This window comes from Musa acuminata, chromosome BXJ2-2 (assembly GCF_036884655.1).
Source record: "Musa acuminata AAA Group cultivar baxijiao chromosome BXJ2-2, Cavendish_Baxijiao_AAA, whole genome shotgun sequence".
Taxonomy (NCBI): Eukaryota; Viridiplantae; Streptophyta; class Magnoliopsida; order Zingiberales; family Musaceae; genus Musa; species Musa acuminata.
Window position 1 is genome coordinate 21388595 of NC_088339.1, and position 71923 is coordinate 21460517.

A 71923-nucleotide genomic window follows, 5' to 3' on the forward strand; every position below is an offset into this window, starting at 1 on the left:
TGTATACATATAAACTATCGATTAAATTGGATACATGTTTATCTAATGAGTTACGTTATGAATTTATTTATTCAAATATTTCGAGTGAAGATTCCTTTTTGTTGCCCCAATTGCTGAGGAGTCATGTAAAAGATGGTTGCCTCGCACTTGGATGGTTGGTAGCATTCCTTTTGTCCTTCTTCAACTTTCAGTTATCTAATTCTTTGCAAAAGTTTAGATTGTGTACTCAAGATTCAGTCGAATATGATGTTTCTCTTGAGATTCAAAATTGTTTGTGTTATTCCATTAATATAACTGTGCTTGATTGGATGTTATCTGATACTGGAATTTAATTGAAGTTTTTATTCGTATGTTCTCTGATTATCCTGAGAATCAGTGTAAGATGTGCATTTACTTTTACAGCCAAAGAAAGCTGAAGAACAGAAGCAGTGACAAGGACACTGGATCCAGCTTTTTCTAGAGATCTTCATTTTCTTTAGATCTTTCATGTCAGACTAGACGTTTTATGTCTGTTTGAGTTTCTGACTTGATAGCATTTGTACGTGTGTGTGGTCCTAACTGGTGATTTCAACATTTGGGCTCAGTTTTTATGTGGTGTCCTTTATGTATGGTAAGACAGATGACTGGTCTGTGAATCTAATCAATAATCCACATAGGTGATAATTTCTTGGGCCATTTTTTTGGCTAATTATCAATAAACATGTCCATGGTTGTGAGTTTATAGTATTATGCTATATCATCTTCGTCCATATCATCTTGAATTCTAAGCTTCATTCATGTGATTCATTGGTCTAGTATAAGGATTTTGTTTACTCCATCTTATTTGATGTCAAATCATGTTTAAATTTAAGGTAGAAATCAATAGAAAGGGTATTCTATTCTAGCGAATACTCTTAGCCATCTGTGTCCTAAAGTGAATTAGAATTTTTATTGTCGTTTTGTGAAAGCGTGGCTATCATCTGTAACATATATATATATATATATATATATATATATATATATATATATATATATATATATATATATATATATATAGTGTTCTTGGGAATGAAAGCAAAATGGTGTGACACCCTCGCCGTTGCTTGAAACTAATAGCTTAACCTGATCTTATAATTTGTTTCTTCTCCATTGTATATGTTCATCATTTCTGTTGTTGTGCATTTTAAAATGGTTATAATAGCTGCTATAGTGGGAATAGTATATATATGTGGAGCTATCAGTCGAACGGGAACTAAATCGTTACATATACTAGTCTTCCGCCAGAAATATGTGCAGAAAAGGTGGAACGTTTCCAGCCTTGGATCAAGTCCTGCTGCAGGCTCAGTTAAGAGTGATCGGATGAACACAGTATAGGATAAGCCACTGGCATTGAGATTACACTGCATGTAGGAAACGGATAGTGTTGGGTCTGGCAATCGAACATCTGAATGCAGAGGGAGAGAAACCAAGGGAAGGTGGCAAACAAAGAGTTTTGTATAATGTTTGCGGAATTATTAGAACAGAAAGATCCGGAATACATTATAGGCCAACAAATATCATCGAGAGACAGACAACAAAACTCTGGAGATTTTAGGCATTTCATCAAACACTCCATCTGGGTGAGTTAAACCGAGCAGAGAGGAGAGGGAACATTTTAGGATTCCCAGCGACCAAGCTCTATTCGATTCTATTTTATGGCTGCTGCTGGGCATCGATGTATCCGGCATCCACGAGCACTTTCTCCCTCTTGGCAGTCTCGATGTCATGATCCACCATCATCTTCACCAGATCCTGGAACCCCACCTTAGGCTTCCATCCGAGCGCCTTTCTCGCCTTCGTGGAGTCTCCCTTGAGGCTGTCGACCTCAGCGGGCCGGAAGTACCGGGGATCGATGACCACATGGTCCTTCCAGTCTAGTCCGACGTAGCTGAATGCGGCCTGGAGGAACTCCTCCACCGTGTGGGACTCCTCGGTGGCGACCACGAAGTCTCCGGGCTCCTCCTGCTGCAGCATCATCCACATGGCCTCGACATAGTCCCCGGCGAAGCCCCAGTCGCGAGCGGCGGACAGGTTGCCCAGGAAGACCTTGGTTTGAAGGCCGAGGCGGATGCGGCCGACGGCGCGGGTGATCTTGCGGGTGACGAAGTTCTCGCCACGGCGGGGGCTCTCGTGGTTGAACAGGATGCCGTTGCAGGCGAACAGGCCGTAGGCCTCACGGTAGTTGACGGTGTACCAGTGCGCGGCGACCTTGGCGGCAGCGTATGGAGAACGGGGATGGAACGGGGACGCCTCCGACTGGGGCGGCGGCGTGGAGCCGAACATCTCGGAGGAGCCGGCCTGGTAGTAGCGGGCGGGTTTGGTGGCGCAGCGGACAGCCTCGAGGAGGCGGAGAGCGCCGGTGGCGACGACGTCGGCGGTGTAGTCGGGGATCTCGAAGGAGACGGCGACGTGGGATTGGGCGGCGAGGTTGTAGACCTCATCGGGGAGGAGAGCGTCGACCCAGCGGCGGAGGGAGGATGCATCGGAGAGGTCGGCATAGTGGAGCTTCATGCGGGCCTTGACGGCGTTGTGGGGGTCGACGTAGAGGTGGTCTAGGCGGGCGGTGTTGAAATTGGAGGAGCGCCGGATGAGGCCGTGCACCTCGTAACCCTTCTCCAGCAGTAACTCCGTCAGGTACGATCCATCCTGCCCCGTGATGCCCGTGATCAGGGCCACCTTGCGCCGCTCCCCCGGCATCGGCCGCGGCACCTCCCCGCCACCGCTCCCCATCTGGATCTGGGACGACGCCGGCTGCGCCTCCCCGTCACCGGCTAAGGATCCGGCGGTGTCGACTTTGGCCTCGATCTTGCCGATGCCGTTGTTGGATTCATGAGTCGCCATCTTCAGATCTGGCAATGAAGCGGCGGAAGAGGGGAGGAAATAAAGCATTTGGTTTGGCCCCGTGATGGAGTCTAAAACTTGGACCCGTAACGGAATCGTGGTTTCGTGGGATGGGTGGAAGATTACTGATTACTTGTTTGAACCAAAACGGAATGATAGTGGTAAGATAAAAATAAATAGAAAAAAAACGAAGAGGTGTTCGAAACTTGAGCTCAGCTTAAGTACTAATAATTTGGGTCCGAAATATCTTAAACGGTCAGTCCGGATCGCCAAACAGATAAATTTGGGGGTATAGTCTGTAGTTCCTGATAAGATATATTTTAGGTCCAAGATACATCACAGTCGATGCTATACTGTCGTGGGCAAACTTCTAAACAGGATGTTTAATGTAATGCTTATATATACCCGTGTCTTTTGGTATGTTCATTCTTTGTCTAGTATGTAGAGGGACAACCGAATGCTTAATAGTCCCATTTTAGTTGGGTTTGGTGGCCGCTTTAGCGTTGCAAATAAAGGTTGTGTCATATGGACACTTGTGAGAGATTTTCGATCTATAATAGACCATTTTACCCTTTGTTGTGCAACTGTTCAGAGCTCGTAAAGTCTGTTTGTAATTTGTATTGTCTATGAAGTGTTTTCGGAAATGTTTGCTTGTAGATCCCGAATAAGGCGTTTTCTCTAACCCGTTCTCTCTTTTGTGGATCCTAAGGGACATGGGAGGCTTCGGGGAGACTGACCTTTGTGGACGGACACGCAAGGGTACCGCACGACTTAGGCAAAACCAGCTAAGTCCATGACAGATGGTATCAGAGCGGGACAAGCACTCATAGAAACACTTAGCATGCAAACGTGGTGAACCTAACGAGGTTGCGTTGAGGGCAGTCAGCACACGCACGACCGTTTGGGGGAAAACGGGCATGGAGATGTAGGGAAAAGGAGTCGCTCAGAGGAGTGAGCATCTGAGATTGGCATTCAGATGAATGGTCAACCCTTCGCGCAAGAGGCACCATGAGAACAAGCAAGCTTGGAAGAATGTGTAGCGCACAAAGGGTGGGATGACTGAGTTTGAGCTACGGCTCAACGTTGACAACTATACTTGATGGTGCTCAAGGCAAGCGAGGTGCTTAGTAAAGGATGAGACCATGCAAGGTGGAATGAGTTGCTCAGCGACCGAAAGAGTTGTGCAAAGCTCATAGAGGTAAGGGAAATTGCTAACTCAAAGAATTTGGTACTCATACATAGGCTTGTATGCGAACGATGGAATGTACGCGGCCATCCCAAGGCGACCGAAACTCGACGCCATGGAGCATTGAAACTTTCTCTTCGGCATGTGAAGGATACGTCCGTAGGAGGCTAAAGTGTGTAACGAGTTCAGCATGTTACTAGGCCTTGAATGGTGCAGCAGGGGCTGTATTGACGTGGAGTCGCAATCTAGCAAGTGCGTTTACAAGAGGCAGAACAATGCACAGTTTGATTAGCAAATCGGAATAGTCCAAGGGGATGGTGGTCTCCGAAACGAAGAGAGATGTTGCTCCAACGGGACAGTTATCCAGGAGGGATAAGTCCCGGCTCTCCAGAGGGAGAATCATGTGGGACAGGTCGCACATGTTGAGGAGGAGTATCTCAATAAACAACAACTCTACGAAGCTCAATGAACCGAGCAAACGACGAGGAGTCATCGTATGATCTCGCTTGAGAGAATGCATTGGTGGATGCATTGCGAGATCAAGTGGGGGAGCGACCCAAAGCAACACAAATGAAGGCACACTTGGAGTCGATATGGAGATCGAACTCAAGGGAGGGCTGACCTGTGGAATGGTGGGCGCGAGGGCCACCATCAACTCAATGCAAAAACGAGGACCGGAGTAACTTGGGTGTAACTTGGCGAAGTACCTAAGCCGCATGAAGGGAGATAGCATAGAAGATGGAACATGGAGCGGAGGCACAGTGCTTTCCTTGGACAGAGGTCAAGGACATGAACTCTTGCAAAGGCAAGAGCAGGATCATGTTGTTCCATGGGTCATTCATTCTGACGGAGCAGACTCATCTTGCATGGTGCCAAAGACGAAGGGAGCTTCTGGGCACATGCACTTTATCTCGGAGAAGCATTTGATGGAGGAACTAAGGCGACTCAATTTGCGGAGGCGAAGTTGGGTTCAGAAGGCCTTAGCACGGGGCAAGAGGACGCAGAGGCAGGTACTCTTGAAGGGGCAGCGAAAATTGTGCTGGTAGGGGCAGAGGCCCAGGATCCAGACAATGGTGCACTAATTGCAGCGAAGTCGGGGGACTTCGGGAGTTACTAGGCGACGGACTGTCCTAGAGCGGTGCTTCATCTAGGTGTGACCCAAGAGTGGGTGGATGAATGTCGATTGCCAAAGAAGCGAACAAAATCGAAGGTGGAAGAAACCCTGTGATGTATTGGCAGAGGCCACACATGAAGGGTTCACAATTCAAGTTCATCTCACAACGATCAGAATGCAATAGAGATGTCACCAGGAGGCGACATGGTGTAGCGGATCGTGGTGGAACAGTTCGTGGCAATGCGATACACACAACATTGTCCCGTGAGGGACTAGATCATATGGAGGTATGATCGGGAGCTACTGGAAGCTCCACTTCGGTGAACAACATGATGGCAAGAAGGGCTATGGATTCAAGGAGTGAAGGCCATGGTACCGCAGAGGCGGGTCTTCCGTGCGTGCATCGAATTTTGCATCGGATGAAAGCCTTGGTCATCAGCATATGAGGGCTGTGTTCCACCAAGGGAAAAGTTCGAATTCAAGTACTAGTGAGTCCCATGGGAGGGACTTGATCATGCAGAGGTATGATCGAAGTAGCTGGAGAGTTGGACTGCTCTATAGCTCATATTCGCTTAAGGGAGCCCGGCAAGTCAGAGGACAAGGTCAAGTAAGCGAAAGTTGCTACCAAGGAAGCTAAGGAGAACAGAATCGGTACAAACCCTATAATATGATGGTAGAGGCCATGCATGGGAGTTGCAATCTGTCTTTCCATCGACCAAAGGGAGCTGCTTGGAGAACACAGAGGTGTTTAAGCAGGGGGTCGAAAGGGGCGAGGAAGCGACGACGAGTCTAGAGGGACTTAGCTACCCAAAATCAAGCATCAGTTAGAATGGAGGTGGACTCAGAGGAGTGCCATGGAGACATATCTATTGATCATGAAGAAAAGGGATGCAGATGCGAGGCGACGGATAGTAGGGCCATGGACATGGCAGCGCCATGGTACCGCAGATGTGGGACTTCCGTGAAAGTCATTGATCCCTTGCTCTCATGGAGGGAGAGTGCTTGGTCATGAAAGGGGCCGAGGAGGTGGAGCATGCAGAGGCAAACTCTAAGTACCAAGACAAGGCTGAAGGGCAGAGGCCAAGGAACTTCGTAATACCAGTGTCAACGAGCTTCTCATCAAGATAGCCGAAAGTGAAGGACTTCGGGTCATGCAAGAGTGCACGACCAAGGAACGAAACAGGCAGTATGCGGTGCTGTACCTTTGCTACTCAGGGGAGTAGGTGGCAGGGTTGATGGAGAAGACGGTACAATCCCAGAGGTGACCAAATCTATTAGAGAATTACTCCAAGTTGGGGTGAAAACTTCCTGCATTCCAGAAGTTCGATGACATTGAAAAGGTGAATCATAGTAACTAACTCAACGCAAGGAGTGCAAACACTTCAAGTGCTTCAGAAGTGTGAGCAAAGAGCAGGTGAAGGCCAGTAACCAGCTCGATGCATAGAGTACAACCTTGAGGAGGTGGGCGAAGTCCAGTAACCTTTGCCTTCTCAACCCTTAAGAGAATGGGCGAAATCGAGTACCCCAATTCTCTTATCTATCCAGCAGAGGAGCTCTGCATAAGTTCAAAGACTCTTTGAAAATAATGGAAGATAATAGTTATCAAATCCTCACCAACGGTGATCAGTGCTATTGAGAGTAGATTGTCCGCTTCATTTCCCAACGAAATGTCAATCGAAAGTGGAAGTGATGCGAACCTACTTGGAAGTAACAACTAAGTGAAAGAAAAGTCAATGAGCAAATTTTGTGGAGGAAGGACCCAAAACTTCAGAAGTTTGTGAGATGATGCTTGTTAAAGCTCCAACAAGCATCCATCCAGTTCAAGCAGCCTGAGCATTTGAGAGACTGGCGCATAGTAAGGATAGTCTTTTCCTTCATTTGGAGGATCCGCAGGAATCAACAAGGATCAACACAACTCAGCCAACCCCACACCAGAGTCAGAGTCATTGGTGAGTTGAAGCAGCATGGCGGATCAAAGGTTAGACTACTCAAAAACAATAGTGGAGAGTAGCTGGGAGCCAGGAGGCTCATTGCAGCTGGAGCAAAAGATTGAAGACTCAGCAAAGCAAGGAGTTGCAGTGTCGGCAAAGGCTTCGACGAGGACATCGAAGGAATAAGTGGGGGAGAATGTCATGGACAAACTTCTAAACATGATGTTTGATGTAATGCTTATGTATGTCTGTGTCTTTTGGTATGTTCATTCTTTGCCTAGTATGTAGAGGGACAGTCGAAGGCTTAATAGTCTCATTTTAGTTGGGTTTGGTGGCCGCTTTAGCCTTGTAAATAAAGGTTGTGTCATGTGGACACTTGGGAGAGATTTTCGGTCTATAATGGACCATTTTACCTTTTGTTGTGCAACTATTCAGAGCTTGTAAAGTCTATAAAGAGGTTTCGGAAATGTTTGCTTGTGGATCCCGAATGAGGCGTTTTCTCTAACTCGTTCTCTCTTTTGTGGGTCCTAAGGGACATGGGAGGCTTCGGGGAGGCTGACCTTTGTGGATGGACACGCAAGGGTGCAGCACGACTTAGGCAAAACCAGCTAAGTCTGTGACAATACGTCAAGTCAGAATCCGTACCAAGATGCTGTTCGACCCACGTACCACCATGCCAACCCAAGAATCAGCAAAGGGAACACCCCCACACGTAAATCAGTATCGAGTCATGCTAACTCACCAGTTACGACACATTTGTTCACCAACAATTCCCTCATGAGCTTGACAGTTTTTAGCCTGCTCCGAATTCAAGAATTACAACCATCTCCAAGTGGGGATTAGAAAATATGAAGGGTTTATAGAGTTCGCTGATAAATCTATTCTAACGCTTAAATTAAAAAGATATTTTTGTGATGGGAGAGTGAATTTTTCGAGTTTGAAATAGAGGAATATATATATATATATATATCTTAGTGAAATAAGAGGGAGAGGTTTTTCCATCTTCATCTCTTGCAAGTTTCTCTTTAGGTGGATAGAACTTTTAGCATATTTAGTTTCGATTTTCTTTCCTTAAGAAATGAGTATGAATTTTAAATACAACGATAAATATTATTAAAAAAAAGAATATATGATATAAAAAAAGAATGACTAACCTATTTTTGGCGTTAAGGATTAGCCAAAATGAGTGTGGTCTTGTTATTGCTCTAAACATGAGTCAGGTGGATTAGGGGGTCAATTGCAAAGTCATAATGTTGGCTCTATCAAAATGACAGTGCGTCTTATGCTTTGTGTGTGAGCACAGCGTCAAACCAGTGGGCATTCTCTCAGTTGTTGGCAGCCCGTTTAAAAGTTCAACGTTGAAAGGGACTCAACGTACTAGAAGAACTTTTGGTTGGATACATTGGCATATACCAATCTCTTCACATCAAGATTTAATGGGAGATGTTACCTAATATGAAATCGCCGGGAAGGCTGAGACAAGTGAGCACGTGCCTGTGTTGGACCAAAAAGATGGTTCGGTATGCGCGTGCCACTACGCCCTCCGTTCATCCTCCATCGTTGCCATCTTCTAGAACGCATTCGTTCCTGTGCACGCAGCGAACCTCTGCGGACTACTGCTGACGGAAGGACAGGAAAGTGATGGTGGTAGCTGACACGAGTGGTAGCTGGGAGCTGCCATTCATCCCCTCTCCCCCTCGTTAAAAGCACATGGAGATGCCTCACCATCCCAATCCAGCTTAAAGTGCAGGCAGCACCAGAGATCGAAGATGGCTCCCGGCACCGCAGTCCTTCCCACCAACGAGCAGACCTTGAGGGCGAGCTTCGTCCGGGACGAGGACGAGCGTCCCAAGGTGGCTTACAACCAGTTCAGCCTTGACATCCCCGTGATCTCGCTCTCCGGGATTGATGACGACGCCGCGGGCGGGAAGAGGGCGGAGATCCGCCGCAAGGTCGTGGAGGCCTGCGAGGACTGGGGTATATTCCAGGTGGTGGACCACGGGGTCGACGCCGGCCTTATCTCCGACATGACTAGGCTGGCCAAAGAGTTCTTCGCGCTGTCCCCGGAGGAGAAGCTCTTGTTCGACATGTCCGGTGGGAAGAAGGGAGGGTTCATCGTCTCCAGCCACCTCCAGGTATACCAGTCACCGCTCTCGGATACTCGATCGCATGCACATGAATGAGGCCGTTTACTTGATGTGTTGCTCAGGGCGAGGCAGTTCAGGACTGGAGAGAGATCGTGACCTACTTCTCATACCCAATTCGGGCTCGGGACTACTCGCGATGGCCGGACAAGCCGGAAGGGTGGAGATCCGTGGTGGAGTCGTACAGCGAGAAGCTGATGGGCTTGGCGTGCAAGCTCTTGGAGGTGTTGTCTGAGGCTATGGGGCTCGACAAGGAGGCCCTCACCGAGGCCTGCATCGACATGGATCAGAAGGTGGTCGTCAACTACTACCCCAAGTGCCCCCAGCCGGACCTCACTCTTGGCCTCAAACGACACACCGATCCCGGCACCATCACCCTTCTCCTCCAAGACCAAGTCGGCGGCCTCCAAGCCACCAAGGATGGCGGCAAGACATGGATCACGGTTCAGCCTGTGGAGGGAGCTTTTGTGGTCAACCTCGGGGACCATGGCCATGTGAGTGCAGCTCCTCATCAAGTCAGCTGACTGTCTCTCTTTATGATCTCTTCAAAGAAGAGCCAGAATCTAAATCCCCTTTTTCTGAGGCAGTTTCTGAGCAATGGGAGGTTCAAGAATGCTGACCACCAGGCTGTGGTGAACTCAAACTACAGCAGGCTCTCCATCGCCACGTTTCAGAACCCCGCGCCGGAGGCAATCGTGTATCCGCTGGCAGTAAGGGAGGGAGAGAAGCCGATTCTGGAGGAGCCCATCACGTTTGCCGAGATGTACCGCAGGAAGATGAGCCGAGACCTCGAGCTCGCCAAGCTCAAGAAACTGGCCAAGACGGAGCAGAAGCAGCAGCCGGAGCTACTGGAGAAGACTAAGGACATCAACTTGGCCAAGGCTAAAGGCCTCGATGAGATCCTGGCTTAATACATATGTGTAGGTCTTTGTCATCTTCCATGTCTGTCCTACTTTAGCTTCCTTGTCTGGTTTGTTGATCGAAGCTGTCATAAGTTTTCCCGTGATATGGACTATGAATCTATCATCCTTTGTTATTTCACTTTGTTTGATAAGATCTGCTGTGCCTTTCTGCATCTTCGTATATAAAGAACATTCAAGCAAAACTGAAGGAATTCTTTCTGAATCAAGGATAGAACTCTTATGGAATTCGAGCATATATCCTCTATGTGAGAAGGTGTTTCAATCTTTTAAGCAAACATTTTTTTGATGTCTTTACTCTGTAATGATTTAGAAATCAAGTGAACAGAAAAATATATATTGAATTTTGATTCCTTTCAATGATGATGCTCATCATGCTCTGTTTTTTAAGGCTTTTGCTAGTTATATTTATTATTATCATATTAATATAGCCTGTACCTGTCCTACTCAGGACTGCATCATGTTTGAAGTTTCTCAAGAGATCAATCATCTTATAATTAAACTGGGGAAAATCCCATCTGTTGGGTAGCATAAGGTCAATTGTGCCTTGTAATTGCCACCATTAAGAAAGGTTTAAGAGCTGCACTGAGGGAATAATTAAAGATAGATGTGGAATTAGATTCAAAGTCATATCTCCTTGGAATGTTATAAATATGCCTTGGAGGATATTTCTTCTTTCTTTTGTTTTGTTTTTGTTTTTTTTCTTTTGGAAGTTAGAATATCTAATATGTTTAGAAAATATAATAGGGTTTCTAATTGACTCAGTGAGATATAGTAAGAGTGATCCTTCCAGCTTTTGTGTTGTTATCCTATCATGTAAAAAAAGAGGATTTTGTAAGTGCTTATCAAGTAATATATTATTAAAAATAAAAAAAAAAAATAAAAAATAAAAACTAAAAATTTAGACCAACCAATTTGAGAAGATATTTTTTTATATTTCAGAAAATTGGTATTGACAATTATGGGGTTAAAAATCTAAAGGACATAAGTTTTATCAAATATATTTATGAAGCTTGATTTTTTTACTATGTTGCCCTTTGGCCTCTTATTATATGATTATGTATTTTTAGAGTTTAAAGTAAAATAAAAAATTATCTGATTTCCCACACACAACCAAGTTTTTTTTTTTTACCAACCTTTTTTTTGTATGGATAAAATAAAGGATAATAAAGTTGAGATCAACTTAGGACTTCATGAGTCCTATTTCCACATCAAACCATCTAATCATACAATTTTGGAGCATAAGATAAATTAATACAACTATTTATTATTTAATTAATTTAGTAACGACTTGATCATCGTATCGAACGAAATTTATTCTGATGGAGAAACCTCCTCTTAATACATTCTCATCGTTATTGCATGATGAAAAACCTAAGGTTATTCAAACATAATATTCTAACTTATATAAGAGTTTTACGAAGGTTGCTTAAATATTATTTGAATTCATAATATGATTACTATGAAGAGTACAAATACAATGAATCTTCACAAGTGGATTGCTAGTCATAGGTGTCCTGCAAGTCAATCATGTGAGTGATGGCACGTGTGACTTGACATGCAATTTATTTATTTATTATTATTATTTGATATTTTATCATTTTATATTACCTATTGCTTGAATATATTGTAATATACATTTATTTCTACAATGGGAATCGGATCGTGATGAAATCATGATAATAAGACTGATTCACTTTTAAACATAGACCCCAAATAATCTCGGTCATGGGTTACTCGAGAGGGACATCGAGATAACCGTATAGACTAGTGTACTGTATACCCGTCCATATGATTGATGCATCTGGTCTCATGGCTGCTCATGTGGGGACACTAAGGATACAGCACAGGTGCTCATTGGAGAATGAGTTCACTGATTGATCCGCTTACGGAATGCTGGATGGTTGATGATATCTTATTGTCAAACAACGATTCTGTAATCCTAGTAGTATATCTGATTTTTAGACTTGAGACACCAATGATGTCATGAGTACTCCACTCTTTGATACTAGACTTATAGGTTTGGATATTCTAGATTTAGCATAACCAATCAACGGGAGTGGTAGCCAACCTTACGAGGACTATTGAGTGTCGATAGAGGATCATCCGCTCTCGGTGTTATGAGAGGAATATCTCATGTATTCTTGCTCAAACAAATCTCTAGTCATGGTCATTCGAATTAAGAGAGAATGAGTTCTCAAGAAGAATCCGATTAGAGCGGGACTTGAGTAGAAATTGTATGGGTCTGACAGCACCATGCTCGGTATATGGTCTCTGGGATATTAGATGGATGAGAGACTATAAGAATACGATAACTGAGGAGAGACAGGTCCCAATGGATTGGATTCTTCTGTATCATATGAGGACTACGACGTAGTGGCCTAGTACATCTGCAATTGATAAGTCGAGTGAATTTTTATGAAGATAATAATTTACTAAGCCAGAAAGAGTTCTTATAGGTACGACTCACTACCAATTCGATATTGGGCCTAGAGGGTCATACATATATGGTAAGCGTTGCGATGAGTAGAGGTTTGGATATGAGATATCCGTCGGAGCCCTTATCTTATTGGATATCCAATAAGCTCCTGAATTATTGGATCCTATAGATGAAATTCAATAAGAGCCAATGAGTGATTATTGGATAAAGATCCATTAATCTAAGAGGCTTGGGTAGTTGGATGGAGATCTAATACCCAATATGGTAGGATCCATTAGGGTTAAGTTGACATGAGACCTCTATAAATAAGAGGGAATCAATGGTTCATATGCTAGAGTCTTGGGTTGTCATCTTATATTCTCCTCCTCAGATAGCAAACTTGAAGTTTTGAGAAGCGTCGTCATAATCTTGTTGTGTGGATCACCACTAGAGAGGAGGAGGATATTTGAACTCCTTCACCATCTCCTATAAATCTACAAGGATTCAGGGATATATGATCTCCTTAGGAAACACAATCTTTAGTTTTAAGTTTTGTAGATTTTATGCACCAATCTTCGTACGACGACGAACACATCGATGGAAAATTTTATGATTTTGTTTTTTATGTTCTTCCGCTACGCATGTGATGTCGCCCCCTAGATTTTCCAACATATATTAACAAAACTAAGATGATATTAAGAGTCTATCTGAGAGAAATTTTTCGTGTTAATAGAGTACCATCTAGTTGTTAGAGAAGATTTATTAGATTCAAAATATTCAACATCTTAATTAAAATAGATTATATTATTTTAATTTAATGATTATGTAGTCAAAATAAAATAAATTATTTATTTTGATGGTGTTTATTAGGCTAATGTGGAATCCATCATGAATTAAAGATTAGGTTAGTTCAAGTTTGATCTTATCGAGGTATCTATGTCTAAGCCAAGTTGACTTGTCAATCTATGTTCTATCGAGTTATATCGATTTATATAAGATATACTGGAATTCAAATAGAAGAGGATGGTGTTATCCATATGTCAACATTTATTTTCTAAGAATGAACAAGTAAAAATGTAAAAAATATACTTGATCGTTAATTTTTCTCACAAATATGTAAAATTATTATTTTTTCTATCTTAGACATTAGTTTAGGGTGCTTTTTTATGATAGTAAAATATTATTAAAATATATTACAAAACCCAATTTTATTTGGATATATTGTGATTAGGTTGGAGTGAGTTTAAATAGGGAAATTTGGAAGTGAGTTATAGGGAAATTTGGAAGTGAGTTTTGATAGGGAAATAGTTGGATTAGAATAGCTCTGCAGGTTTCCAATTTTAGTTGGAAGCGGCCGTTAACCCCAACTTCACCGGCAAGTATGGCTCGATCCTATTAGCAGCCCTCTTCTTAATCGCGTTCGACTCGATTAAAGTCGGTTGTTAGAGTCGGTTGAGTGAGAAGGAAAGGTAGGAGGGGGAAGAGAGGGCGTCGTGATGAGGCAGCGGAGGGCGATCCTGGTGGGCTTCGCCGTCGCCCTCTTTCTTGGTGTCGCCGTGTACTTCCGGCTGTGGGCCATCGACCGCCAAGACGACTCCACCGCCACGGCCGATGACCGCGAAACCCTTCGGTTTGCAATCGTGTCCCTGGCTTTTCCTCTTTTTCTTGTGGCATATGCTCTCCATCTCGATGCATCGATCTACTGACATCATCATGATGATTTAGTTCCTCGATCTGTTAGTTTTTATGTGATTGCTCCCAATCTGATGGCTCGATGTATGTTGTTGTTGTTTCGTGTCGATCTGTCCTCAACTATGCAGTTCTAGTAGGTTAATGAGTTGTGGAGTTATAGACATTATGAAGTCTACTGCATCCGGAGCACATTTGAGCCGCACCATACCTGCTTATAGAGGGCTAGTTGGTGGTGGTGATTGGCATCAGATCTGGATTCAGATAGACTTGATCATTAGCCTTGATCCGGTTGTTTGCTGCTATTTCTCAACTCAACTTGGAAAAGAGTGTTAATATCATTTGCCTCTGCCTCACTATAGGGGATGTTGGTGAAGATCTCTTCTCGCTTCAGTTCCACTTTCACTAGCCTTCCCATTGCTCTCCCACTTCAATCTTATAGGAATGTGTATGAAGTTTTGCTTCTTATCCGCATCACTTCACTTGTTATGCTGCATTTTGGTGTCATGTAATTGTGCATATATTATATTTGTTTTTAAAGATTTTAAAGATACTGGATGAGTTGGAATGATATTGCAGTTGGGAGACAAATCAAGTTTTGTTTTCTATACATGTGCTCTGGATGTACGCAGTTGCATGCTTCGTTGAATATTTGCTGCATTCACATATCAAATGTTTTTTACCAATAGGATCGTGTTATACTTTCCTTCGGAAGTTGTTGGGAACGAGAAATTTTGAAGGTTGTTAATTGCCTTATCTTCTGCACTTGTTAACCAATCTTACTTTAAAGTGGAATGGCAATAGATTTTCCCTGGTATGTGCTTTTTGTTAACACCTTTATTTTACAATACTATTACACGGGAATTCCTTCATCGAGTTCGCTGCTTGGGATTTTATTAACTAGAATTCTTCATCAGGTCGGAGTTGATTGGCATTGTAAAGAAGACCGATGCTTCATTTACTAGTAAAGCTGAAACATTTTTCATATTTGGAAATTAATTAATTCATCTTCTTTACGATATTGTTATTACTGTCTGATTTTATGATGTAATGGATCTTTTCTGATTCCTTAAAGTTCCAAGAATGTTTATTAACTTGTATCTTTAGTACTCGTACATCATTTTTTTTGTTCACCACAGGAGACAATTTGAACGCGCCAATATGGAAGCAATGGATGAATCTGCTGAATGGAGGATGAAATATGATGGGGAGGTGGAGAGGAATAAACAGGTGCAGGATGAGCTCCAAAAGGTGCATCCCTTGTTTGTTTTAACTCTTGTTACTTTGCTGCATTTACTCTTGATTGTCAACTCTGACATTTGAACTATTGCAGCATAATTTTGAGAATGCCCAATGAGTCATCATTAACAAACACTAAATGATATTGGATGAAAATATAGTCTTGAGATAGATGTATAAATTTATTTTGTTATTGAAATATGAACTAGTTTAATTATCATTTTGTTGGTTAAATACTCTATAAACAACTAGATGCATGTAGTTTGATGTTTCGGTAGTAATAATTTTGCATATGTAATTATATAATACTCATGTACTGATTGAATTTAAAATACTTATCTGGGTAATAATTTTGCATATGTAATTATATAATACTCGTGTACTGATTGAACTTAAAATACTTATCTGGGTAATAATTTTGCATATGTAATTATATAATACTCATGTATTGATTGAACTTAAAATACTTATCTTCAACCTTAAATTTTTATATTTTTTCTAAGGTAAACATATGCCTTTGCTCGGATGAGACCTTGGCTCCTTATAGCGCCTAAAACTTTTGACAATATTGTGTGATATGACTTTTTGTGATTGAATTTCAATATCTTCTACTGTTGATAAGACTTTTCCATCATGAGTCTCCACTCCAATGATAAGGATCACAGATCATGCTATTTTTCTTAAAACTGGAAATATTGTATACAACATCCAAGTTTTGATGGGTATTTTGGAAAGAACCCACCTTCATGATTCCCTTAATTGCTCCAAAATATTATTTCTGTCAGGAACGATAATGTTTTAAGCGATTATTAAATGCCCATGGGCCTTTTAGAGATGTTGTTCTTTGTTAACTCAAACAAAAGTTGAGACATACTTTATGCGTTCAACACCAGGAAATCTTCCTATATTAACTGCAAGAAGGATACTTCATCTGGATTTCAGTTTGTGCTATATTGTATGGTCTCTAATTAATAGGTTCAGATGTTGCTGGCATATTAAGACATTTTAAGTTTGATAGTCTTGCTTGTTACGTGTCTTTGTACTTGAAGGTTAAGGATGTTATTTGAAAAGACAATGTGAGCTTGGATATATTTGAACTTTAAGAACTAATAAAGATTGCATTGATGATGCTTCGGTTGATGCATGGATATATTAAATTCACCCAAACAAGAATCAGAACTTGAAGATGAGATGTGAGATATGTTCTCCAATTTTCAGTGTAATCTTGATGGATTGGCTTGCTCATGTATCTTTATACATTTGTTGGTTATGTACTCTACTGCACATCTCATTTGCAGGCCAAGGCATCATTATCAAGTGCCACTAAGAGGTTTGACATACTGCAAAAGGTATCAACTTCAACATGCAACCTCGTCTTCTTTCTCCACCACTTTGTGCATTTTGCTTAAATTTATGTCTCTTTTCCAGGAAACTATGAATCTGCAGAAGCAGATTGAGTCATTGAAACAACAAATCGAAGAGAGGAGACAGCACTGCAATTGCAGTCAATCATCAAGCCAGCTCTGATAAAGATGCATGCTGTTCACCCAATCCTACATGCTGGATATCATACCATAACCTCTGGTGACTCATTTACACCATCCTTCTATGAAATCATCATTTTCATGTCTTTCTTCGATCCTCTTTTGGTTTCTGATAGTGAAGATTTCATTACCCACAAGTTGTTGTCTATAGGGAGGAATCTCCTTTTATGCGTGGGAGAAGAACTCAAACTGATATCTTTTATCTGAAATCCTTGCACGTCTCAAACCAGCATCATTATAAGATACAAATTACAGCAACGGGAAATCAACCATCAACAAGAAGAAAAGAAAAAGAACTTCGAGGCCACACCCAAATAGACAGTAATGAGTAGCCATTTCTTCTCATCTTTCACCTGCATGCCAATGACCACAAATTCAAGAGAAAAGATGGAGAGACTGCAAACCAACCGATGAATGCCATCGCTGCAGCAGTCTCAAAGCTTGTACAGTGGTTCTCTGAACATAAGTTGAGATCATTACTAATCAGTACCGTAATGCCAGCAGATGCACAAGCAGAAGCAAACGTCAATGTGGCTGTGATCTGCATGACAAGTCATATTATAATTTGTCGGAGGTAAAAAAAACAAAAAAAACAAAATAGAACAAATACTTAAATTCTAAATCAAATAAACTGATTAACTTAATTTGACATGTCTTACGGAAAATAAATGGAAATTTCGAACTTGTCAATGCCATGCATGATGTAGCAGACGATAGATTCTCAAGATATAAAGTTTCTTTTGTAAGTTCACTCGGTGTGTGAATTTTATGGCCATATATGTCATTGCGTTCAAGTGGTTATTTCCATACTAAAAGCCACAAACTTATTTGAAATCGAAACATGACAGTGATGTGTTCTTAATTCGTTTGATCAGTTATTTACCCCATCCCCAATAGTAAACCAACAAAGAGCTCGGCGATTCCGCAAGCAGCGCCTCACTAGTAGAGCGTATACATCCAGAAAAGCTAATGAGATACTCCACAAGCTCTGTAAGATGGCTGCTGCAACCAGAGAGCTGCATAATACACAATAAATTAGTTAGAATGTTCAGAATTGCTGTGTTACGAAGTTACGGTTGCTCATTGCTTTGCGGATGGAAAAAAGCATTCATAACCTTCGAGAACGGCAGAGTTGGAATTACGAGAAGCGCCATCACACTATCTACAGAAGCATCAACAAGTCCAGTGGTGTAACAATCTTGTCTTCTCAATGAAGTAAGTATCAAAGCCAAAGGAACTCGAATCCATCAGGTTATTAAATTGAAAATGACTGTTTTTTTTATATAAAAAAGAAATCCCTCCTTGCGCTTATGATCATTTTATAAAGCATATTCGCGTACATGTCATGAGGCAATTGTAATAAAATACTGGGATTTCAAATTATCATCAAGAGAAAACTTTCAAGTTATTAAAACTGATTAGGTAATTTAACGAAGAACAGCCCCCTTTTGTACATTGTGTACAAAGTGCACTTCAAAGCTTTATATCTATCAGACAATGGTTAGTTAGTAGTAACACTGATTATTGTTAGAGGTACTGATGAAGAGACATATCGAACCAAAACAATTTTTCTATTATCCGCAATTATGCATTCTGAGCATTGATGACATAAATCGAAGTGTTTCAGAAAAGCAAACCACTAACCATGAATTGAAGTTTCAAAATCATGGCATCAGCGACGAGGAGGATATGACACAAGTATTTAAACGAGTGCTGATATATATGATAACATGCTGAATATTGCCAATGTCCCCATAAATCATTTTATTGCTAATGCAGATACCCTGAAAGATTTATCTCTGTGAGGCCATAAAGCTACTACTAATGACTGATGAAGGGTTAAATGATTGATGCGTTTAATCACCTAGTTCGGCCATTGACAAGTTCTACAACAACAACAACAACAAAAAAGGCCAAAAGAAAACGACAGGACTGATGAAAACTTATCTAAGATCCTAAACTGAATAAAAATTAGATGTTTGACCAAAGAGAGAATCGAGTTAGTAGGACCTAGCACATAAAAAGAATACCAACTTCAATATTCCTTAGCAGTCTAACGTTACAAAATTACCATCTAGATTTCGGTAGCCACCACCAAAAAAAAAAAAAACACACACACACAAATTGGTGAGTTGATTAAGATACTAGTGTAGGGATATGGTAATATGAAAACACACAAATCAACCTTATAATTTTGTAATATGAAAAACTTTAATATTAAAATCTAAACTTAAATAAAAGTATATCTAAATTTATGATACATATCTTTCAATGTCATTCATAAAACTTTTATCTAATCTATGGGTATATCGTCATCGAATCTGAAAGTTGTAGCAATGTCGATCTGTAAGAAGAACTAGACTCTTCTTCTTTTCTCTTCATATTTTTCACAAGAACGCTATGAGTGATATATTAGGAATAAAAAGGAGATGAAAGAAGACCTATAATCTCTTATTGAGAAATTCATGTGACTAAGGAGAAATAAGAGAAAATTTATAATCTCTCAATAATGTTACATATCCACACATCCGCACATTATATGTTTAGTTTCTAGAAGGTTCTATCTATTTATAAGCGAGAGAAAAGAGTCTACGATAAGTAATTAAGAGAGTCATTTCTATTAAGATCATTTTCTTGGACTTCTTTTTTATTGATCGATGATCGTAATCAGAATCTAATCATATCAATAATATATCTTACCTAATTATATATCGTTATATAATCTAACATTCTTCCACTTGATATATTAATTGGTAATATATAAAAATTTTAAATCAAAATAAATAAAATAAAATTTTATTTAAGAATAATTTTATTTAGTTGGATTCTGAAACTTTGGAAAAATATTTTACACATGCGTACAAATTTTATAAAACAACTAATAAGTCCAATAAATATAATACTATATTAAGTTTGACTATCAATACAAGTCATAGCGATTGTATGTCATCAATGTCATACTTCCTACCAGAACACTATTAGTCATTCCTAATATCATAAACATAATATCATATTAAGTTTGATTATCAATATAAGTCATAGCGGTTAAGTTTGACTATCAATACAAGTTATAACGAGTGTATGTCATCAATGGCATACTTCCTACCACAACACTATTAGTCATTCCTAATATTATAAGCATAATATCATATTTAAGTTTGATTATCAATATAAGTCATAGTGGTTGTATGTCATCAATGTCATACTTCCTACCACAATACTATTAGTCATTCATAATATTATAAACATAATATCATATTAAGTTTGATTATCAATATAAGTCATAGCGGTTATATATCATCAATGTCATTTTTTTTTTTATATACCACAACACTATTAGTCCTTCATAATATAATCCAAAATAACCTCCGTAATATATTTATTAGCCCTTCCTAATGTAATCCAAAATGACATTTGTAATTTATTTTGTCAAAACAATCATGTTAGCACATTCAACCATAATATGTACACATATAAATGTAAACAGTGTAGCAGAAATAAATAACTTTAATTACATAAAATAAGAATATTAATTATAATGTATACTCAAATATATATTATCATACCGTTTATAAGTTGCTCACAAATCCAACTATAAGAATATGTTCTTTCAAACACTTTAGACTATAAGTCCTAAGTGAATGGATCAATAATCAATATAATATAATATAACTTAAGTTTTTAACTAATATTAATTATTTTTGAACTCTTTTTCTCTAGCCATCAAGTATTTTATAACATAATGCATAGAGCTACAATAGTGCGACTTGACAATTAAGGCTAACCACACCAAATCTCGAGATAAAAATTCGTAGTCATAAAACTTAATTAGTAGCCTCAGAGCATGTCACAAAATTAGCTTATATTGTTAATAATATAATAATATATTACTTTATATTTTTTTCTATAAATTATCCCTCTAATCGATATAGATATAAACTATAAAGTAGACTTTAAGGCAATTTACAGAATCAACACTTGAAAAATAATATCATTTCAAATCTAATTTCATATATGTGAGCATGTAATCCTTCGTTTATTTTAGATATCTTATTATTTTCTTTGCAGTATTTTAGTATCTTTATTTCTAGGTAACTCTAATATTTACTCGGTATTTTAATTGCAAAACTTATATCTGATTTAGCATAAACTTGAGCATATAATAGACTTCCAACTATGCATACATAAAGAATTTTTTTTATCTGATTCTTTTTCAAGTCATTTTAAAAATACATGTTTTGATTATAGTTTTTTTACTTTTATTATTTGTTGAATAAAGTTGTATGCTAAATCTCTATGAGTCTTAATCAATATATCTTTTTTAAGATAGTTCGAAGAATCCTTGAGTTCTATTCATGAATATTTTAATACTAATAATATAAAATATCTTATTCATATCAATCATCTTAAATTTTTTAGTGAAAAATTTCTTGATTCTGTACAAAAAAAACCAAGAATACTATTGGCAAGCAAAATATTATTCATATATAACATCGATATAATAAACTTACTCCCATTGATCTTCTGATATAAATAATAATCAACAGTATTTTTCTTAAATTTGAAGGAAATAATGATATCAAGAAATTTTATATACTATTATCTTATTTAAAGTCATAAATAGATTTTCTAAATTTGCATACTAAATTTTGTATTTCTTTCATTTTTTATGCGAATCATTTAGGTTAACCCATATAAAACTAGATTCTCATTCAAAAAACTTATTTTTATATCCATATGATATAACTCAAAATCATAATGAGTTATTAATATTAAAACAATTCTTAATGAGTTCATTTAAAAAACTAAAAAAATATCTCATTATAGTTGATGCATTCTTTATGAGTAAAATCTTTAATCATTTTTATATCGTTCGATATTACCCTTTCAGTCATGTTTATGTACTAGACTGTTTTATAATTATTGGATAATTCAATTAGTTCTCAAACACCATTTTAATCATTGATCTCAACTCTTCTTTTATTGCATCAAAACATATTTCCGAATCGTTACGTTTCATAACTTATAAAAATAATAAAAGATTCTTTTGATTCCTATATTGTAATCTAATTCTTATATATATAATATATAATAATTAGAAATGACATGTTTTCTTTTTATCTAAGATATTCTTATAATTATCAAGTATGATTATTCTACAAGTTCATCAGTAGTAATATCAATATTATGTTAGGGTTCACTAATAATATTTCGTTGTTCGCCTCTATTAAATCATTTAATGATTTGATGAACAATAATCTCTCGAATATAAAATAATAACAATATATGTTTCCTTAATATCAAAATTAAATTTTAAGATCTTTTACCCTCATTGATTTACTATTTTTTTAGAATCTTACATTAGCATATTCAAGTATCCTCATACTATGATTAAAGCAATAAAATTTATATCCCTTTGAATTTTTCTTGGATAACTAATAAAATATCCAAAATAGTCTTTGAACCCAATTTTGTTTCTTATGATTTGAAGATTTTTATCTCTATAGGATAATCTCAAATATATAAATGTCTAAAGTTGGGTTTCTTGTTAATCCATAATTCAAAAGAGTTGATATCATCTATGTACTAAGAATCATGTTCAAGATATACATAATTATCCTTAGAGCTTATCTTCACATTGATTCGGACACAGAATACTCTACTTTTTTTAGGAATTTAACAAAAGAAATATAATTATGATCAGTTCATCATAACTACCATAAAATTTATCACCATTGTCTGATATGATAATTTTTAACTTTTTTATCTAATTATCTCTTGCCTTTATTTATGTACACTTAAAGGTATCAACAGCCAAAAACCTTAGATAGTCATATCTCAATATATAATCTATAAAATTGATAGAAATATATCTCTCCATAAAATAGAGAATATGAAATGGTCTATAGATATAAGCATATATAATCTCAAGAAGTTTATGAAAGTATATTTCATTCTATTATTTAATTATAAGATCATTGTAAACTAAATATTCATATTAATTCTGCAAAGATTATCATACAAAATTCAAAAGTTAACTTTTATTGAATCATAAATATATTGAGTTTACAACCATAAAAATAAAATAAAATCCTAATAATTATAGATAATAAACCCAAATTTCTATAATTATAAGAATATAATATGGATATGCATCATCAAGTTCTATCAAATAAATTGTCTCTAGGTGCAGGTGATAAGTACCAACTACTATTACTTTCACTTTAAGATGATTCCTTGTAACATTGAATATTTTATTCTCTTTTAGTTTTTATGATAGGTTAAATCTCTATTATTAGTAACATATATTAAAGTATTAGAATCAATCCACCAAGCATTAGAAAATGATATTTGTAATATTTGATTTGAAACATACAAATGTCAAACTTATATCTTTCCCTTTCGAACCAACCTTTATAGTCCTTTCTTCACATGACCTTTCTTGTCATAAAAGTAGCATTCTACTATGAAGATTTTTATTTTATGAGTTTATATAGTATTGATAAACTCATATGATTTACGCTTTAACTTTCTTTTATTGTTACCCGATCCTTAAGCAGTACTTAAAATATTATGAGTCTTTCTTACTTTAACTTTAATTATTTTCAAACACATATAATAGTTAGCTCATTTAAGTTTTACTTATCCTTAATCTTATTATAATATATTTTAAATGAGTCAAATTAAGAAAAAATAGTATTAAGAATAAATTATATGAGAAATGACTCAACTATATTTATGTTCAATATTCTTTACCTTACAACCTTATCAATTATATTGAAAATATAATCTTGAATTTCTCAAATAGTATCATATTGAATTTCAATCAATTCTTTTATTAATATGTTAGCTAATAGCTTATCAATAAATTTAAATTAATCTTTAACTATTCTAGTGCACTAGTTGCTTATTGTAATGAGGTCTAAATATTATTAACAATAATCATAAAATCGAGTCTTTTAAATCTTTTTCGATCATTTATCTCAATTATTATTATATAGAACTTTTATTAATTAAGTCTATGATCCTTTTAACTAGTCTAATCAAAGTCTTAATACACTTAATGTAAATTACATGTGGTCAAGTCATTTATAATAATTTAATCTAAAAAATATAAAGATATTTATCAGAATTCAATCAAGTACCACTATAATAAAAATAAAATACTATTAATATCTTAAACTTTTTTTTAATAAATGTTGATCTATTGATATCTTCTCTATTTGATATATCTAGTGTTTATATAAAAATATTTATGGAGAATCGATACCATCCTTATGAAATAGTATTGTTACCTTTGGGTATACAATCCTAAATTATAAAGATATCTAAAATATCATCATCATATTCTATTATATAATTATTATAAGTATATTCTCCTATGTAATTATCTAAATTTTTTAATTATATATGTCATTATGAATATTATTTTTTAATATTATTTATGATTAATTTCTTAATATAATTTTATAAGTTATTGTTCTAAGCTACTTTAGTGACTACAATACCAATATAATAATATAAAATATAATTTAAAATATCCTACAATTTAAAACATCTTATAAGCTTCTTATCTTAAGCTACTTTGGTAGCTACTAATTAGATAAAATTAAAGATATGAGTTACAAATAATATTTATGAAATTTATTCAATCTAATTTATGTCGAAATAGTTTAATAATAATAATAATTATTATTATTATTATTATTATTGAATATTAATTAGCATAAAGAAAAAATCATATGATAACTATAATCATGGTGAAACATAAATCATACCTCTACGTGAAAAATAAATATAATTTTTATAATTTTAAATATATGCATGTAAATAATCAAATAAATATCCAAGAATAATAATTAGATTTTCATTTATCGCATGCAAAATTTTATCAATATGTCATACCAGAAAGATATAAAAAAAATCATAATTCATAATTTTTTTAATTCTGCATAGAACTCTTATACAAATCAATTCTATTCAATTTGGCAGACCTAGATTTGAGCTCATAAATTTGGGTCGACTATTCGTTAACCCGTTAAAATTCAACTTAATCATAATAAAAAAGATCAAAATTTGACTTTTTCTCAAATTCAATTGAGACTTGATTGATCAAATATATGTCCAGTAAGAGTTAAAATATAGATATGGTTACGTTTGATTAAATTAATCGGCAGACCCAGAATTGGGCTATCTAAATTGGACTCATAAATTTGGGTTGATTATTTGCCCAATTAAGCTCGTTAAGATTAAAATTAATCACGATAAAAAAAGGTTAAAATTTGACTTTTCTCCAATTTATCAAGAATTAAGGATATTTAAAATTTTAATTTCTTAAGATTAAACTATAATTTTAACTTAGGATATATAATAGAAATATTTAATTTATGAAGGGCATAATCGTTAAAGTTGAATTTAAGAACATTTCACAATCACCGTCACGCCCATGCATGCGAGTCGACGGTGCAGCAACCGTCCATCGCTTGTGTGTCGCTACCGCCCGTCGCCTGCGATGGGACAACTAACCTCATATAGTTGATTGACAACCTCATCGATCGTCGTGCCCTACTATCACATTCCTCGCAGGTGGAACGCCCTTGATGTTGGCCGACGACCTCCACGGTTGCCATAGTGTGCAGCTATGCTCGTACGTCCGACTGCATAGCCACTAGGAATCGTGGCCTTCAACATCCAGTTGACCCCGATCGTGACCAACAAGTGCTGCCACTGTAACGATACTATCAAAGCTGCCATTGGTAGTGGTGCGACCATAGCCGCTGCATGTAGCGATGCCGCCATAGGTAGTGTCACTATGTAGTCACCACGGGCAATGGCATTGTTACAACCGCTGCACGCAATGATGCTATGCAGTTGTCGCAACCCACAGTGCTTGCACTAGGTTTGTAACAACTGCTTGTGACTAGACCGTCGCCCTTAATAATACTATCACCGACAATAAGCTGTCGACAGTGGTTCATCAATCAAATACGAGGAATTTATATCGCTTATAAGAAGGTGACAAGATGGACTAGATAGAAAGCCAAATTAGCAATATAGACGAATCATCCATGCATTATAAATAAAAATCGAATAACATTTTTTCGCGAGCGAAAGCAAATATATCTAAAGTATTTGATTTCACAAATATGACTCCGATGCTAATTGTAAACATAAAATACCATCCTTTTACTTCCGTTATGTAAAATACTTTAATACCAAAATTTGAAATCAAATAATAATATATCTAAATTTATGATGTGTATTTTTCGATACCATTTAGAAAATTTTTATCTGATCTATGGGTGCACCATCATCGAATCCAAAAACTATAGTAATGGATTAGGGACAAAGAGGAGATGAGAGAATCTGTAATCTCTTAGTAACTGATTCATGTAACTAAGGGAAAATGAGAGAATATCTATAGTCTTTTAATAATGTTACATATTCACATATCCACACATTGTGTGTTTAGTCCCCATGAGGTCATATCTAATTATTGGTAAGAGTAAGGGTTCTAGAATAAATAATTAAGAGAGACCCTTTCATCAAGACTATCTCTTGAAAAATCTATCGTAATTAGACTTTCTTTCTATTCCTAATAATCATAATCAGAATTCAATCATATTCATAATCTAACAACTAAGACATATTTATTAAATAAAAGAAGCTGCTAATCTAACAAATCCCTGGACTAGTAATAAATAAAAGAAGCTGCTAATCTAACAAATCCCTGAACTAGTATATACGCAAAATATTTATTTTATAGAACTCTTCGACAAAAAAAAACATTGATAACGTCAAGGTGAATGATTTATTTAAATACAGACACATGATGAATCTTTGAAAAGTAGGACAAACCAATGTGAAACATTCGGTCACAGTCACAGATAAAACTTCAGTCAAGCGCAAGATTTATCTCCTTCCGACTCATATTTAGCTTGGTTTCTTCAACTCCCTAGACAAATCTAAGCAATGTAAAACACAAAATGTTTCATGTGGCAACAACCTATGATACTTACAAAAAATCCCCCTAAACTAATAAAATTTATTTTAAAAAATGGATCAAATGCTCTTGCTATTGTTTTTATCCCTTGACTAATATTGACAACTAAATAAGCCACATTTCCTTCATGGTAACTTGAGGAGCAAAATGCAAACACCTCTTCATATTTCTCATCTCAGTGACCAATGTAATGAGTTTAATCAGCTAAACATCACACGGCCATATAACCTGCTCCGCTCTGTAGACACACCTATCATATCCACCACTTCGCTACCAGTAAGTAGCATCTTCTATTGAAATGAAATGTTGCCAATCTATAATGCAGCTTGTTTTCTTCATTTCCCTTAATGGTTACCAGTTATTTCAATTTATTTATTTATTTATATAGAGGATAAGGGGTGAAGAGGGGATTGAGCTCAGGATAAGCTGTCAAAAAGTCATTATCAAGCATAACTTTACTGATGCAAATAAAAATTTTACTTTCTATCGATCTTTTGTTATTGGAGTATCTGTAATCCTTTGTCAGAGTAAGAAGCAATGCCATAGCCAGCAAACATAAGAGAGGAACTTCCAAGCCAAGTGGTGCAGTAGTAAGTAGGCAAGAATGGAGGTATCAAAAGTTCCCATAAAAATCATTCCGAAATCGGACCAAGCATAAATAAACAATCCATTTGCCTACTTTAAACAAGTCATGGCTTCATAAATGTTGAGCGCAATAAAAGAAGAAAGCAATGGAAGGGAAGAAACGAAATAGCAAGAGCGAGTTACCAGAAGGCGGTGACGGAGGGGAAATCGCTGGTGGAGGTCATGACGCCGAGCGCGGCGACGGCAAATGCGAACTGGACGAGGCGCAGGGCGAGGCCGCCGGGCGTCCCCGGCATGCCCTGTACGTCCTTCATCCTCACACCGAGCGGGTTCTCGGCCGCATCCGCGAGGGGCGGAGCCTCCACGGGGTGTACCGCCGGCCGGCTCACGAACATCTCCATCGCAGCTTTTACTCGTCGATCATAAGCAGCTAGCTAAGCACTCTCCTCCGAAGCCTCAAGGACAAGACCCACCAAAACTACCGTCCCTCCCCATCATCAAGCGGCCGCCGAGCTGTCGAGCTTAGGAAAGGGATCTGATATTTCTGGCGAAGAGAACCCGATCGAAACAAGAATCCTAGTGCGGTCGCATCGTATATACACTCCCGCATCCCACCTCGTCTCAGCCAGGGTACGCGCGATCCGTGACCGCAGAGCAGGGTGGGGCCCGCTTGCAGGTCCATCTTCCCCAATCAGGTAGGGGCGTAGGTAACGCCGGAATATAATTTCTCGTGACCAAGAGGTGGGTTCGTGAGGCACATACGTAATGAAGCGTATCTTCGCCTGCGGCGGTTGTCTGCTGATCCACTGAGAACCTGCTGCTATCTCTGACGAAGATAGATCGCTTGGGCTAGGAGGAGCGGCGTTTTAGGTGGGACCCGATAAGCTCTTCCTGTCATCGTAGAGGTAAAAGATAGGTGAAAACGGGCGGACGCGTATAAGAAGCGCTGCCCGTGTCGTTTCTACTTGTCCGCCACTGACGGACAGCGAATCCAATGAGAAGGTCGGTCGCGTGTTCCGCTTCCTGCGGTTGGATTTTGGTAGCGAACAGATTTATGGGGATACTTTTTCTGGACCAGAAAATTACGTCAGTACCTACCAACCTACCAACGGCCATTAGTTGAACTGACAGGTTAAATCTTTTGCTCCACAATAAATATATATATATATATATATATATATATATATACACACATAAAGGCTTTAGATTGTAGTCGAAATTTATTTTAATTTCAGATTATTTAATATAAAATTTAATGTATTTATATCATATTTTAATAAAAAAATTATTAGAAAACCACTTGCACCATTTACAAGCCTTTTAAAGTGAGCATATTTATTTTGAGGTCGTAAAAGATAATTATCCTAGTTTCCAAAAATAGTGTAGTGTGAAGCATCTTATGTTTGATCCGAATGTGATGGGAAAAATCTCTAACTTGTGATGCATTTTAGTAACATTTTGGCACTTGTCAAGTCTATATTTGGGATGAGTATGACATCTAACAAAGTTCACGTTCTAAGTCCTAAAAGTCACTGTAGATGTAGGAAAATAGAGCTAAGTGGCATTATAGAGGCATTTACAAATGACAACACACACACACAAGAAAAAAAAATTCAATCACAATTCATTCAGAGTGTATGGAATTTAGACGGAAGATATTTGGAAAAAATCTCTTGCTTTGATATATTTTGATATTATTCAATCTTGAACAATAGGGTTGAGTATCGAGATTTTTAATAATAAGTACGAAAGTGGTTCACATGAGCTGAAATTTCAAGAATAATCGTTACATGTCATCTAATATAAATCCAACCGATCTCAGGTCCCAAAGGTTATTATGGGACCATCACATGAAAAAATCCCAGTTATAATACAAGAAACTTAATGAAAAATCAAAACAAGTAAGATTGTTTCAAAATAAATTTACAATCCAAAGACGAATTGCAATAAAAAAATATAATAATCATATATTATAGTGTATTATGCCACTACTATCAAAGTTGTTGGGTGATAACAAATCTTTATGGTTGATGAATATTTTTAAGAGTCCAAATTATATTTAAATTTATTGATAAAGTTGTAATTAAATTAAAATTTCTTAGCAAATTAAGATTTATTCCTATAATTATATATTGAGTCTTAAGGTTTCGATAAAAAAGAAAAGGTAAAGATATTTTGGATACTCTAGTGTTAGTAAAGAGAGTCGATAAAGAAGTTTTTAAGATTTATGTGAGATGTGCATAAGGATAACTCAGGAGTCGATTATGTATATAGAAGAATTTGGTTTTCTCTATGGATAACAGTAAAATTTATCGAATCATATTAAATCTTTTATCAGCTTTTTAGCATTTTTTTTAACTTGTTGATCAGTATGTATTCTTTTGGTTTCAAAAATATTCTCTCCTTTAACAAATGGTATTAGAGTCCAAAATATTCGATGATTAGAGATTCAATAAAGATGTCATCAATTGTTTTGGTTGGCTTTATTATAGAGAAATTTAATGAAAAAAAAGAGTGAAAGATCTTCTTGTCTATCAAAGCTTAGTAAAAACATTGAGAGATGAGTAAATAAACCAAAAAAGATGAATGATAAAAATCAGGAGGAGCTTGAGGTGAATACTATTTGTTTTTGTATCATTGATAATGACTTCGTTGTGATTATTTATGATAAGCTAGACAAATTTTATCTAACAAAAATCTTAACTAATTGAGTTGTATCTAAAGTGGAAGTTATATATGATGATGATGGAAAAAGGTTGAGATTTGGTAGAACATCTAAATATATTCAAAGAAATATTAGATAAACTTATGAAAGATGACATCAAGATTTATGAGGAAGAAAGGGTGGCTTTGCCTCTTGCATTGCTTGCCAACTTCCATGACAATTTTGTGGTGGCAATTTTATGGAGATGATCTAATGTGAAAAGAATATAATAATTTTGGAACAAGTTGAAAAAAAATTAGTATCTCATGCTAAAAAAAAAATGATAAATATGATAATATGAATGGTAAGACATTAGTTGCCCAGAGGTCAACAAAGATGATTTTTCTGATAGGAGTAAATCTTAGTGTGATTAGTGTAGTGGGTCAAGATCAAAGTGTCTAAGTCTTTAGATAATGTTTATTATAGTTGCAAAAAGTATGAACATATCAAATAAAATTGTATGAGGAAAAAGAAATAAAAAGAAGATGATGAGTGCTCTCTTATTATATCCTCACAATCTCCAGATATAATTATATTTTTTTTAAGTTAGTTTTTAGATTCTACTTATTTTAGAATGTTTGTTTTAGAAAGATCATTTTTGATTCACTAAATGACTAAAAAGATCATAAGTGTTATTATAATTAATACATGTTAATTATAAATTATTTATTGTGAGCATACATGTGTCATATGATACATATTCTTATTAATCTTTTAATATTCTTTGTTGATGTTCTATACATGCATATGATAGATACTTGTATTTATTAATATAAGATCAATATATTGTTGGACGTTTTTTTTCAACTTTACCCTATTATTTATTGGGCATTTATGTTTAAAAAATATATATTTATTGAAGATAGTATGGTGTTAGAGGAGAGAGCAAACGAGGTGAAGATAAATTTGATAATTATATATATATTAATTTTTTTAAAAAAAAATATTATTTTGTAAAAAAAGATTTTGTTCATGCAGGAATCAATCTTTTGAAGAACACCCAATGTTTGTTTTGCAAGTTTACAATAAAAGAAATGGCTGTTCTTCTTATTTTGAATCTAAAGGTAAAAGAAAATTCATGATATATATTGTATATGCAAATCCTAGATGTAAAAATAGGTATAATTCATCCTTTAAAGGTACAATGGATAGATATTGGATTTGAGTTAGATTAGTTCGTACGTGACAATTATAGAAGGTAGATAATCATTAGGTTTATATAAATTCCTCATGAGAAATAACACCTTTTTTTTTTTTTGTGTTTTCTTGCCAACATGTATTCAGGTTTGAGTAGATTCTTTCCATGGTATTGGATCAACGGAGACCATAACATGTTTTGGCGCCTCACGAAGATTTCTCTCCTACATTGAAGATTATTTATTACTTTCTATGCCTAACGCATTTGAAAAAGAATCTATATTAAATTTACTTATTAAGATGTGTTTAAAAAGTTAATAAATTTTACTAAGTTAAATAAGAGGGCTAACTACATGTTATCATTGTATTTAGCTATATTTAGTATTCTAATCCCTACATTTTAAAAATTTATATTGACATTCCCATATATATAAAAGTGAAACATATAAGTTTATTTATCATAACGTCATCAGCTTTATCAATAAAAATATAAAAATAAAGGATAAAAAGATAATTTTAATATTTCAATTGGTGAAGAAGGACAATGGAGTCAGGAGTCGTAGGAGGGTGTTATAGACGAGGAGAGTAACGGAGAAAAGTGATGGCTACTTTTGCATCTGCGTTAGTGTCGACGCAATTGTCAAGCGACAAAAGGATTGTCGATACATATGTCAATTGTCATTGCTTGACAACTACATCGACGCCGACACAAATACAAAGTGCTGTCACCTCTCATCGTTGCTCTTCTTATCCACAATACACACTATGGTCCTTAGCGACATCGTCCTCCGTCATTATCGATATCGTCTACTATCACCAATTGAAATGTTAAAATTATTTTATTATTTTATATATTTTTTGATAAAATCGATGATATTAGGGTAAACAGATTTAGATATTTTACTTTCGTAATTAAAGAGATACCAATGTATTTTTTAAAGGGTAAGAATCGAAATGCTAAAAATAACTAATTAAGATTTATGATTTTTTGAAGATACTATTTTTCAATGAATTATTTTATCTGATTGGCTCTAATTTTCGAGACGATTATTGTACTCATAATAAAAAGACATGTTTAAAAGAAAGAGAGATTTATTATCCATTTTGAAGGAACGTCCAAACCTAGCAACAATCGTAAATATACCTTATTATTATTCCACTCGAAATGTCACTACAACAGAAAAGCTTACTAATACAGAAACGCCATGATAACAGAAAACCGAACTAACTTTTGCGCTGTGACGGAGAGCTGACGTGGAAAGACAGGATTGGAGACATGGATATCTTGCAACACCCCAAAAGAACGAACGCGTCTCCCTCTACTCGATCAGTTGCTTTGGTTGATTGGATTCGTAGTGGACGCGCCCGTTCGCAAAGCTCAATCCATCACGAAACTTTCATGCAAAGGGTTGCTTTCCACCCTTTCTTTTCCACTCCGCCACACCTACCTGTCATGACAACGGAGGAGCCTAAAGATAGCACGGCCGCACCACGAGCCCAAAGCCGATGTCCATCGCACTCAAACCATTTTAGTGGATTACGTATTATTAGAATTATATTTTGCTCCTTAATTTTTGTGAAACACTTGCGTGTTGGGATTTAATTTCTTTTCCTGAACGGTTCGAGTTATCCGATCAACGTTTAGCCTGCCGCAGCACGTAGTTCAAAGGGAGACTCTTACCCGCCTCACTTACCGTGCGTTGATTGGGAACGACAACAGGGCCCCAGACGTAGACCAATGCTGTTCCTCGGGGACAGAGGCGAGACGAACCATGCCTGCGGGGAGAGTTATTTTTGTTTCTGATGCGGAGTGGATCCTGTGTCTCAGCTCAGGGATCACGCATAGATGGACGTGGGGCCCGCACCTCTATGCCAACGAGAGCGGGGAATTCTGTGTTTTGTCTTTCGGCTGAGACACATGACCTGTACCACCCAAATTCAAGAGATCCAAATATGGACCGCCTCGCGATCCGTTCGATGCTACCTCAATTCATTATAGTTCCTCCTCTTCAAAAGAGAGGTCTCCCTCTTTCTTTTTCTCCTCCCTTCCCCCAAATCTAGGGTTTCCTCTTCTCCGTCCCTGTCTTTCCTCCCGCCGTAGCCGCCGCTGCTCCTGGTGCCCTCCGTCCGACGCCCGGGGGCTTCGGTTCCTGGCGTTTGGTTGAGGAATCCCTACTCTGCCGTCGGATCGGTGGGCCTTTGGGCCGCTTGTAGCTCTCATAGTAGCTAAATCCAAGAACCGAGTCGGAGATGTTCTGGCGGATACCCAATCTCCTTGGAGATTCTCCTGTGAGCAGCGACTTATTGCGCAATTTCTTTTCTCTGCTGCTTTGAGATGTCATTTTTTGTTTCCTTTGCGTGGTTCATTTCTGTCGCTTTGACTTTAAATCTGATGGCTTATGCATTATTTCCTGTGCGGTTTGTTTAATTATCTGTCGTGCTACCTTCAACCATGTTCGTCTTCTTTGTTGAATCTCTTTTTTCTCTGGATTAATAATCTTTTCTATGAGCGACATCCATCTGATACTCGGTCTACTTCTGTCAACTTACCATTGTCTCGTGCAACATGTTCTAGTCACCTAAAGTGTTTTTTTCAAAGTGGTATTCGTATCGATTTTATTTCTATGTGGATGCCATACTCTTTTATGTTTTTTTTTCTTAAAAGGAAAAGTAAGCAAAGATTTCTCCTTTTTTTATTTCCTATCTTTGAACGGAACGTGAAATTGCATCCTCCTCGCCTGATATTGATTTGTGTGTTTCCATTATTTAGCATGGTAATAACTGCGAATTCAGCTTGTGTTTTCGTTTTTGAAATTTCACAAAACGATGATTGGTGGCATGCACACGGGAGGGTATTTGCAATGCTGCTGCTCATTGAGAGTAGATTGTACATTGATAATCCTTGAAAAACTTGGGCAACTCTTGAGAACTTGAGCTACTGGCATCGCTAAAGGGCAGTCTGCACGTTTGGTGTCTGTCATACCAACTTACTGGTTAAGATTTATTTTGTATTAATAGCTGTGTCAGAGACTTTTGCTCTCTAGCGATTTGAACATCCTTTTGTTAGTTGTACTTTTGAATGACTAATTATCATTTGAGATCTTTTCCAAGTGAGCTTGTGGACTTACTTTTTTTTTGGCTTGTGGTCTTATTTTTAATTGTATAACCTTCTCTGCAGGTGGAGTTTATCTTGGATAAGGAAAGCTTCACCTTGGAAGAGCTTCTTGATGAAGAGGAAATAATTCAAGAATGCAAAGCTTTAAACACACGCCTTATAAATTTGTAATTTTTATCTTTGCATTCATTTGGATATTCTAGTGCTCTGTAGTTTAGGAAATGATTACAAAAGAACCGTCTTGTGTAATTAAGCTCATAAAACTAGTTAGATTGTCTATATTAACTTTATAAATTAGAAGGTTGGTAACTTAACTTGGAAGCTTCTCCTTCCATGTGGTATCTGATTGGAGATCTTAATTGCTTCTGAAATTTAATAAAATGCACTTGATCTAAGAGCTTAGAGGCATTCTAGACAATATCTGTTCTTACTTGTCTTGGGGAATACGTGTTCTTATCAAAAGTTTTTTTTATTTGTTCATTTAGGAGAATGAAAATAGCAGCCATTAGGTGACTTCTTGTGATGATAACTATCAGGATTTATTCACATAATGTTTCTTTCTCCAGAGAATGAAACCACAATTTGCTTCTACTAGAGTTTTGTGAATCTTACAATTAGAGTCCTCTTAACATCTAAATTTATTGCCTTATAGTGTGCTATAATTTGTTTTCAGCCTTAGAGATCATGCTCAGTTAGAACAGTTACTCCAGTATATTATCGAAGATGCTCCTCAAGATGCTGACAGCAAACGGGCCTTCAAGTATGTTTTGTCATTAACAAAAATTGACTTTTTTTTTTCAATTGTAACTCTGGAATAATTTTTAGTTCTTTTCCTTTTTTTTTGCTTATCTTTTGGAGCTATTTTATGGTTGAGGTTTCCCTTCGTGAATGTTGTAGGTTCCCTTTCATTGCCTGTGAGATACTTACTTGTGAAGTTGATGTCATACTGAAAAGCTTGGTGGAGGATGAAGATGTAGGTTATGGCACCAAAACCAGATCCATTCATTTTACTTGACATATGCAACTTTTGTTTGTTTATTCAGAGATCTGGATTTTCTTACATTTTTGGCCATTGCAGCTGATGAACAAGCTCTTCTCCTTCCTTGAACCAGATCGTGTACATAATTCAACACTAGCTGGTTACTTCAGCAAGGTTTATGACCATTACTACCTAGTTTTTATACTTTAGTTGGCCAATCATGGCCCAAAACATCTTGTATTTGGTTAAATTAAATAGCTGATTGAAGTTTCTTGCATTATTTATAAGGTTGTAGTGTGCCTGATGTTAAGGAAGACCACTTCACTTATGACCTATGTTCAAGTAAGTCTTTCTTTCACTGCTTTCTATGGAAATATCACTTGGGAAAAAATTGTGTTGATTTTTGGTTCCTGGGTGCATTGTGGATCTGTCAGGCATGCACTTGCAAACAAAAAGAATGTTTCTTGGAGGTTATTTTTGTGTCGGGATTTTCCAAGAACATGAATTGGTCTCAGTTATTCCTCCCATCTGATTTCTGAGTTTCTTTTTATCATGTTGTTTTTGGATTATGTTTCAAAAGTAGCCACCATTTTCTTTACAGCTTGTAAAAGACTGAAAGTAACAACAAACTTTCAAGGAATGAGAAACATTGTTACATGAGATCTTTGTTTTTGGTATATTCCCATTCTAAATTATCTATAATGGATTAAGAGCTTAACTTCAATATATGGGGGACTAGTCAACTAGAATTTTATTGGATGCATCCGGATAAGTTTTACATCACATGTTTTGTTTCCAAGCAATATTAAATGTGAGAGAATTTCCATGTATTTAAACTGTTACTGGTATATTTGAGGTCTTTAGGTTCGGATTAACACATTACAGTCATTACAAATTCTACAATTATGGTTGAAACTCCAACCTCTGTTGTCCAAATTTGAACTCGAATAATATTACTATTTGAAAGGCATTCTGCATTATAATTACACTAGTTTTATACTTCATCTGGTTAAACCTTTTGCCATCTTTATTCTGTTTGCATTGACTTATGATTTGGATTATGTTTTTTGGATCAGACTCATGATGTCATTTTTCACCACTTGGTTGATTTGATAGGCGTAACATCGATCATGGAGGTTAGTTCTGAATTCTAAACATAACTTCCTTTGTTTTTAAATATTAATTTTCAACATGTTATATATATCTGTGCATTGAATTACTAAAGCTCATGCTTTTATCGTGAGATAACTATTGTTTTTTTTCTGCTCTATCACAAAATACATCTTTGTCTTTATTTATAAGTTGTTACCTGTATATCTTGACATCTTGTATATGCTAACGAGTGAATTACCTCCAATTTGATGCTTTTTTACTGTACCATCTTAGTCTTAACAAAATCCAATCTTGTTATTTGTTGACCTTTTGTTTTTGCATGTGTTTTTTGTATTTTGTTTTTAGTTTTATGGGGGGTGAGGTAGTTAATCCATTTTGTGCCTTGTTTACTTTGGTCAGATCCTGCTTCGACTTGTTGGTGCTGATGATCATACATATCCAAACCATATGGATATCATGCAGTGGTTGGCAGATACTAAACTGCTTGAGATAATTGTGGATAAATTGAGTCCTGCTGTAAGTGCTATACTGTGTGTTCTTTTTCCTTCATAATTGAAGCATCTTTATAGTTTAATAGGTTCCTCAAGGCACATGTTTTTTTGGCAATTTGTTCGGTTTGCAACATCATCTAGATCATCAGCTATGTTAGTATGGGCACAGTATTATGAAGTGTCCGAACCTTTCAAGTTTCAACATTTTCACTTTAGGCCCCATTTGGTTTTGTCAGCCTGTAACTGATAGACTTTGTTACTGAGTGATAATTTATTTACTAGATTCTTCATCTTCTGTTTTATTGGTATATTGTTTAGCATAATATATATTTAATGTAGTTATAGTTGAAAAGGTACATATTAAGTTTGTATTATGAAGTTAGCTATGCTATCATGAACTTGAGTGACTGTGCACTTTCTTCACCTTCATTCTTAACAATGGTTAGCTTATGTTATTGCTCATCGTCTGTTCAATGGCGATTCCTTTGACTGATTCTTGCAATCATGCTCAACAATGGGTTTTGGAATCCACTTTGTATTTGTGTATATTTCTTAGGTTTGTTATACATTTTAGACTCTAGCCTTGAGTTAGATGGGCATGTTTCGACAGCCATACCACTCATCAGAATTCATTCTATTTACACCTTGGCGGCCCATTTTGAATCACTATATCTTTTCATCAATATTACTCATATATTTCAGTTAATTGACTGTTCGATATTTGAAAAGTTTTTTGTTTATGATCTAATGAGTTATTATTTATGAATTCACCTTGCAAATTGAGCAGCATTCTGCTGAAGTTAATGCTAATGCGGCTGAGGTTCTAATGGCCATTATTCGAAATACTTCATCAGCTTTAGCAGCTAAGCTTTCTAGCCAAAGGTACTTGTCTTGTTATTCATGTTATAAAGATATGGTTGCTTTAATGGTGTTGTAGATAGTATTTTGGCAACTCTGACATTACATCTGTTGTTACTTTATGTTTTTGTGCAGCTTTGTTGCGAGGATATTTGGGCATGCACTGGAAAATTCTTCGTCTAAATCTGCCCTTGTTCACTCTCTATCTGTGTGTATTGCCTTGTTGGATCCTAAAAGATCTGCTTCACCTGCTTCAGTCCATTACGTTAGAAGTCAGCATCTGTATGAGTCATTCAGTCATGTGGATCCAGAGACTTTACATGCTATGTTGACACATTTGGGTATGTAGTTAAAGTATGCTTGTTTATATTTCTATCCTTGATGCTTGTGACCTTTTGTTTCTTAAGGTTAAAATGTTCTTTTGCTTGATGAAATTGAAGATTGCAAGAATATCATCTAGCAAGCCTGGTATAGGATTTGTCAGGGCATGTATCTTGGGAAGGATCTATAAGAGCTACGATTGTCAAGGGATCATAATTTGGAGTGGGAATTTCTTGGATTTCCTGTTTAAGATCAATTTTCAAAATGAAGTATGCTCTATAGATTTATTCAAAAGCTATCTCTACAAATTGTTACCAAATTGTTCGAGTCTTTGAGAATGAAATCATGATCAAAAGAGAGCTTAATATAGAATTTTAGGCTTAAAATAGTCTGTGAAGAGTCAAGCTGGCTGCTGAAAATTTCTGCAAAAACATTGCATTGCATTGGTAGCTTGTTGTACCTGTTTTTAAAGCAGTACTGTGACAATTGATTTTCTGTCAACTTAATAATAGAGGCTTTGTTCACCAACATATGAAGGAATTATTGGTTGCCAACTTCATGGATTTATTTAATTTGGCATGATCTGTAAAGAATTATTCATTCAGTGCTTTTTGGGGCAAACATTTCATTGTAGTGATCCAATCATACCTGTTGTTTTATTGAGTACTCCTATCTAACTTGAGGACCCAATGGAGATTCTAATCATATCTGTTGCTTTATACAAGTTTCCTATCTAATTTGTCGACTCATGTGGGGCTATGTATTTCTTTTGTGTACAGATAAAATCTTACTTTGATAAGATCCTATTCAGATGCTCTGTTACCTTTATACTTCTGAACATCCAGATATTTTGCACTGCATTCCTTTTTCATGCTTTGAATATTAGTCTTTATTACTTATGTTACACTATCATTGTGATTTTTGTAACAAAAATTATTTTCAGTAATAATGTATGACTGAAATGAAATTTTAAGAACTGGATCAGGATTGCCATTTGTTGGAATTATCAGGAGATTGGGCTTTCAACAATAACAATTAAAAATAGAAAAAAATCAGAAAATAAAATAGAGAATATATAGAAATTAAGAAAAACATTCTGAACCTTTCTAATTAGGATGGAGTGTGGTGATTTTAAAACTTTATTAAAATTACCGATCATGGGAGTGTAGAAATGCATTTGATGATATTTTCTGTCTCATTCAATGTCTTATTTCATGATTTTGTTAATTCATTATGAGCTTGTCTTGCATTTATTCTCTTTTATGAGAACATTTAACCATTGTCTTGCTCGAACTTGTAATATATCCTTTAATATACTCATGGTGGTTTTATGGGTCATTATAATACATTTCTGGAGTACCAATTCTGTATTGGCATAGAACTAAAAAAATTTAGTCTGCAGAAGAACTACTTGTAATCAGCTGTTTCTTCCCCTAGCATTAGAGATGTGAAAGTATTATCTGGGATTTTTGTTTTATTCCATGGCCTTGCTATAGTGACAGTATCAACTTATTATGAACTTGTTCAAGTTGTTATTAGTACTCAATAATCTTTTTGACTATTTTGTTTTGCAGATGACTTGCTTAAACTATTGAATGTGTCATCTGATGCCAATACTCTTCCTACCACTTATGGTGAACTACATCCTCCATTTGGGAAGCATCGTCTTAAGGTATGTACATTTTGGAGCAGATTTTTTGATAATTTAAAAAAGGGGTAAAACTTGGAGGATCTAATTATTGAATGACCTTGTATAAAATGGTTGGGATATGATGTCAGGGCTTGTCTTTCCCTCAACTTCGAATAAGATGTTCTAAGTTATACTGTATTTGACTGAAGTGAATTTCATGTAGCATAATGGGGAATATACTTTTTCTTTTTGTATGTTTCAGTTACGATACGGATACTTGTAATTTATTTTTGAAAATTCAGAAACTTTTGAACTTCTCTGGTTCCTTTAGCATTTAAAACTCTATTTTTGATTTTCAGGTAGTGGAGTTCATTGTGGTATTACTAGAAGCTGGTGATGAAGTCGCTGAGAAGGAATTGATTCGATCTGGTGCCATCCGTATAATCCTAGATCACTTCTTTAAGTAAGCCGCATCTTTTGCTTTTTTGTCTATATTCTGCATATTGTTCATTCATTAATAATGTGGTTCATGCAGGTATCCCTTCAACAACTCACTACATCATCTTGTAGAGAAGTTGGTGATGTCATGCCTTGCAAGCAAGAATATTGCAATTGTTGATCATTTATTTTGTGACTGCGGTATACTTTCTAAGTTTCTACAAGCAGATAGAAATCCTTTCCTCTCCCGTGATTCAAATGTGGTAAGAATCATGTTTGATGGGATTCATGATGCTATATTTTGTTGTAAACAGATTAACTTATCTATTAACTTTTCCACTATAGGAAAGTGTCCCAGCCATTGGAAGACAGCCATTCCGGGCTGGAAACATTGGGCATATTACAAGAATTAGTAACAAACTTGTGCAACTTGCGAGCAGTAATGACCATATTCGGTCTTACCTACAGGTTGGTTGCTTATTGATTGATTTATTGGTGTATAAATGAACCTTTTCATTTAAGCCTGATTATTAGTCCTGTAGGCTTGTAACTATATATGTGCATATTAGTGGTTATTGACTTCTGCAATGTGTTAAATTTATGGGCAAGAATCAAGGTATACAATATCATACCGTATCAAAGTTTCGACGTTCGCTCGGTACGGTACGATATTGTATATATATATATATATATATATATATGTATATATATAATTTGGCGACGTCGCCTCTCTCTTTTCTCGGGCGGGACGACGTCGCCTCGTTTATATATATATAAATTAATAAATATATATTTATATATAAAAGATTGTATGTATGTATGTATGTATATATATATATATATATATATATATATATATATATGTATGTATGTATGTATGTATGTATGTATGTATGTATGTATGTATGTATATGTATGTATGTATGTATGTATATATATGTATGTATGTATTTAAAAGGCGACATCGCCTCGGCGACGTTGCCTTTTCCTTCTCCCACGCAGGGCGACGTCGCCAAGTTTATATATATATATATATATATATATATATATATATATATATATATATATATATATATATATATATATATATATATATATATATATATATATATCGTTCCGTCCGGTAATGGGCGGTCCGTATACCGGTCAGCTGATGGACTGGTACGTACCGCCCGTACCGGACGGTATTATTCAAAATTGCATACCTTGGCAAAAATAGCTTCTCTATCAAGAATCAGAAGTCTGTATATTGGACTTCATTTTAATCAGAATGACTATATTTGAATCTCTCTTTTTCATTTAAAATTTTTTGTACAGTTTTACATAGCTTCATATAATTTTTGGTTGTCACAATAAAGATGTTGAACATGTGATTTGGTTCCTTGAATTCACGTGATAAATTTCTTGGTTGGTTTTCTGTATTGAATATTAAGTTCTGAATGAAATGACTAGAAACCTAACCATGGGATGAGGACTGTGGAACATTTTTTTAATCTATAAAAATTAATCAATTTCATATGTTACATCATAGTTATGACAATTATAACATCTATATGAGGCAAATCACTTGCGTTTCTATCTCATGCATTTTGTTTTAGCAAGAGGTCTAGACTTTGGAATCTTGTTAGTTACCAAATCCTTATCTATGGTGTTCTTAAGCTTTGAATCATCTCTAGGTTCTTGATAGTTAGTATTCCCTTTCAAAATGAAATGAAAGAACTTAGGCATCATTAGTTATCCATATTTTTATCTAGGTCAATATGCCTGCAAGTCTTGCATCTGTCACTGAATGATTCTTATTTTTTCTTTATGACTCTAAAAGTCACAATTCAGATTGTTCACAATAATCAATTCAAGCGATCAGCTAGTAGAAGATACTTCCAATGCTTGTGATGACCTTGTCCTACATCTATCACTGAAAGAAAATACTTCCAATGCTCGTGAAGAGACTTCCATCTATCACTGAAAGAAAATACTTCCAATGCTCATGATGACCTTGTCCTACATAACACATTGGAAGTATTTTCTTTTATTTAGGAATAGAAGGGAATGAGAGAGAGGAAGGGAAATATAATAATAGTGAAAGATAATGGAAAAAAAAAGATAATATCAAACTTACTTTTGGCTTATGGAGAAATTTCCAAGGATGGTTTCACACATCTGCACTTCTCCTTACCTGGATGATGAGATTATATACTATTGGGATAAAAATGTGGCCTCGCACTGCTAACGCATAATGTGGGAAAAGAGGCTCAGTTCTATTCCGTCATTTTGTTGTCTTTACTTATTAATCCCATTTTGCTCTTTTTATAAATATCAAGGTTAAGAAATAAAAGGAAATTTTATAATTAAATCAAAGTAAATGAAGCATCTGCTTTTTCCTACTTCTAAGAAACAGATTTCCAAATTTGATTGGGAGAATAATGTTATATTAATGGTATAACTAGTCAGTAGACTATTTTGCAGGATGATGAATCTTCCTTAGACAGAATAATTATTAATCAAGATCTGTGATATTCAATCAAATTAAACTTTTATTTTATTTATTTTATCTTTTTTCTTCTCTTTCGATAATTTAGGAAACTAAAATAGAAACATGGAAGATGTTGTCATGTGACAATTTATGATTTTTACAAAGTAACATTTAAACTAATAAAATTTACTGAAATATGAAAAAGGTTAAAATGGTTTTGCATCATTTCGCTAGATCTATTGCCTTCAGTAATAATACATTTATACAATTCATTTGGGGTTAGGCTTGATCCATGGGTGGATGAGATTGACTGGACACAGAGCAGTTTCAAACTTTCAATCAAATATTTCAGAACCTGCAATTTCCAGTGCACACAATTATGTAAAGGAGTAAGTTTTTGGTTATAACAAATATATAATTTTGTTAATTTATTTGAATGATATGATCAATAAATATTTTATAATGAACATTATAGTAATTTCTAATGAATTAATCTCCATTATTTTGTTCATTATCTTTCATAAATTTTTTTCGTCATATTCAAAATTTCGTATAATTCTTTGGAGTTTATAATACATCAAGGTAAAAGAATCCTTGTTATTTTTAATTATTTTCTGATTTGTCCAATTCAACCAATACTCTCTGTCACAGTTGTATTTTTCCTTGCCAACCCAAGTCTCGTTACAGATCTTATGAACCATGGTTGCAACTTCATATGAGAAAAGACATGGAGTAAGTGTGAAAAGTGTATGGAGTTTTTTGCGAGGAGAGAGTTAAAATTACACCTAATCTAGAATTTGCTTAGTGATGGCCTATGATCGGAGGAAGGATTGTGAACAGTGATCTTAGGAGGAATCATAAGATCAAATCTTGGGGCTATGTGAACTGTACTTGGATAGTTTAGCCTCGGTTTATCAATTACCCTTTTTTAATTAAATCTAACTAGCTAAGTTACCATTATGACATATGCACCATTTTCTTTACTGTTATATGGTAGAAGAATCGTTGGTCATGTATCTGTTTCAGGACTTGTATTAAATCCGTATGTATTTTTTTGCTATTGTAGGAATCGGAGGAATGGATTGATTGGCAAACAAATGTTTTGCGTGAACGTAATGCAGTGGAAAATGTTTTTCACTGGGCCTGTGGGTAAGCATCATGCTGCAATGAACAAAGCTTTTCTGATGGTCAATGAAGTGAAAAATGGATAATAACTGTAAAGACAAAATATCAGAAGAGGAACTTTTATCCTCGACATTTATGGCTGAAGCTGAACCATCCTTGCAGTTCATTATGTGATTTTAGCATTTTTACAAACTATTTGTTCATGAAAATCACAATTTTTAGACATCTCTTAACTGCTAAGTCATGGTTTAAGTTATTGCTGGACTTTTTATGCTTTTCTTCTTAAACATGTTTTTGTCTATGCAGTCGCCCAACAACATTACAGGAAAGGACAAGAGATAGTGATGAAGACGAGCTTCATGATAGAGATTATGATATTAGAGCCTTAGTGAACAATACAAACCATGCATTTCGGTACCATGTTTATGAGAATGATAATGTAGATGAGGTAATTAGTAGATCAGAACCAGTAACTATCATTAATATCTTAGGCAGCAATTTTTTGATTTCGCTTGTGCAAATGATGAAAAACAGTTATTCTTTCAGGCCCATGTTTCTCTTGACCAAGATGATGAGGTAAATATCATGCTTATTTGTTCAGGATGCAACTATTTTTAAATGTCTTTTAACTCTTTTACTCCACAAACGAGAAAAAGGAATGAGGGGGGCCTTCATTGCGGTAGTGGTTTCTTATGCTTTGAAAGTCCATAAGCATCTATTGTTTTATTTGCCTATTAAAGGCATTTAAAACATTCTTGACTTTGTCCTCATTAAGAAGCAGGTTTTATCTGAAGAAGGGTCTTCCGGTAATTGCAATGCAGATGGGCTATCTAAATATGCATTTTCAGATTAGCCCATCTGATAATGTTTTTGGTGCACACCACATGCTGATGTCAACTTTATCTCTTAGAAGGACCGGTCCCTATATCTTTTCAAAGCCAAATTACAAAATCATACTCTTTTACTTTCTTGGGGTTGCCAAAATTTATCATACTTGATTTAATAATGTTAAGAAACAGAACCCATTTTTTCAAAATTCCCAACTAATGTTCATATCTGAAGTCTCTCTTGGTTCTCTTTTCTTTTCATATAAGATATTTATTGTTGTAAACTCTTGTATTTGAAAAGTCGTACTTCAGTTTTGTACCTTTCAAGTTTCTGTATTGATACTTGATCTAATGCTAAATAGAAGATTGTTGTAATTCCTATACCGTGTAATTTGTTTTTTTGAAGAAATAGTAGCTATGCTAGTACAATCGTGCAATGCAGTAAGTTATTAATGGGACATTGATTGTTATAATTTCTTATCTTGACTTGCTGGAAAAATTGCAGGATGTATACATCGATCAAGGATCTTCTGGACTTGTGATTTCTACTTTGAAGCATGGTGTCGATAACCAGAGGTACATGTTTCATTTAAGCTCTGGGTGCAATAACCAGAGGCACAAGTTTCATTAGTTCTTTGTAGCATGATTCTCATTGGAAATTTTTCTCTCTGTATGCTGCAGTCTTTTCACAAATTGCGACTGGTTTGCTTTCGAAGATGAAAGTGCCTTGGAAACCCTGGATAGGATGGATGACATCAATCTAAATGAGACGTCCAGTGGTGGTAACAGCAGTGATGATGAGGTAGTGGTTGGAGTAGAGGAGCCTACCAAAATTGTGCTGCCTGAAGACAAGTGTACTGTTTCTGACTCAGATTTCAATGCCGACAATACAAGCACAGCTGATGAATCCCTCAATGAGCTATCAACAGACGTAATGAAACTAAATGTTGCAGATGTGAATCCTTTCGAGTTTGAAATTGCTGAGAATGTGGACCTTTTTAATGATCAACAGCAGCCTGAATGGGTGGGCTGGCGTGAAGCTTCCGATATTCAGGTGGATGAACCTACTGATTTTTCAACCCAGTTGAATTCCGGGGAAACTGCTGCAAGCACATCGGTTAGTACGATTGGTGTGCTTGCAGGTAGCAGTGCTTCTACTGTATCAGAATTTGGTGAGTTGGCAAAAGTAGACGAGACCACCCATTGTTCATTTGAAGAGGACGCAGAGTTTGTTGGTGCAGATATTGAAGTAGGCAGAGCCATGGAAGATGAGGTTACTGCACCCAAGAGAAACTTCCTTCTCAAGGATGAAACTGCGATTTTGGAGTTCAACAAGAGTCATTGGCGTATCGAACCTGAGGTAGGTGTAGTTCAGGAATAGAGAATTAAATGTAAGTAGTACAGTTCTTACAGCAGTGGGACGTGTACAGTGGCATTTATTCAGAAGTGCATCTGGCGACAGATGTACGTGTACTGTCCTATTATAATTTTGTCCGCTGAGATTTGCCATGTAGCTTTGCTTCTGTAATTTGTCTTTTCAATAAACACTTGAACAGTACTATGCTTGTGTGTCAAATTGGCTATTTGTCAAGGGAAATTAATTTGCTCATCATTCAGTTTAATGTGTTCAATGATCACCGAGGAGCCGCTGCCTTGAGTCGGGCAGTTGCTGGTCTACCATTCTGCTCACTATATATAACGGATCAGTTGCTTTATTCGGCATTACTAGACAACTAATGACTTGCTGACATGCTAACCTTTAGCTATATTCATTTGCTGCAATCGTTACGGAGCGAAATTATTGAACATGTCATGCTGCAGTTATTGCTTGAGCATATATGGGTGTGACGAGGAATTAGTTTATCGTGCATTCACATAGGGAAGCTTTGTGTTTGTCGACTTAGCAGCTGGATTCCGGTGGATTGCCCTGGCATTTAAACTTGGGGAAGATAGTGCTGCAAGGCTACTCGACCGGGCCGGGCCGAATGTGGAACCACATAACAATGGCAGTAATATAACGGTGTGGTGGTGGTTCGGTGGCCGAGGGACGGAGAGATCGGAAGAATGGCCTTAACATCTCTGGGCCTGTCTCACTCCTCTCCGTCCCCTTCTCTTCCCTCCTCCGCCCCTTCCTCTCCTATGAGCCACAAGACGCTTTCTCTGTTGCTTCCTAGGGTTTTGGTTTCTCCCTCCGGCAGCAGCAGCAGCCGCAGCGGTGGGGGTGAACAGCTCCTCCGTGGATCTCCCCATTTCGGAGTGTACACGACCGCAACAGGTATCTCGCTTACTGATCGCCCTTCTCCATAAGGAAAAGGATCAGAATTCTATTTTTCTATTAGGAAAAAGATGGGCTTTCTCCTCGGATCGTGTTCTAGATGCCAAGATTATATGTAGCAATTGAGCAGTTGTTCCCTTTTTCTTTTCCTCCTCTAAATCGACTACTTTCTCATAATGTTTCTCAAATATCGGTTCTATATCTTTCTCAAACAGACGCATTGACCTCGAAGCAATTATAACACGGTAACTTGGGATGTTTATCCAACTAATTGATTTAATTATATGAAACTGGGTCTGGCTCTGGTGTTTACCTAACTCGGTGATAGCAATCAAAGCTGTTCTGTACCTTCTGTTCCGTCTTTTGGTTCCTTTCTCAGTTAATTTTACATAAGGTGATTATTAATTTTAATTCTGTTTGTTAATAAGAACTCATGCTTGTTTGTGCTTAAATTTGATTAATTAATCTTGTTAGCTATGAATTTCGTGCTTCATTGCAAATCATGTTTGTAAGAGGGATTTGTATGACTGGTTGTGGTTGTTGCATTTTGAAACCCTTAAATAACGCTAGCTTAATTTGCCTGTAACTAGGGTTAGCTTAATTTGGTCTTTTTGCGTTTTGTATATCATTTGTCAACTTTGATGAATAAATACTCTACGATGGCCATTATTTACTGGATTATTTTTAGCCAAGGAAACTTTCCTTGAGTATGACTTAATTCTTGAAGTGGATGACACAGGATAGAATTCTTTGGGGTCAAATTAGAAAAAGAACAGAATATGTTCTATTGGAAAAGTGTTGCTTGTCTCCCTTGCCGATGCCACTTTTAAAATATGGAGATTCTGTGTTATAATTAGTGGATTTAGCTGATGCCAATGTGATACAGAGGTTTTGAGGATGGTGTATCTTTGTATGGAGTTAATATCATTTAGAGGCAATTCTATTTTGGCTTGGGTTTGTTGTTAGAATTTGGATTGGATTGGATTGGTATGAATCAATCAAACTCAATTGGAGCTGACTGATCTTGGCAATTTCTAGCCAAATTAACAACTATAGAAAGAATAAAGAGGGGAGCAGAAGTAGAAGAAGAGAAATTTGAGATGGATGAAAGCCCAAAAAGAAACATGTCACTATGATTAAGAAATCGAGGAGAAGACACTGCCAATATTGCATTTGTTATATATTGCGACCAACATACTTTCATTGTATGATACGACTACTATCTATTTTAAATAAATATATTGTTATTATTTTATAATGGATTAATTTACAATATTTTCATTGTTAGTTTTTATGAATTTTTAATTTTTTTTACATTTTATATGTTAATTTCACTTTTTTGAAAGCTTGATATTTTTATAATACGAAGGTAAAACAATTATGTTATAATATTTTTATTTTCACATGATTTTTATATATTTTCTTTATTTTGAAATTTTGGTTTTTATTAGTGAGTCCGAACCGATAAATCTGGCCCAACTGAACTTGTCAATTCTACTTGTATTATCTTTAATGAATTCCAATCTTCAAACCAATATTATTAATCATGTTTTATATTGGTTGTCATATCTGTATTGGATATATGTTACATATGATACTTGTTAGATATTGCTAACATACATGTCAAATACTTCCTTGAAATATTGATTTTTATCAATTATTAAAAACAACATATACTGTTAGGATGGCTAGTGAATGTTTCATCAATATATGGAAGAATTTTGTCTTCCTTGAGTATTGATTTGACAAGGTGGATTTTCTATTAGTACGTTTATTGGTTGTTTTGTGCAATAAGCCCATAATGATCTGATGGACTAACTTATACCAGTGAGTACATCTGTCTTCTAATACCAGTTTGCTTCATGCTTTTTCTTCAGATTAAAATTACATGTGATGTTTATTGACCGTACAAGCTTGCGAGGGAGCAAAAATATGGAATTAATCGTATCCAATAACAAATTTTGTTGCAGATCAATAAGTTCTGCTGTTCAGAATTAAGCTTTGCTGTCACCTAGTATCTCTTATTTCACACATGTTGCCATCTTGGTTCTAAACATGAAAGAAACTTCATCGGTTATCAAATTAGTGTCTTTAGGTACAATAGGTTTTTGTTTCTTTCGTTGCCCACTAGGTTTAATTTTGTAATTCCATGTGTGCACTGTGGTGTAGGTACTTGCAGGGCTAGTCAAGCTGTTGATTTGTTCCCATCTGTGTGGCCCGAAGTTACTGTTCGAGATGCACGGCTGGAGGACTGTTGGGAAGTGGCAGATACTCACTGTAGTTGCTTCTTTCCAGATTATACATTCCCAGTCGATCTTGTTTTGAGGATTGACCGGTTTGTAGGATTGCTCTCTGGGTTCTCAGTTCCTCCAGGTTGCATGAGGACATGTCTCGTTGCTGTCACTGATAGTCCATTCAATGATAAATTATATATTGGATGTGAGGATTTTAAACTTGGAGGTTTTGAAGGAAAATTCAGCATCAACAGAGGATCTGTAGCTGGAATTCTTACAGTTGACACAGTCGCTGATTTCCTTCCTAGGAAAGGTCTGCTTCGACAAAGAAGGTAGTTTATAGTTCCCATGGTTAGTTGGGTGGCCAATCATCCAGCAGAAAAATCACCTTGTACCTTTTGCATCAGAGTTCCATCTAATCGAAATCTATTGTATGACAGTTTTGTCTATTCTTAGCTGCAAGAATATTGACATGGTTCTAGAATTTTCTGAGCTGCAAAAATATTGACATGCTTCTTTTTTTGTCCATATAGAACTGGGATTGCATATATCTCAAATGTTGCAGTTCGGGAGGCAGACAGACGAAAGGGGATTGCCAAGATGCTTGTCGCCAAGGCAGAGGCTCGAGCCCGGAGTTGGGGATGCCGATCAATGGCATTGCACTGTGATGTAAACAACTTAGCTGCCATGAGATTATACAAAGGCCAGGGCTTCAAATGCATCAAAGTGCCAGAGAATGCAAAATGGCCAGAACCCAAGACCTCGCCGGGCATCCAATTCAACTTCATGATGAAACTCCTGGTCCCTGATGCAACTCCTTGATCAAAGTTTGTGATGGGTCATACACCTGTTCAGATTCTCCAAGGTTATTGGTGGGTGGTGTATATTGTGTGTGTAGAACAACAAAACAACACTCAAAACTGCTGTGGACATTGTATTTTCCTGGTGTCAACTGTAAAGCTACTGGGAGACTTGAGGTAATCATTGTACCATTAAGGATAATGCTAAAATGAAATGTTCTATGATTACTATATTATTCTTAGTCCGAAGCTGCTGCGAGGGAGAGAACAGTAGAGTCGAATATCGGTCATGGCTCCCATGTAATAATACAGTGCAAGTAATTAATGTGCAACAAATGTTTTATGTTCCATTTGATGTGACAGATTAAAATTCTCTTACTAAAATTATTTTTGGTTTTCGCCTTATTGTGTTCTGGATGGAATGTGACGGGATCACTGGTTTTAGGAGTTAGCATATGATATTGGGGCAACATAGCTGGATGAATTTGTGTCCAAGAATGTCATGGCCATCTTCATCTTGGATCACATAGCCTAGCAATCCATCCATGTTAACTTTGATCCATCTCGCAAGTTGTCTGTCATTTGTCTTAAAATTGGATTTGTATTGTTTCCTCCCTTTATGTTCAACATTTCTAGCATAAGAAGTAGTGATAACTGAGTCTTGGGCCCAAACACCCTTAAAACTAGGATTTCGCTAATAAAAAACCATTACCTTCATAGATTTCCAAAAAATCATAGTTAGTTGCCTTTTAATAGCTCTGAGGATCATCTCAGTGTCTCCTTCCTTGATTCAATCATCATTCTCCTAGGTTAGTAATGCCAAGTGCCTACCGACGGGAAGGTTGGAATGCCATTTGGGCTCAACATTACCGCACCACAAAGCTACCTTTTTGTGATCTCATCTTGGAATCTATTGAGCACTTCGTTTACAACGTCAAATCTCTGTTTCTGTTTGGTCCTTCGCTTCTAACAACTTGGGTTTCCATTTTCGATTCTTCAATGATTAGTTGACTAGGTTTTGGATCAAAGAAAACAAAGTTTAGTCCACCGTGAGCTTCTTCATGCCTTGATTAACTACTCAATTTTGGGGACTTTGGGTTGCTCGAAATGACAAGATCTTTCAACATAGGGTGCCAAGGGCTATTGGAATTTGGAGGAAAGCTGTGGTTAATGCTAGCTCCCATCCTAAAAGACTACATTCTGATGGGACAAACCTACACAATGTCACCTTATTCATGCGAACTCTACCTCCCCAAGGCTGCCTTGAGATCAATACTGATGTGTCTACCTCTTTGCAGGAGGGATGAAGTGGGGTATTGTAGATTTGTTGTGCACAAGCCTACTCTACATCTTTCGCAATGGCTGCCAAGGAGAGCCTTCTCCGTACTTGGCATGAGGGATTCTTAGTAGCGACTTAATGATTCTCAAGAACTGGATTGAAGGCAATACTACTGCGTCTTTAGATATCAGAAATCTGTTTGTTGACAATCACTAAATTACATCTCTAAACTTCAAATCTTTTGTTATATGTACACTACTGCTATCGAGAGTGTAACAAAGCAGCTCATTGGGTTGCAACTAAAACGAGATGTTACCACTCACTATTATTATTATTATTATTATTATTATTATTATTTGAATAAAAAAAATCGTAAGCCCCTTCTAAATCTAATCTTCCATCACAAGAGTCCCATGCAATATCCATATTTTGTAGATACCAATAACTGAGTTAATGAGGTCTCATGATCCATCTTAACAAGAGATTCCTATCATCGCTGCATAAAATAGAATCATATTTATTTATTTTTTATAAAAATAAATTATGAAGACGAGATTCAAACTTATGATAAACTATCAAGACTTTTATTAACTAATTTTGCTGACACCACATCTAAGTTGATATATAGCAATAATAAATAATTCATTAAATTTCAGCTGATGTTCTTATATGTCCGAATGTGCATGTGGTACTCATACCACGCAAAGGAACAGTGTAAGCACAGAGTTTATTAGGATTAGGTTTGTGATAGGTTATTAATTACTTTGCCATGCAAAATGCTTACCCTAAAAAAAATCTAAAAAATAAATCTGTCACGGAAGTTCATCAATCACGCAAAAATCTAACTGATAAATCTACCATAGAAGTTTCATCAAACACGTTTCGATCCGTCGTAGATCGAGTTTTCTTTCCGCGATCTATGGCTTTCTTAAGTCTTCTTTAATGAATATTTGCGTCGTTAACGAACTAAGCTTGGGGTCAACGCATCCACATGACAGTCAACATCATGCAATTAGACCGGTCGGTCGTTCGTTAGATTCGAAATCACGATTCGTTCATGACCAGATTAAGTTGATGGGACTCAGATAGCGTGTGTGATGGTCGTCCACTGGTGGATCGAATTAGGCACGCATCACGGCGTAGTTTTCTCCATCATGGATAGCATGAGAAAGCACGATATAATTTCTAGAAACATGCATGATCTGCTTAATTGGCTCATGACGATGAGTTAGGCCTGCGCTAATTTCCAAAGAAATTAGGCGTATGTTCGTCTAATTTTGACTCTAAGTTTCAGGCTGGTGTGGCGTCGATCGATTACGTGCTCATTCTTCTGATGACACTTGTCTATCAATCGTCATCGGGTTGAGTCTTCCAATCGTCTGGTTTTGACCTCTGTTTCCAATGGCAGTGGCAAAGCCGGTCGTATACGCAAGTATCCGTGGAGGCTACAGGAAGGCGCTTTGTCCTCCATCCGCAGTAGATGTTCCTATCGAATTCATGTGGCCGAAGAAATCCTAAGCTCAGCTTCTTTAATTTGTAGGGATTCGAGTCAATAACAGATCTGTATCATGCTTCATAAATTAAATTACGATTTTAATAAATAATAGTCCAAACCAATTCTTAAGATCATTAGAGGAACCTTAATTTTTATTTTTATTACACATATGAATCAATATACAAGAGATGAAGTATATTTAAACATATAGAATGCCAAATAATTGATGAGGAAAGAAAGTCTGATGATAATAATTGATAATGTCTTTTTTAAATGATATATTCAAATGATATATATAAATATATAAAAAAGAGCTATGATGTCTTGATAATATTGAGTATGTATCTCTTTGGTCAATATTAGGTGTAACAATAAAATCTAACCAACACGACTCATGAAACCAAGAATTTTAGTCCTCTAGCATAATGATGTTGTTGGGAATCTTGGCAAATTTTGTTGCTCAATTCTCTTAAGTACTTACGAAAGAGACCTCTAGTGTAAAAAAAAAAAATGATTTGAGCTTGGCTCATTTATTCGTAGATTTTTTCGAACGAAGGACATCACCAACGAGAAAGAAGAGAAAATAAGTAAACGTTGACTTGTACTCTAATTGGGAATTCATATTTCTTCTTCTAACTTTATGTCATGCAGCTCCTCCTTCTCGACGCGATGTTCGACGTTTTGTATAGCGTGCTTCCAAGACGGAGCAACATGTCAGGTGGCCGTATACACACTTGCAACAAAGTTCGGCATACACCAAACTAAAAACGTGGGGGGATTAAGATTCTCGCCCTCTCTCCGTTTGTAACGTCGGAGGCAGTGGTGACGGGTGGCCCATCTCACCACATTCTCACATGCCCAATCATACACCGACACAGCTCCGCACCGACGCCTTCCTCCCGGACGCCGCTCTCGCGTGTGCTGGCGGAGCGACCCAACACGAGAACGACGTCTTTTATTGGTTGTCTCCTGTGGATCCCACGAGAAACAACTCAGTCGCCCACTAGTCACAGCTTGTTCTCTCGTGTTCGGTCGCTCACCAAGACATAGGATCCGTTCTCTGTTTCCGCGGTTGCTAATGAGTCCTCCGTCCTCCCCTTGTCATCTTGTGCCACCGGCTGCCGTCGGTCACCGCTGTCGGCACTGCCCCAGTCGGCGACCGACGCTGCCCATGTATATATAGCCTTTATTAATCTCCAAAGACGGATGCATGGGTAGATCGAGATAAATGTTGAGACGTCCGCAACGTCGAGTTACCTTCGGTTGCTTGCACGGCTACGTTTCTCACAGTCACGTTAAGAATGGTGGGGCAAAGTGGACAACCAAACAAAGTGTTTGCTCTGAGAGGAGGAACATAAAAGCTGGTGGATGGTGACAATTGTGAGACAGTGGTGCGTCTCCATCACTGTCGTTTTGATCACCGTCGCCGTCAGTGGCGATCGAGCCACCGAATCATGACACAACCGAACCAGGGGGCGGCAATTATTTGTGGACTCTCGGAAGGAGGAGCGCTGCCGCCGGATTATATACATTCGAGTATAAAACAGACGCAGGTACGTAATAGTGTCAGAATTGATCATCCATCCATTTCACATAATCGAATGGGTTATCAAATCTTGAGAAAGAGTCACTCGAAATCAATTCTTCAAAAGATTCTCAATGTGAGAATAGAAAAAAGTTTGATACGTGACAAGAGAATATATTCCTGAAATAAATAAATAAATATATATATATATATATATATATTTTTTGAGAAATACCCTAATCCCCAACTCATGTTGGCATGACAAATTTGGCTGACCTAATTCTTTATGTCATGTTTCGATTAATCCAAAATATTAATCGTGTCGATAGCCAACCGAGCCTTCTAATTTTCTTTTGTCATTTTGAGGTATGTGTGCATACAACAAAAGTATGACTTGCATGTTTGTAACGTGGTTTGACTTGCTGCGTTGAAATGCACGATTTCAACGAGGATGGGCGACTACTTTGTGAAGGAACTTCATCTATCAATTTGGCATTCACATTGGCGTTTATCGTGGACACGTAGTAAATGATCATTCGGGGATATGGTTTGCATCATTGCATTATTTAGTCGGTCAAACAAAGGGTGAAACAGTCGCTTAAGAATTTGGTTAATGATGATCACAATACCGCCTGCAACCATCTCAGAACCAACGTAACACCTTCGAATTGACATAACACACGTATCTAAAAGTAATGCAATCGATCGGATCTCGAAATGACATAATAGACTCAGGAAATAATAGTATCCGCGTTGCTCAAGACCATACAAAGCAGCACTCAAAATCGAGCGAGACGCGACGTGGAATCGGAACAATAGGCTCATGCCATCTAGAGTGGATGAACTGACCGCTTGGAATGTCGGTGGATGTTACCATCATGCGTATAACTAACCTTTGACGAGATGTATAAAATGTCACCCAGACATATGTTGGGAATATTGATCATTACTCCCAAAATATTGATTTAAGTTTTGGAGGGGTCGAGCCGGAAATTTTCCTTCCCGATATCGACTTGTTGTGCATGAACTTGGCATCAGAGGTAACCTTAGCTCCATTTCAGGTCAATCACGAGACATCCACATAGTCCTTCATTCCCTCTCCATTCATCCATTCGAGTGAATCAAACTGTGCCAGTCCTTGGCCATGACATAACGGACTACGACACATCTTAAGCTCCGTTGGTCTGAGCTTAAAATAGAATATAGAGAAGAGGGCAATTGTCCCTTCACAAAATCTATATCTGATAACATTTTATATGATTAGCTAACCAATAGCACATCGATTAACTTAACTATGTACATGAATCACATTCCAAGTGTAAAGCTTGTTTAACGAACGAAAAATATTTCTAATTAGGTTAGTAAACCTCTATAGTGGTTTATCTTCTTGATTAAGGACTTGTACACTTTAAAGAGCATCGATTTCAATTTTCACAAATAAAAATCCCTTATTGATGGTAAGCCGTACAACATGATACATAGTCATATGTTAATTATACCATTTGTTAAACCCTTCAATCACCCATTATGAGATCAAAATAGGTGATCCACTTTGATAGCTTGCTAAACATCGTTAAAAATACAATCAGTATGAATTTTAACCTAACCTCTATGGGGCTAACCGGGGAGGAAAGGATTCTCGTTAAAAATACAATCAGTATGAATTTTAACCCACCATTCTTATATTGTTTTATCTAAATAATTAAGATTGACAATGGATGCATAAAAATTATAATTATATTATTGTAATATAAAATTTTTAATATCAAAATATAAAATTAAATAGTAATAGATCGAAGATTATGGTGTATATCTTTCGATGTGATTTTGAAAGACCTTATTAAATTCGAAAACATGTAATCTAATCATGAGGCAACAATAGCATATATATGTAAGATGAATTAAGCTTTCATTCTTCTTTCTTTCTATTATTCACGAACCACTATAAGTGATGAAAGAGACTGAGAATAAATCTTGTATCATGTATGATCTTTAAGAGGTCCGATAAGTAACTAGAAGAGTCACTCCCATCAAGAAAATTTTATCATGAGTAAATTTTCTTTCTTTTGTCCAATAACCATAATCAGAATCCAACCGGATCTATAATTTATCTTACATAATTAAATATGCCTACACAATCTAACATTTTTTTACTTCACCTATTAATTGATAAGATATAAAAAATTTAAAATTAAAGTAAATAAAATAAAAATTTATTTAGATGTAATTTTTTTAAAATTATTTTATACATGATTATGAATTTTAAAATAAACCAATAAGTCCAATAAGTCAAATGCATTATTACGTCTGAATTTCAATACGAGTCATAGTGATTGTATATCATCAATATCATATTCCCTTCTATTTACTAGAATATTACTAATATTTTCTAATATACTTCATAGTGATTTGTATAATTTATTTTATTAAGACAATCATATTACCACATTCAATTATAATATATATTAACATAAATATAAATAAAATAATAGAAATAAATAACTTTAATTAAGTAAAAAAAGGATAAATAATAGTATCCACTTAAACACACATCATCATATTTATATCTTTTATAAGTTGTTCACAATCCTCATGAACATGTTCCTTAAATACTTTAGGATGTAAAGCATTAGTAAATAAATTAGTAATCATTAAAGTTGTAATCAGGTTCTCAATTGACATAAGTTGTTTCTTGATTTTTTCTTTAACTATCATGTATTTTATCTTTATATGCTTAAAACCACTTGAGAACTTGTTATTGTTAGAGGAGAAAACCGTTATGGTTATATCATAAAATATTTTTAGTGGCTTGACAATTAAGTTGATCACACTAAGTTCTGAGATAAAATTTTATAATCATAAGCTTGATTTGTGATCTCAAACTATACTACAAATTTAACTTCCATTTTTTATGATGCAATAAGTGATTGTTTTATATTTTATTTTAAAATTACCCCTATAGCTAAAATAAATATGAATTTTAAAGTGAGCTTCCTATTGTCGATACAATGTGCAAAATCAACATCTAAATATCCTGTCATTTCAAACTGATCTAATCCACTTGTAAATATTTCATCACTTTCATTATAGCTTTCCAATATTCTGGATTACTTTGATATCTATATAATATTCTAACCATAAAAGTAATATATGATCTCGTACAAGTTTGAGCATATAATAGACTTTTAATTATACATATATTAAGAAATATCCTTCATTTAATTTCCTTTTAAGTCATTGTCAAGATATTCATTTTGACTAAAATTTTTATTTTTGGTAATAGGTATATCATTAATAGAATAAAGTTGTGCACTAAATTTCTCTAAAACTCGATTAATATATTATTTCTAAAATAATCCTAGCAATTCTTGAGATCTATCCCTAAATATCTTAATGTCAATAATATAAATTATCTTATTCATATCAATCATCTTAAAATTCTAGAAAAATATATCTTGGTTTCGTGTAATAAATGAAGACCAATATTAGTAAGCAAAATATCATCCACATATAAGATCAATATAATAAACTTATTCCAACTGACCTTTAAATAATATTTTTTTTTTAAATCCAAAAGAAATAATTGTATCATGAAATTTTACATATCATTGTTTAGAAGCTTATTTAATGTTATAAATAGATTTATAAGTTTACATGCTAAATTTTCCTTTTCCTTCTTTGTAAATCCTTTAGTTGTTTTATATAAATTTTCTCATCTAAATCCTCATTTATAAATATTATTTTTATATTCATCTGATATAACTCAAGATCATAATAAGCTGCTAATACTATGAAGATCCATAACAAGTCACTTTAAAAACTAGAGAAAGATGCATTCTTTTTTAGAAAGTCCTTTAGCCACAACTTTGATTTTATATAGTTTGATATTGCTTTTGAGATATGTTTTGTCTTAAAGACTCATTTGTAATAGACTCTTTTATGATTATTAAGGAATTCATTAAGTTTCCAAATACCATATTGGTCCATCGATTTTAACTTTTCTTTTAACACATCATATAAATTTTAAAAATTATTACTTTTCACAACTTATGAAAATTGTAAGGGGACTTTATTTTATTCCTATATCATAATATGATTCTTGTTGATTTATCACATAATTATAAAAAATGATAGGTCTTCTTTCCCTTTAAGATCTTCTCAAAGCTATCAATTATGTACTACAAGAGTATTAGTTATAATATCAATATCATGTAAGAGTTCATTAATGTTATTTTATTATTCACCCATATCAATTTGTTTAATGTTTTGAAGAACAATAACCTCTAAAATAGGAAATGACAAAGGAGCATTAACCTATATCTCATCCATATCAAAATTAATCTTTCAAGATTTTTCACCTCTACTTATTTTGTTATTTTATAGGAATCTTGCATTTCCAAACTCTACTATCATCATACTCTTATCACTATAGGATAAGTCCCCAAATATATAAATATTTTAAATTATATTATCTACTAGTCTATAACTCAAATAGAGTTAATGAAACTGACTTACAAGGAATTTTATTTAAGATATACATAGTTGTTCTAAGAGCTTGGGCCTACATTGATTCAGGTAGAGAGAAATAGCTCATCATACTCCTAATCATGTCCATAGCAGTATGATATCATCTTTCACTAATATCATTTTATTGTGACACACTTATTATGAGTACAAATATCTTATTTTTTTAAGAATCTAGCAAAAGAGTCAAAATTTTGACTTGACTCACGTATTTGTTATAAAATTCACCACCTTGTTAGATATGATAATTTTAAATTTTTTATCTAATTATCTTCTGACTTCATTTATATATACCTCAAGAGTATGAACAATATGAGAACTTTCATGTATTAGATACACATAGTTATTGCTAGTCGTAGATGCCTTGCAAGTCAATCACGTGAGTGATGACATGTATGACATATTGCACAGTCTTTTTTACTTATTATTATTATTGATATTTTTTTACTTTATGTTGCATATTGTATATATTGTGATATCCTTGGATCTGTGTAATGAGAATTGTATCATGATGAGATTATAATAATGAGACCAATTCACTTGTAAATATAAATCCTAAATATTCTCGGTTATAGGTTATTCGAGAGGGACATCGAGATAGTCAAACGGACCGGTGTGCTGTATACCCGTCCATATGATAGAGGCCATTGGCCTTGTAATTACTTGTGTGGGGACATTAAGGATACAATGCAGGTGCTTATTAAAGAATGAGTTCACTAATTGATTTGTTCACAAAATGTTGGATAGTTAATGATACCTCATTGTCAAACACGAAATGTTCTGTAGTTCTAATTATATGTTTGGTCTTTAAACTTGATACACCAATGATGCCCTGTATAAGTACTTCATTCTTTGAAACCAGACCTATAGGTCTAGAAGTTACAGATCTAACGCAACCGGTCATCGGGAATGGTAGCCAACCTTATGAGGGCAATTGAGTGTCGATAGAGGATCATCTACTCTCGGTGTCATGAAAGAAATATCCCATGTGTTTTCACTCAAGTAAATCTCTGGCCAAAGTTATTCGGATTGGGAGAGAAATGAGTACTCCAGAATAATCTGATTAGAGCGATACTCGAGTAGATTCCGTATACTATAGATATATAGTAACTGAGGATAGATAGATCCAATGGATTGGATCACTTTGTATCGTTTGTGGACTATAGCATAGTGGTCTAGTATGTTAATAGTCATTGAGTCGAGTGAATTATTGTAGAGATAATAATTCATTGAATCAGAAGGTGTTTTGATAGGTACGACTCACAACCTGGTTAGCATTAGGCCTAGAGGTCACACACAAATAGTAGTTGTAATCATCGATAATTTTTTCCTTAACATAAATTAATTACTATAAATGATATATTACTGTATTATTAACTTCTATATTTGTGTATTATAGTTAAGAAAATGATTAGATTTGGTTTCCTTAATTATATAGATAAGTTAGGAATTCTACTAATCAATTAAATTATTAATTGATTTATTTCCTAATGAGTGATTTGATATTTAGGAAGTAAATAGTTTACATTCCATTTTTGTGTGTAAACTATAAGAAATAAATATTATATTACTTTTTTGTGTGTGAAAGTAAATGTAAAATAAATGAAAAATAAAAATTAAATTATTACTTACCTTTCGGGAAGATCTCATCTTCTCATATATAAAGGGACTATTCATCCCTCATTCTCTACTAGGTCTAACAATAGGAGGATAGAGGAGATGACTTTTTGAGGAGATGATATTAAGGAAAGGATAATCGAAGAGAGGCAGGATCCTTTCTTTTTAATTAGCTTTGATTTGTATTTTGAAATCTTGACATTAAGATTGTTACAATTTTATAATGAATAATGATGTTTTAATTTTGAAATTTCATGATTTTTAAATAATAATAATTGATTTGTGATGTTAGACTGATTATTTGATTTGCATTGATCTTTTAAGCTTAAGTGAATTTTAATATTGATTTAATTATTAAAATTCTTATTTAGTATAATAGTCCTAATTTATTTAATTAGTTATATATATATTTCAAGAATTATGTGTGAATTTCTGTAATGTAATTAGTTTTAAATTTTAGATCATGAATTTAAAGATTTAATTAATATATTTGAATAAGTATTTAATAATTTTAAATATTAAAATCTAATTTGATAAGAGGAGTCTAATTCGGTTCTGACTTGAGTCAAGTTGATCGATCAGATCGAATCGACTCAAACCATATGATCATGTACAACCTAGCTTATATGACTAAGTACAACCTAGCCCATGTGGTCAAGCATGACCCAACCCATGTGGCTAGGTACGATCTAATCCATATGGCCATGTATGACCCATCCCATGCGATAAGGTACGATCAAATTATGTGGTTAGGCATGGACCAGCTCATGTGGCTAAATACAATCCAGTCCATGTGGCTATGTATAACCCAACTCATATGGTAAGGTACGATCCAACCATGTGGCTAAGCATGGGCCAGCTTATGTGGCTAGGTACAACTCAGTCTAGGTGGTCAGATACGACCCCAACTCATGTGTCTATGATCAATTCGTGAGTCAAGCATGACCTAGTTCAATAGTAAGGCCCAGCCCAACTTATAAGTGAGGCTTAGCCTAGTCCATGAAATTAAGCCTGCCCAGCTACGCGATTGATATTAGACATATCATCGCTCCTTTTATATAAACCGTCGTACCTCAACTCAACATAGTATTTGGAACAGGTATATGCAATGTATATGACCCGCCCAAGACTCAAGTGGGTTGGTTCGGTTTGGGTTAGTACTATACGACATAGTCCAATCTCCTTCTCTATTGGTTTAAGCTCATTAATTGACGAAATCAAATGAGTTTGATCAGTTAAAGCTGATTTAGAGTGATTCCAAACTAACTTGACTGGTTCAAACCTATTTGACCTAATCGAGATCAATCAAATCTAATTAGACCGGTTTATGGTGATTCCAAACCGGTTCCATAATGATTTGATATTGATTCCGTTAGATCATAATCGAATTGAGTTTGGTTTAAGTCAATTGAGCTATTCCAATTAGGGTTTTGATTGATTGAGGACTATTGAGATATTGATATTTAATGCTTTTATGATATGATGAATTTAAAGGTTTTATCTGAAGATGTCATTTGAAAATGATTGTTGATTTTCTATGTTTATGATATTGATATGATAAGTATCATGTAGTAGATTGACTAGACTAGTAGTTCACATTGGGAGTGCAACCTGTGAAAGGAGCTACGGGCCCATCATAGTGCGGAGCCACTAATGAACATAGTCTAGTAGATTTACATCAAGTATAGTCTCTCATAATATTTAATCATATTGATTTCTTGATGTATGCATGAGTGATTGAATGAGTGTAAATGAATTATCATGGATTTTTATGTATCCCTACCGAGGGTAGGTATGGTGATTCCCTTCGGGGATTAGCGGGCCGTCAGATGTGATGGTTAGGCGGTTCCTCCATCCGCTGTTGGGAGGAACGTGTCCCCACTTGGGCGGGTGAGGGATACCACTCCATCCGCTGTTGGGAGTGCGATATGGATTATCTCCATCCGTTGTTGGGAGGAATCCATCCCGTGGAATATGCCTCTCCATCCGCTGTTGGGAGAGCGCACCATTGGGTGATGTACGCCTTTGTTATTATGTATGTGTTGTATGTGGCTGATGCATGATTTTGTTTATTATGCAAGAAATTATCATTATTTTTTTGATGCATAAGTTTTATGATGAATAGATATATTTTCATATCGAATTATTGATATTTGTTTATATTTCATGAATAATGAAGATTATTTTTATGATTTTTCTGTGGTTCCTACCAGCATGTGTAGTTGCTGATGTGTTTTTATTTTATATTTATTTTCAGAGTAATCGACTATTGTGTAATAGATCTGAAGCTTGGGTGGAAGAGACTTGTGACCCTGTGAAGAAGATGTCATTTTTCTAGCTAATAGAATACATACTACTGTAAAGACAATAATTTGAATTCAAAGACGAATGAAAAGAAAAGGAGGGAGTTTATTATGTAAATTATGGATAATAAATTACTGATTTATTATTCTTTTTATAAATTCGGGATGTGACAGTAGCTATTGCAACGAGTAGAGATTGGATATTAGATATCTGTCGGACCCTTGTCTTATTGGATATCCAATAAAGCACATGAATTATTAGATCTTTTGGGTGAGACCCAATAAGAGCAAATAGTGATTATTAGATAGAGATCCATTAATTCAAGAGGCTTGAGTAGTTGGATAGAAATCCAATACCCGATAGGGTAGGATCCATTAGGGTTAAGTTAATATGGACCTCTATAAATATGAGGGAATTAAAGGGGTATAGACTAGACCCTTTTTGACTACCACCTCCTATTCTCTTCTCTCCCTCTCCTCCTTAGCCGGTAACTCTACTTGGCATATGGACAATAAGAAGGGTAGACCCATTCTTAATCTTGACGCAAGTCTTACGGTGCACAAAGGAGAGGAAAGATCGCGCTGCAAAAGATAAGCATTGTTGCATCATTTGTTGTGTGGACCACCGGACATTTGACCTCCTTCATCTAGAGATTTGGATCTATAATTTCTAGGATATACGATCTCCCCTAAGTAAATCATCTCACATGTATTATGTGGTCTTTAGTTTTACAATTTTTTGTGCATCAATCTTCACACGTCGAACTATATTAAACTTTTTGAGAATATGTTTTATTTTCTATTCTTTCGCTATATATGTGATGCTGCGTAAGGTTTCCCAACAATCATATCCGGAAAAGTCATCTATAAGATATGATAAAATCATATATTGAAACATAATTTTTATGTGTTTAGTTTATTTTTTTAATATAATAGATGCAAACATCAAAATCGGTGAAGTCTAAATCTTTCAAAAATATTATCTTTCGCTAATCTCTTAATTATTTCCCTGGAGATATGCCACAAATATTTATATCACAAGACTTCTTATTGTAGAAATTATGTTTCAATCTAACATTTGATTGTAGGGTCACTAATGACTTTGCAAACTCAAAATTCAAATTAATTATGCATAAATCATTGTACAAAATTTTAAAATTAAATTTTATTAAAATATAAAATATAATGAGTTTATTATCATCAAAAGAAAGACAATATCCTAGTTTATAATTTCTAAATAAAAAAATAAATTTTTAGAAACGGTAGGAACATACATGTGTTTGTAAGATATATTAGATGACCTGTCTCTAAGAAGCGTAGACAATAGATTTACATTCCTATTACTTTCACTTTGAGATAATTTCTTATAACGATGAATTTTTCATATTATTTTAGTTTTCATATTGTAAAAAATCTTTGTATATTATTGGTAATATGAGTTGAAGCACTAAAATCAATCCACTAAGTATAAGAAGGAACCTCTATAATGTTTTATTTAAAACTTATAAAGGTCAAATTTATATATTTATTTTTAAATTAAGTTTTGTGTCTAAGGTAGTCCTTTTTCATATGTCATTTATTACCATAAAGAATCACTTTACTATGAAGATATTCTTTTCATTAGTCTATTTAGCATTTCCAAACCTAATAAATTTATTTGGTGGATGACTCTTCAACTTTATTTTTTTGTTACCAACTCCTTTTGCAATAGTCAAAACATTATAAGATTTTTTATGTTTCAACCTTAATTCTTCTTGAATACATATATTAGTTAGTTCATTCACGTCTCATTTATCCTTATTTGTATTATAATAAATTTTAAATGAGTTAAATTAAGGAGGAAGAGAATTAAGAATGAACTACATGAGAAAAACTCATCTACATTCATACATAATGATTTAAGTTTCACAGCCTTATCAACTATAAGTTTCACAGCCTTATCAACTATATTGAAGATGCAATCATAAATCTCTTGAGTGGTATTATGCTAAGTCATAGTGTAACTTATTAGTAGATTTAAATCTATCTTCTATTATTAATGTGTAATTTATTAATAGATTTAAATCTATTTTCTATAACCTTCAAATATTCTTGTGCATTAGTTGTAGGCAGTAATGACGTTTTAATATTATTTATAATGATCATTCTTATAAACATTAGATTGAGCCTATTAAATCTTTCCTAAGCATTCATTTTATTAATTTATACCATAATATTTTTATCAGTCAAGTCTGTGACCTATCAACAAGCCATGTTCTACATCTAGTATACATTGTATATACTTTAATTATTTTGAATAATTAATTTTATCTATATTTCACCTTAGGATGAAATATTGATATATTCAGTGTCCATTCAAAATTATTCATGAAAGACTAATACCATCTTTGTAAAAAAATATTATTACAATTATAAACTCTAAAGATATCCAAAATAGTGTTATCCTACCTATTATATAATTATTCGAAGTATGTTCTTCTTTGAGATTATTGAAACATGATATTATATATGTTATTATGAATATTATTGTTTTATTATAATTCATGCATAATTCTTTAATATAATTTTATAAATGATTGAGCTAAGCTACTTGGCAACTACAAAACTAATACAATAATATAGAATATCCTATAAATGATCAAACATTTATTATAATCCATACCTTAAGTCTATCTAGGTTACTTTGATCACTATAAGTCAGATAAAACATAAAGATATAAGTTATAAATAATATTCATAAAATGTTTTTAATATAATTTATATAAAAATAATTTAATAATAATAATCAAATATTAAAAAAAAGCTCATATGATAATTGTAATCACGATAAAATATAAATCATACCTTTATGTAAAAAATAAATATTATTTCATAATTTATACTCATTAATTTCTAAAAGTAATAATTAAAATTTAATTATCATAAATAAAAAATTATGAATATACATATAAGAAAATAAAAAAAAATTATTATATATTTTTAAAATTTCATATAAGACCCTAAATTAGCTCAATCAATTTTATTTAATTGAACATCCCAACATTAAGCTAAAATGAATCGTGCCTCTCAAAATTAGATCACCCAAATTCAATTCAATAACCTACCTACCAATTAAAATTGAGTAGGACTCGTCAAATATAGAATTTGATCAAGGTCCAACTCAAGGAAGTCAAAATAATTTGAGTTAGTAAAAAAAAATTGATTTCTATCAAAATTAAGTCTTGATTATAACCTAATTTAGGTAATCAAAATTAAGGTTTTCACTTAGGTTAGAATTGGTGGTTTAAGGCTAAAATAGGGCATTGACCGAAGTTAAAATTTAATCAAAAAATTAAACTAGTCAAAATTTGATCGGCATTGATCGGGTCAAAATTGAATTTGAAAAGTTAATTAATTCCTTTGTCCAAAAACCATAATATCTACTCTCTTATTGTCATGAACAATCATCGCACACTTACAATATTTTTGTTAACGAACCGTTTGTCACATTCGTTTACTTGTACATATGTTTAGAAGTGTGTTTTGCCTTGATTTTTTTTTGTGTTTTACTTGAAAACCATAAACAGAAACAATTTACGGTGTTGTAGAGCAACCACTCATCATGACAGACAAAACTACCCTAAAATGACTTTATTTTTACGTACCGTCTTATTTTTTATAGGCTACAAAGCGATACAAAATATCAGTCATCTCAACACCCTAGAACCCTTAAGGTGGCATCGGGCTAGATCGATGTTTGGGATAGTGTTGGGCATTGATTGGATTTCACAAGTTCGAATGTTAAGTCTACGAGAACTTGCCAATGTGTCTGACACTTGGTGAGTAGTCGTTTGCAGACTTATGACTGTTCATTTATTTTCTAAAGTTATTGTTTTCTTCTTTCTCTTTTTTATCTCTTAGATACCAAGTGTTTGCTGAATTGCTTGTAAAGATACTCTCTTTGTGAGATGTCAGGACTTGTTTGTTGCTTGTTTTCGAACTAATTAATTTCTTTTCTTTATAAGTCCTTAGGGACGTGAACGATATTGCAACTAAGTTGACCCTTTGCGGATGGATAGCACAAGGGTGTCTCATGACTTAAGCAATTCTAGCTAAGTCCGTGACATTACCACAATGGTGCCTTACGACTTAGGGATTCTAACTAAGTTCATGGTAGTGTAGTATTAGAGCAGGATAAGCACACTTAGAAATACTTGATATGCAAATGTGGTGGGACTTAGGGGGCTGCGTTGAGGGCAGCCAACATGCATGATCGTTTGGGGGAAATGAGTATTGAGATATAGGGAAATAAGTCATTCAGAGGAGAGGGCATTCGAGATTGACATTTAGAGGAATGACCAACCCTTCGTGTGGGAGGTACCACGAGGATAAGCAAGCTGAGAAGAATATGTTGCATATAAAGGTTTGGATGGTTCAGTTCAAGCTACGGCTTGATATTAATAACAAAACTTGATGGTACTTAAAGCAAGTGGAGCACTTAGTAATGGATGAGATCGTGCAATGTGAGATAGATTGCTCAGTGACCAAAAGAGTTATGCAAAGCTCATAATAGTAAGGGGAATTGTTAACTCAAAGAATTCAATACTTATGCAAGGACTTGTATATGAACGATGGACTATTCGTATCTATCCCAAGGTGATTAAAACTCAACTCCATGAAGTATTAAAAGTTTCTCTTTAGCATGGGAAGGATACATCTATATGAAGCGAAGTATATAGCGAGTTTAGCATGTTGGTAAGGTTTGAGGGGCACAGTGGGGGGCTGTATTGGCGAAGAGTCGGTAATCTAGCGAGTGCATTTACGAGGATAAAATAATGCATAGTTTGTTTAATAACGTGATGTAGTCCAAGAGGATAATAGTCTCCAAAACTTCTAGAGAGGAATATGCAAAGAGAGAAATTGCTCCAACAGGACAGATATCCAAGAGAAATAAGTCTCGATTCTTTAACGAAGAATCATATGCAATGGACCAAATATGTTGAGAAAAGGGTACCTAAGGATAATAACTCCACAAAGCTCAATAGACCAAGTGACGAGGAGTCATCGCACAATCTCACATGAGATATTATGTTGGTGGACATGTTGGGAAATTTGGGGCGATATCACATGCACAGCGGAAGAACACAAAAATAAAATCTAAAATTCCCACATAAAAGAAGGTTTCATTATCATGTAAAAGTTGGTGCGCAAAAACCCATGAAACCTAAAAAACAACATATAAGAGAATTACCTAGGGAGATCATATGTCCTTAAAAACTTGCATATCTGTGAGAGAGGATGAAGGAGGTCAACTATTCTCTTCTCTAGCGATGATCCACATGGTAGAGGCTACGAAGATGCTCCCGAAATCGCTACCCAAAACTCTTCTTCGCGCACACCACATAATCAAGAAGGGGCTGCCCCTTCTTACTATCCACACGCCCCAAATAGGGGCTACAGTATATGTAGGAGAGGGAGAGAGGAGAATAGGAGGAGGCAGCCAAAAAGAACCTCTAGCCTATGGGTCTTTAGTTCCCTCCTATTTATAGAAACTCCTTATCAACTTAACTATAATAGATCTTTCCATATTGGATATTGGATCTCTATCAAACTATCCAAGTCTCTTAGATTAGTGGGTCTTTATCCAATAATCTCTTATTAGCTCTTATTGGATCTCATTTATATGATCCAATAATTCAGGAACTTATTTGATATCTAATAAGATAGGAGCTCCAATGGATATCTCATATCTGAACCTATACTCATCGCAATACTTGCCATATGTGTGTAACCCTCTAGGCCCAATATCGAGTTGCCAATGAGTCATACCTGTTATAACTCCTTTTGACTCAATAAATCATTATCTCCATAATAATTCACTCGACTTATCAACTATGGATGTACTAGGCAACTACGCCGCAGTCCCAGACGATACAGGGGAATCCAATCCTTTAGACCTATCTATCCTTAGTTATCGTGTATTTATAGTATCTCATCTATCTAATACCCAAAAGACCGTATACCGGGCATGGCATTGTCAGGCCCATATAGTTTCTACTCGAGTCTCGCTCTAATCGGATTTTTCTAGAGAACTCTTTCTCTCTCAATCCAAACGATCATGGCTAGAGAATTATCTGAGTAAGAACACATGAGATATTTCTCCTATGACATCGAGAGTGGATGATCCTCTATCGACACTCAATAGCTCTCGTAAGGTTGGCTACCACTCTTGATAACCGGTTGTGCTAGATCTGGAACCTCCAGACTTATAAGTCTGGTATCAAAGAATGGAGTACTCATACATGACATCCTTAATGTCTCAAGTCTAAGGATCATATACACCACTATTGTTGTTAGTGAACACATTCTCTAATGAGTACCTGCACTACACACATAGTATCCCCACATAAGCAACTATGAGACCAACTGTCTCAATCATATGGATGAGTATATAATATAACGGTCTATCCGATTATCTCGAGAATATTTAAGGTCTGTATTTATAGGTAAATTAGTCTCATTATCATGATCCAATACCTATTGCACTGATCCAAGGACATTATAATATATTCATCATTCAATATAAAGTGAGAAAATATCATAATAAGAATAATAACAATAAAAAAAAATATCTAGCGTATCACACATGCCATCACTTACGTAATTGGCTTGCAAGGCACCTGTAACTAGCAATTTCTCACTTGACCTAAAACCAATCACTTATATGCTAAATCCCCATCAGACCCTTGTGATACTAAAAGACAAATGAGATAATGGTTTTGTTAATGGATCTACAATGTTATCTTCGGATGACTTTCCACTACTATATCACCATGGGCTATGATCTTTCTGATCAAGTGGAACCTCCTTAGAACATGATTTGACTTCTTATAAGACTTGGGTTCATTCGCTTGAGCAATCGCTCCATTGTTGTCGTAATATAAGGGAATCGACTCCTTGTTACCCAACACGACTCCTAGATTTGTGATGAATTTCTTTATCTAGACTCCCTTATTTACTGTTTCTATTGTAGCAATGTACTCCGCCTTTGTGGTCGAGTCAGTAGTAGTATCTTGCTTGGAACTCTTCCAACTTACTGCTCCTCCATTCAGGGTAAATATATATCCCGAGTTTGACTTGCTATCATTGACATCAGAATGAAAACTCGAGTCTGTGTAGCCCTCAACCATGAGGCTAGTTTCTTCATATGTCAAGAAAAAGATCTTTAGTCATTCTCAAGTATTTAAGGATACACTTTACTACTTTCTAATATTCCAAACCTGGATCTGCTTGATACCTGCTCATAACACTTAGAGCATGCATTATATCAGGCTTAGTACATAGCATAACATACATGATAGACCTTATTATTGAGGTATAAGGTATCCTATCTATGTCCGCCCTTTCTTCAGGAGTCTTTGGGGGCATACTCCTAGAAAGTGATATTCTATATCTTATTGGTATGAGATATCTTTTAAACTTTTTCATGCTAACCCTTTTGACAATAGTGTCTATGTACCTAGATTGGGATAAGCAAAGCATCCTTTTGGATCTATTTCTATGGATTTGAATCCCCAAGATGTAAGATACTTCCTCGAAGTCCTTCATGAAGAATTGTTTGGATAACCAAGTCTTTACTATGGAAAGTATTTATATACTATTCCTAATGATTAGGATGTCATCCACATATAGCACCAAAAAGGTAATAGCACTTCTACTTACGTTCCTATAGACACAAGGCTCATCTTTGTTCTTAACAAGATCATAAGATCTGATCACCTCATCAAATCTTATGTTCGAACTTCAAGAATTTTGCTTTAGTCCATATATAAATCTAATTAATCTACACACCTTATCGAGACTCTCCTTAGATACAAATTCCTTATATTGTATCATATACACCTCCTCCTCGTGGTTATAATTGAGAGACATGGTTTTCACGTCCATCTACTAGATCTCATAATCATGATGTGCTGCAATTGCCAATAGAATTTTGATGGATTTTAATATGGCTACGAGTGAGAAGCTTCGTTATAGTCAACACCTTACCTTTAACGATGCCCCTTAACTACTAGCCTTGTCTTTAAGATCCATTTGCAACCAATGGGTACAATACCCTTAGGTGCATCAACTATGTTCCAAACCTTTTTGGAGTATATGGAATCCATCTCAGAACTCATAACATCTTGCCACTTCCTAGATTCTATGCTCGTAATAGCCTCATCGTAGATCTGAGAATCAATATCCTTAATATCATCTCCTCTCGTATATCCGACATGTCTCTCATAAGGATGAGGTATTCTGTCAGACTTACGCAAAGTGGAACTTACGTTCTCGGTACCCGAACAGACTCAACCTACGGAATTGTGCTTGAACTAGGTTCTCCAACCTCGCTTAACTTTATTACACTCATACTATTTCTACCAAGAATATGTTCCTTTTCAAGGAACAATATCCTCTTAGCAACAAAGACATTTTGATTCTCGGGTGATAGATATAATATTCACAAGTTTCCTTAGGGTATCTCAAGAACTTGTACCGTTCTATCCTTGATTCTAACTTATCGTGATTGTATCTCCTAAAGTGGTCAGGGCAGTCCCAAATCTTAACAGCCTTAAGATTGAGATTCTTTCCTTTCCATATCTTATATGGTATCGACACTACTACTTTAATTGGAATTTTATTCAAAAGGTAAGCTACAAACTCTATGGTGTATCCCCAAAGAGAGACGGGTAGGTCGGGGAAACTCATCATAGACTTCACCATGTCTAACAGCATGTGATTCCTCTTTTCTCATACACCATTGACCTGAGGTGTATAAGGAGGGGTCTATTGAGATAGGATCCCATGATCTTTGAGGAATTGAGTCAATTCCGTACTCAAGTATTCTTGTCCTCAGTCTGATTGAAGATTCTTGATACTTCATCAAGAATAATCGCATGAATGTAATGAAGGTCTTAGACTTGTACTTCATCATGTACATATGTCAATAGAGAAGTCAACAATGAATGTAATGAAGTAAGAATAATCGCATATGGCCTAAGTTGA

General features: G+C 35.5%; 7 protein-coding genes across 11 annotated transcripts in view; 5 read left to right on the top strand and 2 right to left on the bottom strand.

The window, feature by feature from the left end:
* LOC103970346 (uncharacterized) overlaps positions 1–675 on the top strand; it is an 8078-nt gene extending 7403 nt beyond the window's left edge. For both annotated transcript variants that reach the window (XM_009384092.3, XM_009384101.3), the window contains exon 3: positions 403–675. In XM_009384092.3, the coding sequence (XP_009382367.2) occupies positions 403–432 (30 nt within the window). In that variant the 3' untranslated portion in view covers positions 433–675. The remainder of the gene's footprint in view (positions 1–402) is intronic.
* Positions 676–1455: 780 nt separating this feature from the next.
* LOC135605320 (GDP-mannose 4,6 dehydratase 1-like) lies at positions 1456–2957 on the bottom strand. The gene has a single exon (XM_065095273.1). The coding sequence runs from the start codon at positions 2905–2907 to the stop codon at positions 1672–1674; it is 1236 nt and encodes a 411-aa protein (XP_064951345.1). The 5' UTR covers positions 2908–2957; the 3' UTR covers positions 1456–1671.
* A 5750-nt stretch (positions 2958–8707) lies between these two features.
* Positions 8708–10275, top strand: LOC135605321 (flavanone 3-dioxygenase F3H1-like). Its single transcript, XM_065095274.1, has 3 exons — positions 8708–9225; positions 9300–9728; positions 9822–10275. Exons 1-3 carry the CDS (start codon positions 8860–8862, stop codon positions 10143–10145), a joined length of 1119 nt encoding a protein of 372 aa, XP_064951346.1. The 5' UTR covers positions 8708–8859; the 3' UTR covers positions 10146–10275.
* A 3598-nt stretch (positions 10276–13873) lies between these two features.
* On the top strand, positions 13874–17254 carry LOC135585436 (uncharacterized). Of its 2 annotated transcripts, XR_010484417.1 has the most exons (5): positions 13874–14203; positions 15402–15513; positions 16800–16850; positions 16930–17085; positions 17197–17254. XR_010484417.1 is itself a non-coding variant. In XM_065095278.1 (4 exons), exons 1-4 carry the CDS (start codon positions 14070–14072, stop codon positions 17026–17028), a joined length of 396 nt encoding a protein of 131 aa, XP_064951350.1. In that variant the 5' UTR covers positions 13875–14069; the 3' UTR covers positions 17029–17254. The 2 variants fall into 2 exon arrangements, 1 of the variants encoding a protein (XP_064951350.1); XM_065095278.1 differs by having other exon boundaries at positions 13875–14203; positions 16930–17254.
* Positions 17201–28431, bottom strand: LOC135605322 (CASP-like protein 5A1). 2 transcript variants are annotated; one of them, XM_065095277.1, is made up of 4 exons: positions 27817–28431; positions 17929–18061; positions 17536–17586; positions 17201–17398 (listed from the first exon to the last, which is right to left on the bottom strand). In XM_065095277.1, the coding sequence occupies exons 1-4, from the start codon at positions 28032–28034 to the stop codon at positions 17318–17320; spliced, it is 483 nt and encodes a 160-aa protein (XP_064951349.1). In that variant the 5' UTR covers positions 28035–28431; the 3' UTR covers positions 17201–17317. The 2 variants fall into 2 exon arrangements, with proteins under 2 accessions (XP_064951349.1, XP_064951348.1); XM_065095276.1 differs by having other exon boundaries at positions 17201–17586.
* A 5022-nt stretch (positions 28432–33453) lies between these two features.
* On the top strand, positions 33454–46405 carry LOC135605323 (uncharacterized). 2 transcript variants are annotated; one of them, XM_065095279.1, is made up of 19 exons: positions 33454–33763; positions 34653–34756; positions 35263–35349; positions 35487–35562; positions 35668–35742; positions 35857–35910; positions 36645–36704; positions 37081–37197; positions 37960–38054; positions 38166–38371; positions 39926–40023; positions 40341–40444; positions 40517–40682; positions 40765–40887; positions 43959–44041; positions 44324–44465; positions 44564–44593; positions 45350–45420; positions 45526–46405. In XM_065095279.1, the coding sequence occupies exons 1-19, from the start codon at positions 33725–33727 to the stop codon at positions 46223–46225; spliced, it is 2430 nt and encodes an 809-aa protein (XP_064951351.1). In that variant the 5' UTR covers positions 33454–33724; the 3' UTR covers positions 46226–46405. The 2 variants fall into 2 exon arrangements, with proteins under 2 accessions (XP_064951351.1, XP_064951352.1); XM_065095280.1 differs by lacking the exon at positions 44564–44593 and having other exon boundaries at positions 33588–33763.
* Positions 46406–46817: 412 nt separating this feature from the next.
* LOC135605324 (GCN5-related N-acetyltransferase 4, chloroplastic-like) lies at positions 46818–50503 on the top strand. The gene is made up of 3 exons (XM_065095281.1): positions 46818–47119; positions 49289–49685; positions 49887–50503. The coding sequence occupies exons 1-3, from the start codon at positions 46909–46911 to the stop codon at positions 50173–50175; spliced, it is 897 nt and encodes a 298-aa protein (XP_064951353.1). The 5' UTR covers positions 46818–46908; the 3' UTR covers positions 50176–50503.
* Positions 50504–71923: the final 21420 nt, after the last annotated feature.

Bases quoted from the DNA above. Each gene is read 5' to 3' on its own strand.
- LOC135605320 (XM_065095273.1), bottom strand. From the start codon at position 2,907: ATGCTTTATTTCCTCCCCTCTTCCGCCGCTTCATTGCCAGATCTGAAG.
- LOC135605321 (XM_065095274.1), top strand. From the start codon at position 8,860: ATGGCTCCCGGCACCGCAGTCCTTCCCACCAACGAGCAGACCTTGAGG. The intron at 9,226-9,299 runs GTATACCAGTCA...TGTGTTGCTCAG, and splicing joins TCGTCTCCAGCCACCTCCAG to GGCGAGGCAGTTCAGGACTG. The intron at 9,729-9,821 runs GTGAGTGCAGCT...TTTCTGAGGCAG, and splicing joins ACCTCGGGGACCATGGCCAT to TTTCTGAGCAATGGGAGGTT.
- LOC135585436 (XM_065095278.1), top strand. From the start codon at position 14,070: ATGAGGCAGCGGAGGGCGATCCTGGTGGGCTTCGCCGTCGCCCTCTTT. The intron at 15,514-16,799 runs GTGCATCCCTTG...TCTCATTTGCAG, and splicing joins TGCAGGATGAGCTCCAAAAG to GCCAAGGCATCATTATCAAG. The intron at 16,851-16,929 runs GTATCAACTTCA...TCTCTTTTCCAG, and splicing joins GGTTTGACATACTGCAAAAG to GAAACTATGAATCTGCAGAA.
- LOC135605322 (XM_065095276.1), bottom strand. From the start codon at position 28,034: ATGGAGATGTTCGTGAGCCGGCCGGCGGTACACCCCGTGGAGGCTCCG. The intron at 18,062-27,816 runs GTAACTCGCTCT...TGTATTATGCAG, and splicing joins CCCTCCGTCACCGCCTTCTG to CTCTCTGGTTGCAGCAGCCA. The intron at 17,587-17,928 runs GTAAATAACTGA...CTTGTCATGCAG, and splicing joins GGTTTACTATTGGGGATGGG to ATCACAGCCACATTGACGTT.
- LOC135605323 (XM_065095279.1), top strand. From the start codon at position 33,725: ATGTTCTGGCGGATACCCAATCTCCTTGGAGATTCTCCT. The intron at 33,764-34,652 runs GTGAGCAGCGAC...CCTTCTCTGCAG, and splicing joins ATCTCCTTGGAGATTCTCCT to GTGGAGTTTATCTTGGATAA. The intron at 44,594-45,349 runs GTAAATATCATG...GAAAAATTGCAG, and splicing joins CTCTTGACCAAGATGATGAG to GATGTATACATCGATCAAGG.
- LOC135605324 (XM_065095281.1), top strand. From the start codon at position 46,909: ATGGCCTTAACATCTCTGGGCCTGTCTCACTCCTCTCCGTCCCCTTCT. The intron at 47,120-49,288 runs GTATCTCGCTTA...ACTGTGGTGTAG, and splicing joins AGTGTACACGACCGCAACAG to GTACTTGCAGGGCTAGTCAA. The intron at 49,686-49,886 runs GTAGTTTATAGT...TTGTCCATATAG, and splicing joins GGTCTGCTTCGACAAAGAAG to AACTGGGATTGCATATATCT.